Genomic DNA, 72089 nt, shown 5'->3' on the forward strand with positions numbered 1-72089 from the left:
TTACTTGCATTCAACAAAGGTTTTATTGGACCATAAAAGAGTAATAACTCAAACTTTTTGCTAACAACACACCTTTCACAAACGTTTGAAAAACGTGTGGCCATTTCTTTCTAGTCGAGAAACTTTATAATCCTATTTAAATGTCCATAATGATGATAACAAAGTCTAGAATGGTATTTTCCTTTGATCATTAATCTATATTAAATGCTTTCAATTTTTAAAGTAGAATCTATGTGAGTTTAGTTTTATAATATCAATAACACTTCTAACATGGCCATAAATTTAAGAAACCTCTTTATTAATGTAATAGTGCAACTTTTTTCCTTGTAATTATCTTAGCAAATTACTAACTGAAAATCTTCATTTAGAAATAAAAAAAAAATTAATGATTGCTCCTCAATTTGACTTTTTAAATTTTTCTTCAAGCATCAGAATTCATTAGGATATTTTTAAGAGATATACCGAGAAATTTTAATATTAACAAATCACGAACAAACTATTAAAAGATCATGATTTCTCTCCAATTTTAAAAATTAAAAAATATTTTTTTAATATATTATTCAACTTTATTATTTATACTCAGTAATTTTTCAATTCATACCTTTACTTTCAAAATTCGTATCTTACATAATATTCAAATATATTCATCATTTTCATAAAGAGATATAATGAAAAGTATTAACAATTAAGCGGCTAAGAAACCTATTTTAATAATAAAAAGACGAGATCAATGAAAAATTTACAGAAAAGTAGAAGCAACTTAGTAAGTTAGAGACCGGATTCTCTATAAATATTGTTTAGAGAAAAAAAGAAGAGATGAACACTTTATTAATTATTTTGTAAAAAAATTATATTTTAATTTGTACATAGTCTACTTTTAGTTTATGAATTTATCTTTCAAGTTTATTGATATATTTATGCTGAAATTTGTCAAAAAAAAGCTGCTCTTGTATTACCATTATTAATTATTAATATGATATTTGTAGGTATTATTCTTTAATTATATTTGGAGTTTTACAATGCAATATAAAAATGAAAAAGAAATATTAGATATGAATACCTACGGTAACTTTGGTAAGGAAGGTATAGTCCTCTTCTTCAGTATTGCTGAGCGAGTGTTCGGTTGTGCTGAAAGTACTTCCAAAATCCAAAATCAAGTGTTTGGTAAGTCACGATCTTGGAAGAACCCTAGTCTCTACAAACAAACAGCATTCACTCATTTCTTCTGATGATGCTCCGAAGTATCGTGCAGTTTCAGTTTCGATGTACAATGCATTCAAATTCAAGTTCAATTAAGCTTTATTTCGAGGTCTAATTCTTCAATCATGTGGAATTCCTTCTGGAGATCAAGGGATCGTTTCTCCCTGGACCAACTCAGGTCATCACTCTATGTTGACTCATTTCATTTCGTTCAAATTTCCCCAAGTTATCACCATTGATTATTGATTACTGTTTTTTCTTTGTTTTCACTGTTAAGGTACTTAACCGATCAATTGACGAAGGTACAAATTATTAGTGAGGTTAATAAGGTAAGAATGTGATTAGCTCGTCTCTGCTGTCAACTTTCCTTGATATGTTCTTCATGGTTTTCCCAATTTTCTTAATTGTGCTATGTGTGGAAGGGTTTTGTAATTGAGGCACTGAGATCAATTGCGGAGTTGATAACATATGGTGACCAACATGACCCGAGTTATTTTGAGTGAGGTTCTTCGGTGCTCATGCTTTTTATTGGTATAATTTTTGTTTTGCCGGAAGTTTATTGTGTCCTAGCTTGTGACAGATTCTTCATGGAAAAGCAAGTCATGGGTGAATTTATACGTGTTCTGAAACTTACCAGGACTGTGAGTGTTCCACTTCAGTTGCTGCAAACAGTGAGCATTATGGTCCAGAACCTAAAAAGTGAACATGCTATATGTTAGTTGAAAACCAAATTGAATTTAGACTTTCGTTAGTTTCTCAATGAGGTGTACAAATGTTGCGGGTTAACTAATTTCTTTGGGTGTTTTTTGGCAGACTATATGTTCAGTAATGAATATATAAATTACCTGATAACTTATCCGTTTGACTTTCGAAATGAAGAGCTGCTGTCGTACTACATATCCTTTTTAAGGTTCGTTCTGACCTCTAAGTTATTTTATTTATTGAACTGGTGATTGGTGGTTGATGATTGCACTCATAGAATCTGTTTTGTGGTGGCAATATATATTTGCTTTTGTTCACTTCTCATCTCCTTTCTATAATATTTCTTATCAGTTTTCTGTTACATGTCTTTTGGTTATTGAAGGGCAATAAGTGGAAAATTGAACAAGAATACAGTTTCACTGCTTGTGAAGACTCATGGTGTAAGTTTGATGTTCTCTTTCTTATTCTAATGTTTTTGAATATAGTCCTTAAGGTATTTTTAAAGGTTGTCTGTAAAACCATTGGTTAGTGGGCCTGATGTTCTTGACATTGGGATTGCAAATATAGTAGTGGGGTTTTCTAGGCGTTTGCTCTCCAATGTTGATTTTATAAGGTGGATAAATAATACTGCTTTTGTACTTTGAACAGAAATTCATTAAAATTTCTTGATTAGGAGAAAGATAAGAAGGAAGAGAGGCTTAAATACAGTAAAAATCCGTTGTATATTCCAAGTGGATGACTTGGACAGGGAAGCCTGTCGGAGAGTTGTTCATCTTTATTGATCAAATATTATGAGATCATTAATGTTTTTCTCATATTCATACTTTGATCATTTGTATGTAGTTATTCTTTTAACTTTTAAGTATAGTTTTTGTTGTTCTTTTGGCAGTGGAGGATGTTATTCTGCTTTTAGTTTTGGGCTATCCAAATGTGTTCACTGTATCTTCTATGTGTTTAGGACGAAGTAGTTTCATTTCCACTTTATGTAGAGGCCATACGCTTTGCTTTTCATGAGGAGAGCATGGTTCGCACTGCAGTACGTGCTATAACTCTTAATGTCTACCATGGTGAGATTTTATTATTTTACATAAGCCCTCTTCCGTAATTCTTTTTCTCCCTATCGTTATCTCCAGGAAAACATGAACTCAATTTTTATGCTGACAAAAATTATAATTTTCTAATGAACAATTTTCAGTTGGAGATGACTCTGTCAATAGATATATAACTAGCACTCCTCACAAAGATTACTTCGCAAACCTGGTTTCATTCTTTAGGAAGCAGAGCTTGGATTTTAATAAACTGCTTTCTGATACACAGCTGTAAGCAATTTGTTTTCTCTTTTGTTTGAACTATACATTAATATGCCCTTGCACCCTGAAAAGGCAATTGTGGTTCCTGAATCTGAGACAGAAATCCGGGCCCAGATTCAATGTCGGCAATTATTGCTGCTACAGATGAAATTGAGGATAATCTGTACTACTTCAGTGATGTTGTCTCTGCTGGAATTCCTGATGTTGGGAGACTCATTACTGATAGCATTATGATGGTTTTGATATTCCCATTACTTCTTCCTTCCCTAAGGGTCATGCCCAATAATGTATGAAACTTCACTTTATGGCCTTGTCAGTTTTTTTTAATATACTTTTGTCCTTGTTTCAAGGGTCTTAAAAAGTTCCGGACAGATTTTGATTCTTATTGTGCAACATATCATTGTTTGATATACATTATTGTAGGACATGCAAGATGGTGCTGCCCCTTCTCTATACTTACTTTGTTGCATCCTGAGGATTGTAAAAATCAAAGATTTGGCAAACACCATTGCTGGTTCTCTTTTTTATCCCTCAGAGGCCTTTACAAAGAGTTCTCAGGGTAATTTCAATTGCTTCATATCTGATCATGATTTCACATCTGAATGCCAAGGGTTAGATAGTGATAATCTCACAAAGTGGGATACAAGACACACAATGTTTAATATTCCATATTCTTTTAGTTCTTCAGGTTTTCATTCAGATGGTGTTCTAGTGCAAAATGATTGTACCAGTTCAAATTTGTCTTTAAGGTAAAAGCCCCATTTTTTGTTACATAGCTTGTGTTTTTTCTTTCTACATGTAATAAGTTAGATATATTAGTTTCTTTTTGTATTTCTGTCAGTCATCAGAATTGGAAACATTAATCAATATGTCATGCCAGCTTAAACTAAAAGTTATTCAAGCGAAATATGTAATACTGTTTGCTATCCAAAAAAGAAAAGAAAATGACAGTCCTTGGCTCCTTGTGTACATCCTTTCGATGCTATCTCAGAATTGAAAATGTTTCATAAAATATTTGGTAGTATTGGAGTAAAATTATGTTTTATCATTTTATTATTAAAAAACAAAAACCGAAGTATCAGAATGTTATGATGTTGCTCTGATAGCATTTTAGAATAAAGAGAAACTGTATTATTTTTGAGAATCAAAAGCCACAGTTCAAGAGAGTGAAGTCAGCTATGTATAGCTGATCTGGAGAGACTAGCAGAATGTAACTGTCTAAGAAGAATATCTGTAAGTTAGTTACAGAGTATAGCTGTCAATAACTTAACTGAAAAGGAAAGGTATATTTACAATAGTAGTAAAACTATGCTCAAATAGGTAGTAACTTGGTGTTTGTGTAGGCTTGAATTGATATTTTTGATGTCTTATAATAGTGTTTTTGTGTTTGTTCTACTTTAACTTGAGAGTTAAACTTTGTTTACAGGAAGTCTTTTGCATGTTTTTCCTAATGACTTTTATGATTGATGTAGGGAGGTTCTGCTTGCTTATGTAACAAAAGGAAGTGATGTCCTAGTTTTGGGTTCTTTGAGTGTGCTTGCTATTCTGCTGCAAACTAAAGGTTGTCTCATTGAATTTTTGTGTGTCCTACTGTTGCACTGTTTTCTGTTTACGTAGTATTTATTGTTCTGTAGAACTTGATGAATCAATGCTAGATGGGCTTGGAATTCTTCCACAACGAAAACAACATAAAAAATTGTTATTGGTAAGCTGTATTCTTCCATTTTTGATCCTTTTCATTTTATGAATATTTGATGGTGTGCTTTTGTACATAGTTTTGGGGATGGGTTCTTGTGAAACCATTTGTTTCAACTACAACACCAACTTGATATTTATACAATGAATATAATAAATAGACCATTTTTTAATTGCAACAATATTTTCTTTATACATTGAACCTAGAAATTTATACTAAATGCACAAAAAACAGTATACGTTTCAAGCACTTTCCTTCAAGTTGGATCATACACAAGTCACATGTGCTAGGCTTTTTATAGAGATAACTTATTATAGGAGAAAAACCGTGAAGCTCATCAATTCATTTCTGGTGAATTGGCTTTGCATTTTTGGTGCAGCAAGCTTTAGTTGGAGAGAGTTCTGGCGAAGAACAACTTTTTTCATCCAAAAGTAATAGGGATGGCATTGGTACTGATATCAATGTCTATCATATAAAGATCAAGGTTTTTACTTCCATCTCTTCAACAGCAATTGTTGATTTATTTAATATTAACAACTAATATCTATTTAGATTTTGGAATCTATGTTGCTTGAAGGTTGACTTTCTTAAGTTTACCATGTTTTACAGGAGCAATATGGAGTATCTTTTCTGCCTTCTGATGTGGGAATAAGTCCTCGTATACATAGATTTCAAGTAAATTTTTGTATATAGTGGAGTCTTGTTGATATGCTATTTTTTTGTTATAGTTTCACTATACCTCTTGAAAGTCCATGATTGCATTGCAGTTAGCAGGCTTGTCTTTTCATTTAAAATAATGGAACCATAACTGTTAGGCTCAATGGTGGGAAAACAAGGTCAGTTGATTATTGTTGTAGTTTTTGTGTGTCTTCAGAAAAGCAAAAGTTCCACACTGCCTAGTTCTGATGGCAGTCCAAATAGGCAATTGGATAATAGGCCCATTATTTGGAGAGTGTATGTGAGGAGGAATAGGAGGGTGAGAGAATGATGAGATGGCACCGGATTGTGTTGTGCACGAGATTTTCAGTTATATTGGAGAGGGTGAAGAGAGATAGGGTATCTTTTGGGTATTGGAAGTTTGCTATGGATAGAGAGCTAGAGCTAGGCTAAATGGAAAGAGGACACAATCTGATTTCTGTAATTTTCCTTCCGTTTTTCCATTTAATAATATTCAGATCTATTCTTTTCTATGTGAATTATCCTTTCTACTATAACTATATTATGGGTTTCCAACAATTTGGTCCGACTTGTCGGATTCAAACGGGGTGTGAATGCCACCTAAATCGAAGCAAATGGAAGCAAAAGTGAACATGCTGGAGGCTGATGTGGCCAGCTTTAAGTTGATGGTTGAAGCGATTCTAGCTAAAAGTGCGTTGATCATGGAGAAGCTAGACACCTTGGAGACTGCGGGAAATGCTGTACCTGCTGCAGTGTTGGCTACTCGCATAATTTCTCTTAAAGGGGATTAGGTTAAACAGTTGTTGGTCCATTGGCAAGGGAGACCAGCTGAAGGGGCCACTTGGGAAGAAGAGTTTTTCATTAGAAACCAATCTCCAGATTTCAGTCTTGAGGACAAGACTGATTCTCAAGAGAGCAGCATTGATAGCAGCCCAAACAGGCTTGGATAATAGGCCCATTATTTGGAGAGTGTATGAGAGGAGGAATAGGAGGGTGAGAGAATGGTGAGCTGGCACGGGAGTGTGTTGTGCACGAGATTTTCAGTTATATTGGGGAGGGTGAAGAGAGAGAGGGTATCTTTTGGGTATTGGAAGTTTGTTATGGATAGAGAGCTATTGCTCTCTGTTGGAGCTAGGCTCTGCGGACAGAATCTAATTTCTGTAGTTTTCCTTCCGTTTTTCCATTCAATAATACTAAGATTTATTCCTTTCTGTGTGAGTTGTCATTTCTACTATAACTATATTTTGGGTTTCCAACAAGTTCAATCTCTTTCAAGGGTTTATATAGCAACACACTTCTTATACCTTTAAAGTGTGTTGGAGGGCTCGTGCACAAGATGTTGAGGTGTAAAATTGAGCCTGTCGATTTCCCTCCTTGTGTGTTATAAGGAGGTCCATGTTCTTGGGATACTTGCCTCCCAAAGTTTCCTCCTTGTCTCATAGGAGCAGAGATATACCTTCTCCAGAACGTATTTCTTAATTTTAGGCAAGTAGAGGAAAGTGTATTGAGTTATTCTTCACAAACAATTTGTTATTCGAAATTTAGTTAGCAATACATTTTTCCACTATCTTCTTTGCCTAAACCCATAATTGTGTTATGAATATGTGTTCAATAGATCAAAACCAAAGCAGTTTATGAAACATTTTTATACTTTTTCGAAATTATTCTCTAAAAGTTTAATGTGAAAAACTTTTAGCCTATCATGTAAAACTGGAGTTACCAGACTTTTTACTGTTTACTCAGGATAAGTGGTTATTGTATATACGTTAGTGTGCAAATACATGCATACATTTATGTTTTTTGTGAAGTAATTTAGTTTGATAATTTTCATCGAACTTAATTTACCATGTAATAAGAATTATCCGTGGTAGAGTCTTAGCACAATGGAAATATTGTCTTATGACTTCAAGGTCCTGAATTCAAATCCTGGAAATAGTCTCTCCTTGGTGGAGTAAGGTTGTGTGTCTAAGGATCTAACCTTCCCGCACTACACTAAGTGGTAGCCTCATGTGCTGGATTTCCCTTCTATATTAGTGTGAATTTCAGAAGACTTCATACCAAATGTATGTGTTTGGGGTTAAAACTATTTCTTGTGTGGGCCTTAAAGGATGAAATGTCATTGGCATCATTTCCATTTTCTTCTTAGTAATACTTAAAAATCCATGTTTTGGTGCTGCAAGCATTGTCCAATACTCTATTCGCTAAATGCTTATTTGCAGTTTGTTATGGTTGATTTATTAATTATGAATCCTCTGTTTTTTCAGGTGATTGATGCATTAGTGAACCTCAGTTGTCGCACTAATATATCTGCAGAGATACTATGGGACGGTGGTTGGCTTTTGCGTCAGTTGCTTCCTTACAGTGTCTCAGAATTCAACAGGCGTCACCTTGAATTACTGAAAGTAAGAACAGATGAGGCTTTTCTAGCAACACCCTTGAGAACTGAATACATTCTCTTGTGATCATGTAGTGTTTACAAATGGAAGTGCACATGTTTGAAATGATTTTATTAATGCCAACCGAGAAGGTAGCTCTTCTCTAAAATACTATTGTCAGTCCTCAAAATTAGTGCTTATCCCCTCCCCCAGACTCTTCACCCTTCTTGTACCCTTCTCTCATTATGCCCTCTATAACCATGGCATGTCGCAAAATTTCAGTTACAGAAAATTCCAACACTATTCTCACCTCCTTCTAGAGTATATTTTCCATTTAGATGCCTCGGTAAAATCCAGGTCCAATAGTCATTCCTCATTTGAACCATTTACATCATTCAGTCAATGGTTTTTATCAGTATCAATTTAGTAGACATTTTAAGAAAGCTGAGTAATTGGAGATAAGATATCAGTACAAATATTTGCAGAAATAATAAATGTGTTGTTTGAAAGATTGTACTTTTTGGTAAATCATGCCTTGTTCATGAATAGTCACATTAGTAGGCTATGATTGATGAAATTAATGAATAGAATAGGTACCGAGAATGCAAAAGAGATGATCTAGTAGAAACAATCGTAATGGAATATGAAAATGGCTGTCTGTCCTACTAGTATCATCTGCACTATTTTGATCTCCTAATGCAATCATATCAATATTCTTTTCTATACAGGTTTCATACAAGAGTTATGCTTCTGCTCTTGTAGAGGAGGTTAGAGGTATTTGGTCCGACTTACTTATTTCTGTTCTCTGTGATGAATGGAGAAAGTGCAAAAGAGGTGAATTTTTCTACCACGTTGTTCTGCTTTTGATTGTGTGATGGTTGTACTTATGTTCTTGAACAATTTTTTTCCTACCTGTAGCAATGGAGTCATCATCTCCTCGGAAAGAACCAAATTGCATACTTTTGCTACCATGGAAGATTTCTTCAGGAGGTAAGCTTGTATCTGTTTCTATTTTTTCTTACGGAGGGAAGAGTGAGAAGCCCTTTAAGTGATCCCTATGATTCTTGTCACTGCAGGTCATATTCCAGAGGGATCATCTTTTGCTGCTGGTAAAAGAATGCATGAGTTGGTGAAGGTTTGTACCTCTTTTTCTATGCTCCCTCCCCCGACAGACTTTTTTATAAGTGCAGTGCGGCATAAAAATGTGAATTGGAGTTCTCAATTCTGTCTCTTCCTGGGTTGTGTTTTAATGTACCTTTATATATGAAGAGCTTTTTGTTGTCATTTTTTCCATTTAGGTATTTGTACTACTGCACCAACTTCAAATATTCACTCTTGGCAGAACTCTAACAGAGCAACCACTGATTTACCCTCCTGGTGATCTCCCTGCAAATTGCCGTGCCCAAGGTTCTGGGCTTGATGTGTCAGGCCCAAAGGCAGGAACTGAAGTCAGCCTTGGTCAGTGATCTGAACTGCAGTTTCTTCTACTCTCTACAATGGTTTTACTTAATTTGAGATTTATTCTTTGCTTTAGGATGAACAGAAGAACAAAAACGAAGAAGAGAATAAGGAGGTAAAAGGGGAGGGTAGAAAGAAAAGAATGAGGAGAAAAACATCTCAGTTGTAATCTCAGCTGCAAAGAATTTTCTGAGAACCCAATCCAAATACATTGCCAAACTGAATAGTCTAATCAATCAAAATGTAACAAGTACCAACTTTATACCAATTAATGAAAAGACAAGTGACAACAAAGAGAGAAAGCTGGTGTAGGCAGTCATGAGGGACTTGGAGAGACTGGTGTGCAGTGTTTGGTGTTTCATGCTTAGTCTCTGATTTTCTCTTTTTCTTTTCTTTGTTTAGTTTTTGAGGATACCTTATCCTGTTGTTTTATATCTCCTTGTCTTTCTTAATAAATTCTATTGTATCAAGTTAAACTAACATTGTCTTACTGGCTTGTTTTGAAGTGTCTAAAATTGACATTGGCCATGATGTGTGAAAGAATTTTCTCTCTTCTGTACTTCTGAATATGGGCATATCTGTAGGCTGTAGTGGTACAGTGCATATAGGAACTGATTGTGTTACAAAGTATTAGGTTGAAGGGATGATTTTGAAACTAAAGTGGAAAAATATATTGCAAGCCTTCATGTCATGATCACATATTAAAAGGGTTACTTAAACCACATATTTTTTGATTTCTGGCAATAAACCTGACAGCAGGCAGCTACTATGTAAATTCCACCTATTTGAAGATTGAAGAAAATGCTGGTCTCTTCTAAATAATAATTATCACTAATTACAATTTTCTTTAGTGTTTTTTTTTTCTTTTCTTGGTGGGTCTTTTTGATTGTATATGTATTTGGTGGTTTTCTTCTGTTAGTTTCTGTTACATGTTATTCCTTTGTGATCTATGGAGCTACATCAGGCTATTATCTTTAGTCTGCAATAAATTAATTTGTTAAAATTCTCTTATTCATTTACCATTTGCAGGCCATGCCGTGCCTTGTAGGATAGCTTTCGAGAGGGGAAAAGAGCTTCATGTTTACTTTCTAGCAATATCTTTAGGAATTTCTGGATGGCTTGTCGTTGCAGAAGAATTGCCACTGAAGAAGTCTCATGGAGTGGTTCGGGCCGTTGCCCCTTTGGCTGGGTGCAATGTATGTATACTTTTCTTCCTTTGAATCTTAGTCTTGAGTTAATTTCATTTGGTTTAAAACATTTCTTTTAAGTCTGACAATTATGAAGCAAAGTCATTTAAAAAAAATAGAATAAAAAAAATTCTTGGATAATTATTTTCAGCTTGGGATAAATGATTCTCAATTGATTGATGAATTACTGTTTTTAACTTCATTACCTATATTATAGACTGGTGTTTTAAACTTGAAATATTGTGTCAAAATTCTTTTTGTTTTCTTCGTTTTCTCAATTTATTCTGGTGGTGATGATACAAAGCCAAACCATGGATGTATTCTGAAAATTTATTATTATTTTTACCCTGATTATATAATAACCTTCTTATCAAAGTTGTCCACTTTTTGTATAGCCCAGGATTGAGGACAATCATGCGATGTGGTTACACTTGCGGATTCGGGCTTCTTCTTTACCCTTTATAGATCCTGTCCACTTCAAAGACTTTCGGAAAAAGAAAACAAGAGCTTCGGTAGATGGCAGATGGACATTGGCGTTCAAAGATGAGGAGACTTGCAAATCTGCTTTTCTCATGACCGTTGAGGAAATCAATTTTCTGAGTAATGAGGTTCATAGAAGACTAAAGCCTTTGCTCGACCTTGAAACTTCAATAGATTTACCAGGTTCGACTTTTTGTTCTCCAAAAGATTCTTATAGAACACATCCAAATTAATTTTGCCGCCCTTTTTGTATATGCGTCCAAAGAAATGTATCTTTTAGATTAGTTTTTGCTTGTGTCATTCTTTTGTATATTGTGACAAATGTAAATCCGAGGGAACCTCGTATAGAAAGTTATTCCTACTTGGTAATTTCTTGTTTGGAGATGGAATTTTTTTTTTTCTTCGCCAATTATTCCATCTTGCGATGCGCAGTGGGTTAAAACTGATTATTGGAATATTTCTTTGCTGTTATTCTTTCTTTTGGTCGTGTTTGTTTTTGGCTATTCTAAAGCATTTTAAAAAGTTTTGTCCCATATTGCTTGGGTTAATCCACTTATATATATATACTAATGTGTTTGAAAAGAGTCTAAACAAGCAACAATTTGTTGTAGGCTCATGCATGAGATAAGGTTATACTTCTTTTTTTGTAACCTCCCTGATTCCTTTTATAAGTCTTAATTTATTTATTACAAAAATAAATTACTAAATAACTTTACTATATGTAATTTAATTATTTGCTCAAGTAGTTTTATTATTTTAATTACTTTTATCTTTGCTATCTTATAGTATATTTACTGTTTTAGTTTTAATTGGGTATGCATTTGAATAGTCAAAAGCCAAAAGCTTCAAAAAATTAATGCCTTTTACTTATTATTTCTTAAATTTTATAAATTACTCTATTATAAGTATTCTTGAAAAAAAAATTAATTGTATCATAACCGATATTTTATCATTTAGAATAGAAGTTGTGCAGAGAATATAAGAGAAATTGTAGGTTACACTTTTTCACTACAAGTTATAAGATTAGTTATAAGATTGGGTTGAAAAGAAGAATAAGTAAAAGAAGATAACCTCCGCTAAAATAATAACCATTTAATATATCAACTCAAGCAATTTTTTCTCAAATTTATCCAATTTTTATGTCACATTATCCATAATAACAACCATTCCATAAATTTCCTTAATCTATTGGGAACCATATCTTCGAACCCTGTCATCAATCCATTCTCTCATGTCTCCCAACACAAGGTTGGCAGACTCATCAGGCTCGCCCTGGATCAAGGAATGATACATCCCATCATAGAGCTTCAACGTCTTATCCTCACTCGAAGCCTTCTCGTAAAGCAGCTTGGACGACGAAGGGCACGTAACGCCGTCAGCAGTTCCGTGAGCGGTGAAAAACGGTGCCGTCACTTTGGAGAAATTATCCTGTACATACTGCGTCACTCTCAGAAGCTCTCGCATGGTTCCCACCCTAGGTGGGCCCGTGTACCTCCTCGGGTTCGACGCTATAACCTTCAATTTCTCAGGATCCCTAATCGCCTTTCCCACCATCTTGTTATCAGGCATCGCTGCCCACGTGTCAGCCAAACCGAACAACAGACCGTACATGAACAAATGCACCTTGCTCGGTTTCATATCCTCAGGAATAACAAATAGCGGCGCCGAGAAAATCAGGCCCGTCCACGTCCCCGGATCTGATTGGAAGTACATCAGGAGAGTCGCCAAACCCCCCATTGACTCGCCAAAGAGGAATGCGGGGAGGGTTTTGTACGGCTCGCTGCGGCGTACGTCGAGGAAGAAGGAGAGGGACGTGGCAGCGACGGTCTCCATGTCGCCGAGGTAGCAGCGGAGGCCTTCGGAGCGGCCGTGGCCGAGGAGGTCGGCGGCGAAGACGGCGTAGCCCCAGTTAGCGAAGCTGATACATATTTTCTGGAAGAGCCAGCCGGTGTCGGAGCCGTAACCGTGGGTCATAAAGACGGTGGCTTTGATGGGTTGGTGGAGAGGGAGGAAGGATTGCGTAAAGATTTTGGCATTGGGGGTTTGGAAATGGGACTTGGTGTTGCGGACGCCTTGGGAGGTGTAGTATTCCTCTTCGGGCATGTGGCCCCAGAAGTTTGGGGGAACCTCCGATGATGGTTCCGGTGCCATTGTTGTGTGTAGCTGTGTGGAATGTGAGTTGAAAGAAATAGAAAGAGGGAGAGAAGTGTGGTAGGTTAGTTGGGTTGGTGAGTGGGACCCAGGGAGTGGGTGAACCAACCAACCCCACCACTACAAGAAACTTATAAGTTCCAATGGACACTTGGTTGGTCACCATGTCAATGTCCCATGCCTTTCCTTTCATGGTCACTATTACTTTTGGGCAATCAATTCACCAATTTTAAACTAAAAAATCAATAGTCATGTTTGTTAATATTTTGAAAAAATATCAAAAAGAGAAAACACTGAAAATAAAGAATAGATATGAAAATAGAAGAGAAAAACATTATTAATTTCCATTTGAAATAATGAGAAAAAAATACTGCAAAAATTCATATATAATATTTATATACATAATCAATTATAAACATGGCCAATTATCTTTCTAAATATCATATTATATTTATTATATATTATACTGTTTCGATTATTAGATTACATTTTTTTAATGAAATTAGTGTTATTAATAACTTTATTTATAAATAAATAATTAAAATTATAAATAAATAAAATTAATTAATTTAAATTTCAGTATAAAAACTTATTTTAATGTATTTTTATTATTAAAAAATATAATAATTTTAAAATTTATTTTCATATTAAAATTTTTAACTTTTTTATAAATATATTAATATAGAACTAAATTTATTTTATTATATTAATCAAATCATGTGTAAGTTTTTTTTTTCTGAAGACGTTGGATTGCTGGTTTGGTGAATTTGAATAAGGATAAGGTAGGAGCATGGAATAGATGGGAAGGTGAAATAATCTACATTTGTGACTCTTAATTAGAGAAATATAACATCTTTAGTTTTATGTGTAGAGTAGTCCAAACCGGAGGACATTATGAGAAGAACCTAAAACGCTTTAGTTTTGGCTATTTGAGTAATAATGACACAGACACTCCATGTGCTAGTTAGATTAGATTAGAGAGATTTCAACTTTTTCACTCACATCAACTTAAGCTCATTTTTTTTAAATGAATTTGAGAAGAAATAAAAATAAAATTGAGATTGTTTTCAATAAGAAAAATAGTGAAAAATAAAATATCTGAGATAAAAGTAAAGTTTATGATAGTTAAGTGTAATAATGTGATAGGTTTGATAAATTTAAAAATAATTTAATTGATAAAAATGAAAGATTTATATTTTACCTTGATCATAAATTATTATTATTATTATTATTAAACTTTATGATTAACTTTATATTTAACTTTTCTCTCACAATTATTGTCATCCAACCACCTATAACACTTCAAGTTTCTTTCGAACCTATGAAATCATAAAAAACATAAGGTTATTTACTCAGACGGTTTTTTCTTGCAAAACTTTGTATTTGAATAAGGACATGGAAAACTCAAATTACCGTTTTTTCACGTCTTCAAATGTTTGTAAATATACAAAAACAAATAAGTCACTCACTTACAAATTCATTTGAGTAAATAATATTTAAGTGGACACAAACACAAACTAACAGTGTGCTTATTTCAAACCACATATTTATGAATACAGATGAAAACTATAAAATGAGGAAAAAACACTAAATACAATAAATAAAAAAATAATTAAAATAAAGTGCAAGACAAATATTTTAAGGTTAACTTTCTTCGCAAATTAGAATTTTTTTTTTGAGGAAACACGTTGAAATGTAATAAAACATTGATAATAATAATAATAAAATAAATAATAATATAATTATTCCAGGTAGAATGGTAATTTACTAATTTTATTAATTAAAATATTTTTAATTATCAAACTCGTCTTATTATTTAGTAACATTCATAAAATTTCAAGTCAAATTCTTTAAATTTTTTTCACATCTTTTTTATTTAAACAATATGACTTTAACATCTCTTTCCTCTTAAATTCATTCTCTAAATCCATCTTAAAAAACAAAATTACCATACATATAATATTTTAAAAAATAAACTTCCAAGTAACATTGTAATTTTTTTAAGAAACCGTTAATGTAATATATGTATTTTAGTTTCCAGAAATTAATTTTAGAAATAAGTTTTTCGAATTAGTTAAATGTTACATAGAAACTAGTTTTCGACACATCTAGTAATTAATATAGAAACATGGCTTTATTTTAGAAGATGTATTTAAAAAATCATTTAGTATATTTTTTTTATATAAACTCGTTTGATTACATATTACAACTAATTGATAAATTAGTTATTACAGTTATTACAGTTACATTTAGTGATTACATATTAGAATAAATTATTTATTCTTAAATATATATGTAAGGAGAAATTGTAAAACTAACTTACCATATTGTTTGATTTATACCCACTGATATTTGTAAAATTTTACCTGCAAATATTGCTTTTAAATTTGAAACGTATTTTAAGAGTGGTTTTGAAAAACATCCTAATCAAGTTTTACTGTGAAATAATATTTGAAGAAGTGAGGTAGGAATGATAAATAAATTTATATAAGTAGCTATTGTTTGAACGTGTTCTGACATCAAATTGATTCCGTATACGAATATAAATACCATTTAACCTTTTAGAGAGATGAAAGATCATGATAAATATGTATACATATTTTTTCTTATTTTAGTTCTTATTTTTATATTATTGTTTTATTTTTTTAATTTTTTTAATATTTTTATTTTTAAACTTATGTAATTATATTTCTTAATAAATAGTCGATTTTATATAATAAATATTAATATATTTCACTTTTAATATAACACAAAATTATAATCTTAACATAAAAATTTAATTTCATTGGTTTTGTTTAAATTTTATTAATATTTAAGAATTGTAATTGATAGAGATTTTAAATTTAGAATGAAACAAAACAAAAAGTTATTTGAAGATTAATTTCATGTTAACGCGAATTTTTACTCTGATAGAAACACACTTAACCATTATTAAATATCTAATAATTATCTTAACAATTACTGAAATTCTAACAAAATCAATGAGATTAAAGTTTTTGTATTTAGATTTAAATTTTTTTACTCTGTTAAAAATAAAATATAAAATATATCTCACTATTTATTCTAATTTTTATTGTTGTTTGATATTAAAAGAAAAAATATATATTATTTTGATATTAAATTTTTGATAAAATATATTGTTTCTTTTATTTTTTTTAATTATTTATTAAATATTTAAACAAAGTATTACTATATCTATTTCTTAATCGAAAAATAAATGAAACCAAACATTTATTCTTATCAATATCAACCATTAACATCTGATATATATATATATATATATATATATATATATATATATATATATATAGTTTTTACTTCTACCATAATATATTATATAATATATAAGGATTGTTGTCATTCTTTTGAATACTTGAGAATCTATTTGCATATGGGTTTTTTTTTGTTGCATGCATTTGTTTAAAGTTTTTAATTTTTTTTATGAATAAAATTCATTGTGTAATAAATTAAATAATTTAATTTTTATTTATAAGAAATTATATACATAATTTAATGTTTTATTTTCATGTATTTATTTATATATTTTTTATAATAGGTATAATTTGACAATATTTTGTGAAATATAACTTTTTATTATAAGTTTAGTATAATATTATCATATGTTTGTGTTCTTTTATTTTACTTATTTGTTTTAATAATTTTTTATGATGAGAAATAACTGATGAGCTTAATAAAAATATCAAGGTTTATGGAAGAAAAAATCTATAAAATATTTAATGTCAGTTAAAGTACTTTTAGTAGACGATTTTATTTTAATATTTTATACTGGGTAAATTCCTTCATTTTATTTACAATTTAAAATTTTATTTCAATTTTGCTCAAATATTAATTTTTACTTTAAGATTTTAGGTAGCTTTTCAAGTCTACATATTTTTTTAGAAAACAAATTAAGAATATAAATTTTTTATTGTTGTAAAGATATTGAGAACTTTTGTAAATTAATTATAACCATACCGAAAATCTTATTCTTGGCTTCGATGCAAGATCTTATAAATAATAAATCCTATTGTGAACATATTGTAAAACCATACTCTTAAATTAAAAATACAGAAAAAAAAAACGGTTAAATATATTTTAGAATTTTGTTTTGTCTTTCAAATTTTTGGTGTATCTAATAAAAAATCAATTCCTTGGTTTTATTTATTTTTTAACTATGTTAACTAATTCCAAATATTCATTATTTTTGTCAGCAAACTTAACTGATCATTTTTAGTAAAACTTTATTGTCATTCCAACTAACGAAATATTAGTGATCCATATGTATTTATATATGAACGTTGTCAAGATAAATAATTTAAAAGGAAAATAAGTATGTAGTTGAATATCTGATGATAAGAATGTAAAATAGAAATTTTCATTTAAACAACCTTTTATTGATAATTATTTAAGCAAAACGTTAACAATATTGAAGAAAAAGGATTGAAATAAACATTTTTCAAATCAAACAGACTAAAAAAAAAAATCAATTTTAAATTTAGACCGTTGAAAGTTGAGAAAAGAGGAAAACAGAAGAAGAAAGTAAGTTTAAACTGTTCTGTTCGTTATATTTTTTGCTGGAGCCAGAAGTTAAAAGGGTTTTGTTTTGGGTTTGGGTAGTGGTTCTTGACTATTGCTTTCGGGGGTTACTCTCTTCACCACCACACCTTTCTCTTTTTATCTTTTCTTTATTATTTTGTCCCTCACTAATTTTAAGGTTATTATTTTTTAATTTTATCCATTCACAATCTATTTCATTAATAACCTATTCTAGTCTCGTACATGAGTAAAATATTTTTCTTTCATTTCAATATTATATTTCTTTCTCTCTTTCTTTTGTGAAATACTACAAGTTGCAAAGAGGTTGGTGGTGATGGAAAGAATTATCAAGCAGTCTCGCTCTCGTAGTGCAATGTCGCTCTCGTGGTGCAGTGTGTGGAGTGTGCAATGCTGTCGTGCTTCCTCCATGTGCGTATTCGAATAAACCTTGAAATAAAACCCTAAAATAAAAAACGTAACCTTTAAAAGGAAGTGACATCCTTCAACGGATGTCAACATCCGTTTAAGGAAAAACAGATGTCGACATCCGTTTTACCTTAAAAGAATGTTGACATCCGTTGAAGATGTCACCTCTGTTTAAAGGTTACGTTTTTTATTTTAGGTTTTGTTTTTCACGCTGGTTGATGCTCTGGACGCTCCTCGATGTTCCTCCACACTACAACGGCGACGCTCCTTCACACCACGGCGGCAATGGAAGCTTTCAAACCAAAAAAAATTGGGAAGAAAAAGGAATTGAAGTGCGGGAGGTGAAACGGAAATGGAGAAAGGGAAAGAGAGTTCCGTGGGTGGGTGCTGGAAAAGTAAAAGTAAAAATCTTTTTAACTTAAGGATATAATTGTATTTAAAATAATGTGGGGAGGTGGAGGAAGTATAGGGTGGTGGTGGAGGGAGCAACACCCATTGCTTCCTATGAAGAAATTATGGGGTGCAAGAAGTAAAAGCTATGGTTCTTGTGCTGAAAGTGAATGAAACAGAAATTGGGCCGTAACTGAAATCTTTTTTTTTAGAAGGAAAAAGCTACAGCAATCATCCATAATCCAGTTTTTCATCATCCAATAGCATTCAACTACCAACTTTCCATCTCTTTACTGTCTTTACACCAATTTCACACTATTTATTTAGATTTTAGAGATAAAATTAACCTATTAATTTAACAAAAGTATTAATTAAACAAACTAAATATCGTGGTCTTGTAAAAAGAAAAATTATGATGTCACGTGTCTATATCATATTCACTTACTCTTTTAGAGTTGTATCAGATATAATAATTCTCCCATATTGCTTCCATGTGAGAATTACATAAATGTTAATTTAACTCATAAAGAAGTTGATTTATTTTTATTTTTATTTTTATTATTTTTACTAAGCAAGTGTTTAATAATTTAAAATCAAATGAGTAACTTTAATGACGCCATCAAGAAAGTGTATACAAGAATCAACTGACCTAATAAATATGACACCTTATTTTGTTAAATATTAAAATTGTGGATTCTTCTTTTGATGAAAATATAGCAATAATTTAAATAAGATGAATCATCATGAATTAACTCAAAATTTAATATAACTTCAAATGTAAAACATCTTTTTATATATATTTCATCTTTTTCATCTTCAAACGTAGAATTTCAAATTTTATATTTAAATTTTTCATATAAATTGATATAATTCTGCTTAGAAAAAAGTACTATTGTTTTCTAATTTGGATCCTCAAAAGGTACAATAGAAATCAGAAAAGTATACAGAAGAGGACAGAGATGAAAAACACTACAATCTAACAAATAAGTAAAGTGAAAATTCATCATAAAATTGTTAATAAATCAAAGTTGTAATTCAAAAACCAAAATAATTTTCTTTCAAATAATGGAAATACATATAATATAACTTTAAATTGTTTATGTTAGCGCTTCTGTATATAAACACATAAATTTAAGAAAATCTATAAACTTTAAAATAAAGCTTTAAACCCAAAACATATGAAAACCAAAATTATAGACTTTCACTTAGCTAGATCTAGTTGTTTAGCTAACACAAACTTACTTGTCTAACTAATTTAATATTTTGTAAAATTAAAATAAAATTATAATTTATTTAATTTTTTAAATTATTGTTAAATTTTATTCATAAAAAGACGTATTTTAATATTTCACGTTACATTTTCATAAATTATTCGAATTACAAATATTTTTCCAATAAAAAAGTTAATTCAACAAGTAACCTTACTTGCCAGCTCTAACATCAAAAGAACCAAATTGGAGTTCCTCGAAAGAAACCTTAATCGGGGACATGCCTTTTTGGAGAAATAAAAAAAAAAAATCAAAATTTCTTTGTTTATTTGCACATGGTGAAGCTAGATTGCCAAGAAAGTGGCAGCCAGATCATGGGCACGTAAACAAAAGTTAAGACGTTAGACTCCCCAGATTTACTAGATTGTTTCAAAACATTCTTTTTCACAACATTTTTCAAAACATTCTTCACTTTAGGATATAAGGTATTTTATTTTATTCATCCAACAATAAAGAATGTGCAAACAAGGTATCTTATTCATACTTTTCTTCATTTATATTCACTTATTCAGTAGCAATTACTACATTTTAATCTTCAATTATTCTCACACTTGTTAAATTAAAGTCAAATTATATGTCAACACTTTATCAATGCCATGGTCAATTTTGTCTATTGATGATTGAACCTATTTTAGATTTTTATTATTTTGAATTAATTCTTTTAAAGTGTCATTTTTTATTTTATCTTTGTTCATAAATTTAGTACTTTCTTTTGTGTTCAATACAAATTCTTATAAATAAAGGCCTGATATATGGAGAAATGTTTCATTACTTTTGGCTGATTAAATACATAACTCTTTTAAAGTAACAACTACAAAACATTTTTCTAAACATTTATTGGAGATCAACTTTTACCAATCGAAAATTAGAACAAGAGTGACTAAGTTATGTTTTTTTAACCTTGAAAGTATGAAATCCGAACTTATGTAAATTTTGAATTTATCAAAATCTATTTAAATTGTATTGCTCTTTTCTTTGAGTTTAATCAGTTTATTTGTTGAATTGAAATTTGATTCACATTGAAAAGAGCTTTTAAACCTCAAACTGAAAAATATATTTAAACTCTTAATTTGATATGTTGAATCGATTATAATTAAAATTAAATTAAGATTATAATAAACCAATTTAAGTTCATTTATTTTCGGAACTAAAAGGTGATGATATAATTGAGATTTATTAAAATAAATAACTATAATTATTTATACGAGTAATTTTATGAAACCTAGCTTGAATTTCTTCATACTTTTATCTCTCTTTATCTTTGTTTTTCTTTTTTATATATATTTATTTTTATCACTTCATCTTTGTTTTTCTTTTTTATATATATTTATTTTTATCACTTCACTTGTTAATTTGTTCTCCTAAGTTATTTTCTTTCAGAAAATAATAAAATTATTGTAGTGTAAATTTTGTTTATACTCCTTAAATACATGTAATTATAATACTTTTTTTAAATATCATTAGTGTAATATTCAATAACAACTTAAAACATAACTTTTAAATCTACTTATTGGGAATAATCTAAAGTATAAGTTAAAATTTTATATTGGATAAAAATGTCATAATTAAATATGATAAAAGACTTATAAACTCATTGAACGAGAAGTGAATCAAAATGTAACACACACGTATATATAATCAAACCTAATTACACTCTTTAATAAAAAGATTCATGACTCTTTTAATTTATAAAAAGTTTGTTAATAATTTATTTATTATACTTTGATTATCTATAATTAATTTAAATTTTTAATAAAATTAGTTAATAAATTTCATAAAGTGTCATGGTTCATTTATCCACATGCAATTTTTGTTCCTCGAGATGGTCAATTATTATGAAGAATGGTTCAACGAGAGAATATGATTTTTTATCATTCACCTATCATAGAACAACTTTACACAATTAAAACATCAAGTTATTGTAACATAACGCAATGCAAAATTTGACTATCATGACTTCCCAGAACACAACGAATCAATGGTTTTGTAAAGAAGAAAGAAGGGACACACTCATGGTGGTCAAAGCAATGATGCATTTGTATATTTAAATCGGAACCAGAAAGCTCCAAGATTGTCTTGTAGCGAAGGCATACGCATTTCTCAATTGCTATTATTATTTGTCGTTTTGATTTTCCTCTGTTGGGAGCATAACTTCCTTTATATGTTTGTGCATGGAAGCCCCACTGATTGAATAATAGAACGCTAAACTGAAATTAAAATGTGTAATAAATGAAAAGCGATGAAGTAATTAAGAGAATGAAAAGAAAGCCATGCTATTATGAAAATGAAGTGTTACAGAAACTATTCGATTTTACAAGAAGAAGCCCTTGGTAGCCAAAATTGATCACTCTATGAAGTAATTAAGTTGGATACTCTTGGGCAGAGAAGAACTCATGAAGCCACTATCTGCTTTTGTATCTCCTTTACCACCCCAACAAAGTCTAAAAACTATACCCTCCTTCCCTCCAAACTTAACTGTTTTTAAGCTGCTTTGGAATACCTTTTTCAGCCATTTCTCAAACACCTTCTCGCTAAAATAACCACACCCAAAACACACATCCTCAATCACCCTCTCATCTACACTTAATTTCTCCCAACCACGAACCTCCTCAAAAGACCCTTTTATCTTCCACAAAAACAACTCTGCCATCTCTCTCTCTTTAACAGGATTTTTGTTCAACTCAAACCGGTTTTCAATCGACTCAAGAAATCCCTTTTTTCTCACTGGATCTGCTATACTTTCCCCAGTCAAATCACTTGAAATAGTACTACTTTCTGCTGCTTTACCCTCCCCATCACCCTCTTCATCGGCTTTCATGTTCAGATCAAGAGTGTTAAAGCTCGTCTGTCTCGAACCCACTTTCTTCTTGCTCCCTTCAAAACTCTTTGTGTGAGAAAACAAATCAAGTTCAGCTCTTCTTTTGTTGCCCAAACAAGGCTCTATTATCCTAGTTGTGACGGATTCAGTCTCTAAGTTTGGCTTGCTTTCACTAACCTCCCATAACAACTTGATAACCGAATCCTCGTTCTTCTCCTCAATGTTAGTGAATCCACCACTTGTCAAAATGAGTATCACTTGGCTTGAGTTCTCTTCTGTGGAATTTCCAAACTTTCCTGTTTCAAACCCATCTGAGAGGAATTTCTTGAACGGGGCATCGGCAAAGTCAACATTTTCTATTAGCACCACAAGCTGTTGGTGGGTTTTCAGCGCTCCTGCCAGCATCTCAGAAAATGGGGCTACTGAAGTCTCTTTCTTTAGCATGTCAAATTGAAGGAGCACATCAGTTGAGCCAAAAACTGATTCTGCAACTGCAAGTGCCAACCTTCTTTTCCCAATGGTGTCATTGCCTTTCACAAGTAACCAAGTAATACTGTTATTTTGCTTTGCTGATTTGGAATGGATCAAGGCTTCTGCTATTGAAGGAACAGTCTCAGACTGCCATGGCACATTCTCCTGCAATAGTTTACAAATATGAGCTCTTTGCAGTGTTCTATCATCAGTTATATCCCCCACCGTCTCACCTGAACCGCCATTGCCAAGAGCAAGAGTAGTCTTTACTTCTTTACCTTCCATGCCCTCCGGGGAATCTAAGACTCGCTCTGTTGCTTTCCTTTTGTCGCCGAAATTGAACTCAATGATGCATGATTGTTGGCGCCGGAACCGAGGAACAAGTTTGGAGGTGGAGCAATGTGTCGCATTGTTCGCAAAAGATATGGAGCTTGCTGAATTATAACTGTTGTTCCAGTTCAATGGGTTATGAAGCTGTTTGCTTTGATGGAGACAGTGGCACAGTCTATTCCATTTTCTTTTCAACTTGACTAATTCATCCTGAAAATGTTCGATTGTTACATAGTATAAGTCATGAGTCATTACAATTTTTCAAATCTAAACTAAAGGGATCAAGAGCATGCATGTTGAGAAGAAAAATAGAGTCCTTCCACAGTTGTTTGATTATAAATATATAACCAGAAAATTAACTTGACTTTCAGTTTTGAACTTAATAATGTTCTACCTTATTATGGTCTTCTGTGCTATGAGACTGAAGCCAGAACGGCATCATTTTCTTTTGATCTGACATAAGAAATTGGGCTTCTTTTTCATAATTTGAGGCACATTCTTCACAACAGTTCAGCCTATCCTGCTGCTCCGTGTTACCAAAGGGCTTTGTTTCAGGCACATGAGATTGATTTTGGGAGATGGTCATCTTTGAATCAAGGACACTGTAAGTTGAGAAAAAATATTCATAAAGTTAACATCCAAAATTAAACAAATAGTCACCGTTGAGTTTACAATATGTGGCTTCCATTCTTTTCACTTAACATCACAATAGCTCTGAATTATTCCCACTGGGTGCAATATGGCATATTTACAAAAATATGTGAATATATTTTTCCTTTTGGTAAAGTCTAGTTTCAGTTTTTCCAGCTCAATATCATGTGCATGCGTATGTGTAAGAGGTTGGTTATATACTGACAAACTAAAGTGAGGCAGAACCAGAAACAGAAAGGCTCTGCTTCACATCTGCCTTACCAACCAACCAACCATGCTTTTCACAATGGTTCTGGCATAGCTCAGTGACCGTACGCACTCCTCAACAAAATGTAAAACAAACTAAGCTTTCAACAAACCATCATGCCTGAATAACTTTTATGTACTTATGTTTTCCTCTCTTTTAGTTTTTTTCCTTTTTATTTAATTTTTACTTGTCATACATGGAGTTTTTTTTCTTCTTTCTGCATTAAATTAAACAAAACAAGCAAGACATTTTCTGTAATTGACTAGTGTTTTTGGCATTAAACTAATTATTAAGCAAATGATTACCTGGGAGCATGAAGACTCAAGTCAAGTCCACCTGATGGAACAGGAACAGCCTGAAGAGCCCACTGCTTCTCAAGAGGGGGTTGCCTCATTTGACATCTCATGTATGTTTGGTAACTAGAAGTGGCCATGAGCCACACCTTAGCATTATTTGAGGTTCCACAGTCACAGAATAACTTTCCAATTTCTGAAACCAAATGATCAACTGGATTGTAACCAGAAACTTCTCCTTCTGGGGATCCTTCCTCTTTGTCACTGAGACTTGCCTCCTCCACGGTCCACTTCAGGTCTCCAATGTAAAAAATGCCACCCCCTTCTCCTGATGCAACGGAATTCACCTTCCTTTTTAGTTCCAAGAGTTTCATTTCAACTTCATCTCTCTTCATGCAACTCAAAGAAACAGGTGAAATCTGGAATTTGATAAAATGGGTTGACTTTAACTCATCAGGCACTTCTGTCCTTTCCACCCTTCTCATTAACTCTCCCACAAGGCCCTCGGCTAAGGACACAGAGTCACCTACAATCACAGTGTTCTTTTTCTTCTTCCTCAGGAGAATATCCAGAACAACCTTGATATCATCCTTACTGGAAGAAGCTGCACCAGAGAAGGAACACGCTGGTGCACTCTTCAGCGGAGAAAAGAGAAGTGAAGGGTGGAACTCAGAAGCATAAGAAGTTAAGAAATGATGAGTCTGCCTGAAGTTGGCAAGGTTGGTGGTAGTTTCCCTGTGGTTCTCACTGGAAGAGGGAGAGCAAGGAGAAGAAAAGACACCACCAGAGCTATTGTAACACTGGAAAACAGAATGGGGTGAAGAATCCTCTATGTTGTTCTTAACAGCAGTGCTGGAGAAACCAGCCTCTCTCATAACCCTGCTAACACTAGGGTCATCAAGGATTGATGTTATGAGGTGTTCAAGCTCAACCTTGATGGTAAGAAGAGGCTGTTGTTGCTGTTGCTCTATGCAGCCCCTTCTCTGGTGAGCCTGAGCTCTCTTCAAAGCAGCAATGAGAGCATTGGAGAGAGAGGGCTGAGTGTGGATCAAGGGAGCAGGTGCTGTTGGGAGCCTGTTGAGAGCCACATTGAAGCAAAGCTCAAGAGCCCTGCATTGAAGAGGATGAGAAGTTTGGTGAGGCTGAGACTTGAGACAAGCCCTTCTCAAGGAACTGCCTCTTAGGCTGAGCAAAGTGGCAGCCACATGCAGAGGAGTGACCTGTGCATGGCCCCTCCTCCGAGCCAACCCCAGAGAGTGCTTCAACACTGAAGCAGCCTCAGCTGTGAGGGTCTGCTGTAATGCACAAACTCCTGAGCGCATCACTTGGCCAAACACCACCCCCCTCACCACCCCCTTTGTTGCTCAACCTTTTTCTTTTCAACCACACTTTTCTTCTCTTCTTCTTATCCTTCTCTTTCTCTCCAACTATACACCACCCCTATAAACTCTTTCTTTCTATGCTCAAATCACTTTCGACGCAACAAGTGTAAGCTCAGACAAAAACAGAGAGGGAGAAATGAGCTCTAGTGAGAGTCGTTAGGCTTTAGAAATACCTCAACTATATGCCTCACCGCCTTCTTTATACTTCTCGTTACTCATCATTTTTATTCTTTTCTTTTTCTTTAACTCTCTCCTTTCGTTTTAGTTTAAAGAGGCAGCTTTTTCTTGTCTTTATTTATTATTTCACCAATTCTACTTCATCACCTTTATTCTCTCTCATCCCCTCCAGTTTACAGTTATCACTACAATATCATCACTCATCAACACTTTATAACCTTTTTCTATTTTATTTTTTTCCTATCATATTATAATACCCTTACAAATTTATATATTTTTTTCTCTCTGTAGATGTCATTTGAATCTATATTTTTTTCTTTCTGGTGATCTTATAATACTGGATTTTGGGCGTTCATATTATTTGTAGTATTAATAAGAATGATAATATATAAAAACATCTAAATTTCTATATCTTTTCTGTTTTTTTTTTCTCTCCATATACTAGTTGTCCAAGATTACTATTGCATACAACAATAATACAGCTTGCTCATATCCGTAGAAGTTTGAATGAAGGAAAGATATTAAACAATGTTTATGTACAACCAGTTGTTATTAACTTATGTTGAACATCTTTAAGTAATAGCTTATTATGTATGTTCTACTAAGTTAATTAACTTGGTGAAAAAATGCATGTGTGAGAAGCATTGTAATCATGCATTTATAAAAGTATGAAAGGCTGAGGCTTTAGTGATCTTAGGCTACTCATCTAACTGCTACCTGCATTAACAATGTGCATGCATGCATTTTCTTTTTATCATGGTTAATCATTGTTATCATAATACAAATGACTAAAGGAACTATGATAAATTGTAGTGTTATTTTCTGCTGCATTATTTGTAAGAAATAAAGTAGCACAGGAAATTAGAGAGTGCAGTGATGTGGACCCGCAATTCAAAATTTTTACTCGGATTCATAGAGCTTCCCACCCACCCTTTTCCACGTCATCTTTTGAATAGACAGACAAGGCCAGCAGAAATTCAAAAAAAGTTACTAAAGGGAAAAGAAATCAGTGGCATGAAAGATTTTCTTTTTAAAAGCAAAGCGGTAAACTACATTTTTCTTATAATCTTTAAACATTTTTTTTTCAATTTATATAAAATAAACATAACTAGGTTATGTTTAGTTTTACTATTTAACCTCCTTCAAATACCCTTGTCTGAATAAACTCATGGGTTTGGTGATAATGTTGAGCTTTCTGACATGATATCAAGTATAGTTTGCATTACATATGCCTTAAAGAGGCTTTGAAATTCAAGCCATTACGATTTAGACATTAAAGCTCAAAGTTGAGTTTTAGAAACTAAGTTTAGAAGATAGAATTGATTCAAACTTAACATGCAAAAGAGGTTAAGTTTTACATTAATTGTTGAATTATACTGCTACAACATTAATATTAGGTAGCTAAGTTGGGGTCTCTCTTTTGACGCCAATCCTCGCAGAGAGACAGTAATTTATTCCCCAAGTACCCAAAAAGCAACCCTCTGTCTGCTATCCCCTGTTAGCATTATTGGTTCTTTTTCAGCCTCACTTCTCTCTCCTCTGCAAACTGCAATCACCTTTTGTCTTAATCTCATCTCCCATTCCAACCACCCACTTAAACCAACCTTTTGTTTTACCATATAAAGCAACGAAAACTGATCTATTCTCCATACTGTTACAGAAATTGGACACCCATTTTTGTTCCCGTCTCGTTTATTCAATTTTCACATTGTGCTTTCTTGGAAGCCTTAAAACACAACCATTTTACTATTTTCGTCTAATATTTTACCCCTCACCATTAATTCCATTCATTTACGTTTGTCTTTTCTCTCTTGCTTTCTTAATCCAGCTATTTCTTTTGCAGGTTTTATTTTATCTATGCTAGACTAGATTCTTATTGAGATGTATGAAAGGAATATATATGATCAGGTAGATCTCGAGATTATATACATATAGCATAAGGGACACCACTGTATATACACTATTCATATATAGACGAAGAGAGAGAGAATAAGGCAAAGGAAACATGGTAATGGTAAATATGGATGATGTGAGGAAGATAGAAGACAGAAATAAAAGAAAAAGTGTGAAAATTGAGGTTGTATTACTTGTACTGATAAGCCATATCCTTATAAATATGTATAAATGAATGTACGTTTGTATGTAGTTTCTTGGATTGTCACCTTTTGAAACTACATTGACACTAGTTTCGTTGTGACGTCTTCCCATGCAAAATAGTAACTGAGAGAGGCAGGATTAGACATAACTTTGACCAAACTGTACATGAAGGAAGCATATGGGTCCTCACGTAGTCACCTTAATTTGACCCTTGCAAGATTCGAAGCATGATTCTTATCATAAGAAAAATGAATCATTGTAGCCTTTACTTTTATGTTAATAATTCCCTAAAGAAAATGAAAGAATATAACAAATCTTGAAAAGGACTAGGACCGAGAGGGAGAGCTTCATTGCATCGCGGGAATTCCGAGACTACTATCTGTTCAAGAGTTTAAGGTAGGTTCAAGAAAAAGGAAACGAAAAAGAGAAAAAAAATAAAAATGGAATAGAAGCATAATATTCTAATTGTGTAACTTCCTTATTCTCCATTACACCAAAAAGAAGGATGGAAAATCCGTTGATATGGCTTATGTATATATATAAAACTATAAGAAGTGTTTCTGTTGGAAGTGAGTGGAATGGAAAGTACATAAAAAAAATTGAAAAGCTTGTGAGTACCAATGATGTACTTAAATTTAAAATTGAGCACCAAGCACAGTAGATAAATGTATTTTATTGAACGGTTGCAATGCAATTTATATAAAACTATGCAAATTAATCACCTTGTAAATACTTTTCGTTTAGAGCACAGTAGAATAGTAAACAGTTGCCCTAGAGCGTTCAAATTTTTGAGGTTAACATTGAGCATCTATTTTGCAGTCAAAGACACAGATATGTATCCATTAAGTTATTACTTTGTAAAAGTCTATCGAATATATGTAGCTGAGTGATACTGATACTGATACCTGTCACTCTTACATTTATCATCACGAGATTGGAGGCTTCATCACTATATGTAAGACATATATACCATGAGAGAAAAAAAAAACTTTCTTTACGTGAGATTGACGACAATAGTGTGTTTTAATTATTATTATAATACAAAAATATGTTGATTTTTAAATAGTTATGTTGATTGCAATATTTGATTTTCACCAGTCCCATTTGTTTATCTCATATTTTAAGTACAAGTAAATATCATACTATAAAGTTGTATATTTTATTTATTTTAAAGTTTATATATGAAACTATCAAGTTTATATTAATCAACCAAGAGATAAATCAATCTAGTGAGAAGATATAGTTCACTATATGGAAAAGAGACCTTTTTAAAATCCTTAGGACAAAACTCAATATCAAAAATAAGTTTTTAGGATGAATAATAGCTATAATTGATTAAACAATATCAACATATTAATGAGAGAAAGTTGGTCATTGTGCTTATCAAAATTCACCAAGAAGTATTTGAGAGGAGTTGAAACTATGGAATAATGTTGGGTCGTTGTCGAGTTGTTGCTTTTGAACAATCTGGATCGAGCTTCGACTACACTCTGATATAAAAATTACATACAGAAGATTCTCTTACACTTAATTAAATAATCTGAATCGAGCTTCGAGTACACTCTGATATAAGATTTAAATGCAGAAGACTCTCCTATAGTTAATTAATAAGTAGATAGTATGATTAAATTTGTGAATTAAGTGAATACTTTCTAGATGTTATATAGCATATATAGGGTTGTTTAGCCTCTGAATAACGACTTAACATATATAATGATATATGAAAGCTCAGGTATCTTAGAATCTGTATTTATTGGGGTTGGATACTCTATGTAGTTCATTTTGGACTCGGAAGAATTGGACGTACAGTCATAATGGTTGGGATTTAGGAATCTATTATGTATCTTGAATAATCATAAGAAAAACACATAAAAATAAGAATAAAAGAAATCAGTGGTAAATTTTATAGTCAGAACATATATTCTCGACACAAATGTCACTCGCATACATATTTCATACAAAACATTTGTTTATATAAATAGAATATCACAGTATGCGTGATTAGGGTTTTGTTCTGATTAAAGACAAAGGCAGCACTAAGTAGGTAATTATGAGCTGCTGAGGCTCACTGATCATTTTGGTGCCATCAATGGCAAACCCTTTTAACAAAACAAAAAGGGGTGGTTTTGATTGAAAGGGGGAGCTCAAATCATTGGAACATTATATTTAAAAGTTCGAAAAAGTGAGGAAGACAATAGGATTTCTCCAGTTGCAAGAAAAGGATCCCTTTATGGATTAATTGCCAATGTGAACCTTAACCATCCTCCTTCATATACAAAAATCAATCCTTCAATCCAATGATTTGGTTTGCATGTTCACTAACAGATTTTCAACAAAGCATTAAAGAAAAACCCAGGCTTCATCAAGAGACAGATCAGGCCCACGTGTATTCCAAAGGGTTTATTGACTACCAAGTAATTACATCGTTTTACCACAAGTTACATGATTAGGCAGATTAAACAATAAACATGAAGCAATTCCAGATATGATCTGTACAGCTTTTATTGTGAAAAGGGTCATTATAATTATTCATTTTTCCTAAAAAGAAAGAAGAAAAAAAAAGAACTGTGTGTGATGAATTGTGGTTGACAGCTCCTACTCCTAGGGTTACGTAGCACTTATTTCACAGCTATATAGGAACTCCTCCTATAGCTTTGTTTGACAGAAAAGACAAGCTCATGTACTTTCATTAAACCACGACTGATAATTTTTCCAGTGATGATAGGTTGGTTACTGAAATCATTAATCACGATGTGCATTAATCTATTCATTCAATCTTTTTTTCTGCATGCATTTGCGAAGATCAAAGGAATAAATCAGATAAAAAAACAGAAAGTAGTATTTGATCAGCTCCCTTGTCAAGAACAGTTAACCAAAAGTTTTCAACCGGATATAATCTTATAGATATATAAAATAGACGTATTCTAGTTAATTTACCATGTTGACACGCTGGTAAAATTAAAGTTTTAGATTTAACAACAGCTAGTGTTGTTGATACTAGGATTGAGAAGCTTCAATCTGGATATGATGAAGAAATATAAGTACAAGATTGTAGTTTAATGTGGGTGAGGTGAGAGCAATTGTATGTAAGAAATAAAATGATTAAGTATAAGGTGCGTTGAAAGAAGAAAGAAAAAGGAAATGGAATGTGTGTAGGTGGGAGGCATAAAGAGAAGGACAGTGGAACCCACAAAGTAGTAGCATAGAGGCTTTGATTCTGAGATGTAGTTCTCTGATCTCTATAAGTAACCACATTCCTGACTCAAAAAAGTTAGTATGTAGACATTTTTTTAGGAGGTGAAAAAGAAGGCCTAGCGTGCAACTTTATACATTTTCCCCACCCATTATCCTCTGTCATTTAATATATCATATTCTCTCTTTTATACTCTCATGCATGCATATATGTGTTCAGATGGAGGTAATATGTAATTTTAACTGCTTGCTTTGTATACTATTTAAACATATACATTATATGAAATTAATCTACACATTGTAAGTTGTTTCATTTTTAAACTAGTAATACATTTGCATTATATTTTAAACTGATAATACTTTTTTTTTAATTTTATTCTTTGAAAGTTACGTAAATTTAAAAATATATGTGCAATACCAATACCTAAATTTATTTATATTTCAGATTTAACATATGTGTTTTCTACATCTGTGTATGTCCAAAAGCAGCAGAGAAAAATATGTGTAAGCCTCTTTTTCCTTCCTGAGCCTTTATTCCCTAAAACACACACAGTATTTGATAAAAAATATGTACATCTCCGTGATCGTGACACACAAACTTGTCTCCTGGCTACAGTTTTATTTCTTTAGGCTATGCGTTTCTCAGTGGAATATACAATTCTTAAAATTACATGTTGGCTTTTGTTTTTTGTGGCACAATGGTTTGTGATGTCAGGCGACACAATGATTAACCTGACATTCAAAAAGGCCTACCTACATCCTTCATTCTCATACTAACAACTTCATTTGTAATTCATCTTAAACTCAATGCAACTCAAACATGAACAATTATGTAGTTATGCAATCAATATCGAACAAGTTATTCGCTCACCATTATGAGATTAGATTGAGAGCATTTTTACGTAGAATTTGTTTGATGGTACATAATAGAATTTGTTATCTATTCAAATAAAATTATTTTTGAGTGGAAAATATCAGTGATTTTTAGATAAATAAGTAACAAGATTAAGCTAAGGTTGTAATGAGAGAGAGAGAGTATGGAAAGTGAAAGTAAGGAAGTAAAGGAGAAAGGATAAAGGAGGAGGAAGCTTTTGTTACTGAAATCTAAGAGAGTGATTAAAGCAAAGGAGGGAAGTAAAGCAAAGAAAGTGAAAGGGAAAGTGACGAAAGTATGTTCCTTTCTTTCTCTGCTCATCTTTCTATATTGCATGCAAAACGATGACAACCTAAATCATCATTGCTGCCACTCTCTTTGTTCACTAATCCCCATAAAAATGTCATCGATCTCTTTCTTTCTTTCTCTTTGTTTTGTCACAGACACTCCTTTTGCTAAAGAATGCATAAACAAATCAATAAATTAAAGCGGCTGTGTTTAATCACAAAAGCTGTCTAGAATTAAGAATAGAAAGATTTGTTGGTGAGAATGATCCAACATGTCTTTCCATATTGTCTCAACCTCTACATATCAATATAATATAAAAAGGCATTATATGGCACCTAATGTATAATTCTGAGTTAAGTAACCATGCTCCACCTTCACCCTTCCTTTCTCATACATCAATTCTAGCTATCTCATGTACAAATTCAACCTAAATATATCTTCCTCGGACTCATTTTTTATATTGATTTTAAGCTTACAACTTTTCTTTATTTTTAAATTATTATAGACATTCGTTCCATAAAAAAACAATACTTGTATAAAAGGCTTAATTATTAATGTAATTATTTTTCAATATACTTTCTAACTGCATTCTTATATTCTTTTAAATAAAGTTAATAACGTTAATAGTAGAAAATGATCACATGTTAATCCCAACTATTTTATCTTCTCTAATAAATTATTTTTTAGCAATTAGTTCCATCATCTATCTCTCTATTCATCACCAACTACTCTCTTTCTTCCCTTTTATCATCTACATTGTTCTCAAACTTCCTCTTCTCAGTCAGTTTTTATTTTTAAGTTTATTTTGATACTCAATTAAGTAAAAAGAAATAGAGTTAAAAAAATTGGAATTAGTCTTTCTTTGAAAGTTTAACCCAATTTAGTCTCTCCTTTTTTAAAATACATTAATTTAGTTTTTAACCAAATTTTGTTAAAATTATTTAACATTTTAAACACATTTCTTAATTAATATTGAAGTACAAATGTGTCAAATAGTATAAACAGTTCAAATGTTATCATGAAAAGTGTTTGAAAAAATCAAATAAACTTAATAAAATTTGGATAAAAAACTAAATTCATGTATTTTTAAATTTTAGAGATTAAATTAGGATAAAATTTGGAAAATGTCTAATTTTAATTTTTATCTAAAATTAGAGGATTAAAAACATATTTAATCCAAAATATATATAAAAATAAAATTAAATCATAAATCTAAATATAGAAAATAAATTATTAATTAGACTTGTACTAAAGGAGCCTCACATTCGTTCCAATTATAAACCTTGTAACTCTACTTCACTTAGAAAAAAAATTATAAAAAACTCAACAATAATAAATTATGATGCTCTTGGACAGAGACAACAGGAACAGCTAACATTGGTATAGTAATCCCCTTACTTGTTTCATCACATAGAAATTCATCATTTTCCTTACATGAGTATCTCTTACAAAATAGTTCGCGGACTTTCTAGTTTTATTTTCCAGTATGAATGCCCATGTACATGTTTTTCCAAAATAGAAAATATAGAATAAAAGTATAATATTATGACATGCACGTAATATAAAAATAAAAATAATCATTTTAATACTTTTTCAATTGTCATACCCATATAAAAATTCACAAATTGTGTTCTTTCATAAAATATAACTATAGAAATTTGGATATATTTATGAAAAACATTAAAATATTGAAAATATCTAAAAGTTACTCTTTCTAATATAGAAATTCAAATAAAATTATATTCTAAAACATACATTATCGAGTACATTAAACACCTAAATAATTTTACAACTAATTTAAATTATTACAAGTATCTCTTTTTTTCTTGGGAAAGAATTTTGTTTTGTTGAGTTTAGCAAGTCAGTGATTTAATTAGCCCAACCTATACATGAGATGGAAGACACCACTTTAATATAAAATCTCAAGATAATGTATTTGTATTTTCTTTTATCTACAAGTTAATCGGTTTGTATATATTTAATTTTATATATTGTTGATCTTGCTTATTTCTTCTAAGTATGAGATTCACATTTAAAATTCTGACAATCCCTTCTTCAAGTATAAAGTTTCTTTCACTTTTTCATATACTTCCTCACAAATAACAATGACCATGTATTACCATTTTTTTTATCACAACAATATTCGCTTATTTGAAACTCTTGTCCAAGAAATTTCAACACAAAAAATCCTTAAATATATGATATTTCATCCATTCACGTTAAAACTAATAACAATTTGTTAATTACTTAGATGATATATTTCTCGTTTCTAATTTGCCTGTCTTTCTTACTAAGTTGAGATGTTCAGGAACAAACATTACTTCTTTTAGAACTTGGATGACCCAATTGAGAGAAATTCCATAGGTTTATGTTATATACAAATCCATATATATTCATTGTGGGGATGTAGCTCAAATGGTAGAGCGCTCGCTTTGCATGCGAGAGGTACAGGGTTCGATCCCCTGCATCTCCAAATGGTTTCTTTTCAGCTTCTGTTTCTTAATTTGAATTTTGTTTGTTTTCTTCTTAAATTTTGATGAACCTAAATCCAAAAGGGGAGACAGTCACATGGCTTGAATACATCACAATCAACTGGTCCCAAGTCAAAGCTATGTATTGGCTTTTCTGGCTGTTTTATCTGAATCTGTACATCACAGCCAAGTAATCCAACCAATACTTCTGATTCAATCGCTTGTTTCTTGCACAGTTTCTTTTCTTGTTTTTAAATAAGTTCCTTATAAAACATTTTTTATACATGAGTAAGACAGTCTAATTCAGAACTAAACACTGAACCAACAAATTAAGTTCCCAGATTTCTGGCAACAGACGATAATTTTTTAGGAATATTATACTTCAAAACCAAATCAACATCAGCATAGAGGTTTTATTCTCTTTAGGGTGATTCCTCCTGCAACCTTTTGCTGAGACAGTTAGACCAAAGATGGTCACACATAAGTGTGATAATGCATAAAAAGTTTTCTCTGGGCTCAGTTGCCCATAACATTGATTGATGGAGAAATTGGCAGGTATCGGGTAGCACTTGAATAACATATATGAGCAAGAAAACACAAGACAACAAAACAAAACCTAGCTATGCCATCTATATCTATATAAGGTAACAAAATAGGTCGGGGATGACTCAGAACAAACAAACTCTGCATGTTTGTCCCTGCTGGCCTGAAAATAGACCTTTCAAAAACATCACTTGTTTCTTCAGAAATAATGCATTTGGGTTCACAGAATGCTGGTTAACGAATAGACCTCTCACTAACTGCTTTCCTCTTCAATATAATATTCTATTCATATAATGTACTCACTGCACATTACCCTCCTTTTTCTTACCTTTATACCAGTTAAGCGTGCCCTTCACCATGACCATAAATAACATTACATTTACCTTTTATTTTCCTTCTCTCATTTACCATTTACACAATTTCATACTGGGCCACTTGGCCTCCACTCTCTCAGTTTCCCAAAGATGGATCTTGACTCAAACACCATGCATGAGATTCTTCATAAAATGGAAAAAAAAAAATATGTGTTCTGCTTTACCTCAACTTTGGTGACTGCTAAATGTTTTGTCAGCAACTCCAAATATTCGTGTGCATTTTTTTACAGCACCCAACTTCATTATTTTTGAGATAGAAGTTTTCAAATATAAAATCATTCAGTTTATATATGTTTATCTGAAAACACTTAAAAAGAAATCGCGAGCTAAAACATAAAATATCATCGTGTTATGAGTGCAAAGAAAGAGTATAAAAATCAGGCTAAAATGTGCAGAAGTAGGAAAATATAAACGTTTTGATGTACCTTAGAATTTAGAAGGATAGCAGTGCTCTTTTTAGTTGTCCTTGGCCCATTTTTATCTGTCACCCATATAAAATTTATCAACATTTATCACTCTATGGTTCTGAATTTATATGTTTTAGTTATAAGGGTTTAACAGTTTTTATCTTCTGTTAATGGACCTAGAACATGATTCTGAAAAAGAACAATTGAGCAGTGAAGCATAATTAAAGATCCTGCCATATGGGATGTTTCTTCTTTCATTAAGCCAATATTGTTAATTTAATCTTTTGACATTAAATGTGTGATTACCACATTAATTTAATGATGTGGATTTCAATAGTTAACTCTATTTATTAGAGTCTCGAATTTGCATTTTAAGTATAAAAATAAAAGTTATTTAAATATATGAACCATGTATCCACATTTAACTTGATTCATCTCGAAACTAAACACGCATTAATACCTTTTAAGTTATTATCTGTTGGATTTTAAGTGCCTAGTTTTGTACTAAATATACAACAACTCATGCATTCCAGATGAGATTCCTGTAATGTTAAATGTTGTAATTCTTGTTGGGGTGCATTTGAATATATTGTTTTTCTCTATGTATTCATCTTGTTGTACCAGCAACATTCACCTAACCTTGTTAGTTAATATTATCAAAATTTGTATCCCACTGTATAATAGATATTTAAATAACTCAACCAAGAAGCATTTAATATCTATCAGAAGACTTGACAAATCACACAAACAAGTATCAAGGAACATATTTGTTGGTGTTTAAGTAGTGAAGTCGAGGTCAACTCTCTTGCACACTAAATTCCAATCAAACTCCAAACAATCTCTAAGCCGTCTTGTGATTCAAGTCTTCAATCCTTTACTCCTTTACATCACATCATGTGGTGGGATTACCTGCAAAAGGTACTCCTATGCTTAAGTCAATAATGACTGTTTGATAATTAAAGTTAATTCTCGATCATACAATTACCTAACTTCTTACCTTAAACCTGTATTTATAGGTTTCGAAATGAATTTTTAATTAAAATTTGCCTAATAAGATCCAAGAGTTGATAAACATACCTTATTTGTAAATGTACTTAATTTATATTTAATCAATATTAAGAAATTCATTGATCAGCCAATGACTTTTATCAATGACTCTCTGATTTTCGGAAGTTATCTCTGGATGTGAAGGTTGGCCGCCCAGTCAACTGCTAACCGAGCATACGGTACAGTTGGCAATGCATTAAAAAAAATTTAGAACTGGTGTGAGTTATCCTTTTCTTTTGAGTGTTACTGAACTAAATTTCCTCTCTAAAACATTGATATCAGTAAATTTTGTATTAGAAGAGAAAAGAAGTCCTCAGTTTTCAAACATGGATGTCTTACATCTCATAGTTGCAACTAATACACAAGCATTTAGAACTATGCAAAAAAGAGGTCGAATATAAAGTAGAGCGATCTCTGTTTCTACCTAAGAATTTACACCCACATTTATCCTACTAATTACACCATAAACAAAGCTTCCAAATATCGTCCACCATAGACAGGCAGGAGAAGTAGATCCTTGTGCTAGCTATCGTTAATCTGGCTGATGAAAAATTGTCATGTAAAGATGGATCTAACTTGAAAGTACGTTAGGAACTATGCTTCAGGATATGCTTACAATAATCTCAAAGCAACAACTCTTAGCTACTTATATTCAATTCGACCTTCTTTTCTACCATGCAAATGACGTGGAAATACCTCTTCTGGGTTACCACTCTCTTCATTAGCAACTCTAGTCACAATTCTTAAAGGATGAGCCTCCGTGTTGAACACCCATTCATCCAGGGAAATGACTGATGAAGGCGAAAACAACAGATAAAGATACTTTAGTGTTTCTGAAAGGAAGTAGCTCTGCATCATATTATCTTTCTGCCCAGTAGTCACCTAAGCATTTAGTCACAGTTTGTTTAGCAGTGCACCATGCATAAAACAGCTAAATGCTTCTATGTACTCATTTGCTTTATAAATTCTATGCATTGAAGAAAATTAAAGAAAAAAGTATGAGTATGATCGAGTTTGATACAACATTCATAACTTATGATTATTATGACAACTATATATGTCAAACTAAATAACAGCAAAGTGAGAAAAGTTAACAGATGCATGCACAACTTCTCCAAGCGTGAGAGTAAATCATGTAGGATAAATATTGAAGAGTTATGAATTTCTTACATCTTTGAGTCCGACATATCCTGTTTCGATCCGAGTATTGTTTTCAAATGCTTGGAAAATATTCCAACCCCATTCCTGGTATGTTTTGTTTCCAGTGAAACGCCAGAGGTAGAATAATGACTCAATTGTTTCAGGCCTTTGGATATTCCACGTGGTACCAACACTCATATCCTACAGTTTCATAACCTTAGAACAAAACGTCTTTGGAATTTCACAAACAATGTTAGAATTTAAGGTTCAAACCTCTCCATCGCGAAAGTAATAGTTCTCTCCTGCCAATTTAGTTGGTGTTGATTGGTAAAAGTTGTAACAAGTCCATACAAGCTGCGAGCAACAAGAAGAAGAATCGGAATTCATCGTAAGTTTGAAAGAAAAATGGAAGCTCAAACCTATATTTTAAGCATAAATTAGTAATTATCGTCACAATAGAAGTTATTTCTTTGGGAAAAATTATTTAATATTCCGTCAAAACTGAAACCTTGGGTGTATGATTCTTTGGTTGAAAGAGAAAATACAAATACAACATGGTTCTTCATTATGTTCTGAATAATGTTTCCAATTCCAAGTGAAGAGGCAAGAAAAAGTGTGATGTTGATTTTCGGAAGAATCAGCAGCACATAAATTTAATAGCTTAAGCTTTTAAGAGAATAAGTACTCTGGTATTATATTTCTAGGAAGAAAAAAAGAGGGTCACCTCCTCTGCAAGTGACAGATATTTTTCAGCTTCTCCAGGGCCATAGGTTGAAGATCCCAAAGCCAACATTCCAGGAACAAAACAAGCTAACTCGTCCATCTGAAAAGGACACCAAGTCAAATATTCTTTTAATGTCGTACTCAGCTAAGACTAAAATAAATATCTTTTTCAAATAACACCTTATCAAAGACTGCATTTCCAAGCTTCTCGGATATGTATGCAAAAGACGAAGGTGTTGACTTTTTAATCAAGCTTTGAAGACCTATCATTGATTTCTCCCACATTTCCCTGATCCACCATTAGCTCACACATTTCAAATATGGTTCTATGTGTGTCTCTTAGCTCAAAAGTTTGAACTTTCATATTAAAGTGGTTTGCTAAATGTGTGTTTTTGTAGAATATGCATTATGGATGAAAGGTATTCCATAATACTTTGGCTTCTTCCAAAAGTCTATGGCAACAAAATATGTACATGGTGAACTAGAGTTAGGTATACTTTGTAAGAAAAATCAACATTGAAAGCTCATTACCTGTAAAATGCTACAGCTTCAGTTTTATTTCCTTGTATCCAGGCCTTGAGTAGGTACTCATAAAAGCTGCAACATATAAATGGGTAACCTTATTAAGCATGTGAACAATAAAATGATAGAAAAATGTCAAGCAGACTGTAACCCAATGAAGGTTAAGCATGTTTATATTTATTCCACGTTCCCAAAAAACATAGCACATGAATATCAAGAGTTTAGCAGAAACTTACACAAAATTGGAATTGAATTTTACTTGAAGACTTAAGTGGCCAACAATTACAAGATCATAATGCAATAATGATGTTAGCAAATTTTGTAAGTCTCATACCTGTCACCCATGGCACCAAATGTAACTGATCCACCTGTTTGAGTTCCAGTAAGTGGATTAAGGTATATAGGAAGTAACCCATCATCCGGAAAATCTTTATGAAGCCCCTTGATGACCTTTTCTGCCTGAAATTATTATTATGACATTCTTGAAATCAATATGCTTAGTAATTTTTAGTTATGTTGTGGGTTTGAATTCCACTGATAAAAAATGTTTAGTAATATGAAGGAAAAGCAGTAAAATGTCACCTTTTCTTGGTACTTGGGGTCTTTTGTCCTTTGAGAGAGAGCAATGAATTCGAGTTGTTCGGAACCAGAATCCGCAAGAATACTGTTTCCCTAGTAATAAAGAACGACCAATCAAGAACATAAAACAATCTACAATAAATCACAATATATGTAACAATGAGATGCAACTAAAATTTGCAAGACAACACACCATATGATATGTTGTATTACCAAACGCAGAATGAGAGTTCTATAGAAGGACAGTAAATTTTCAAGACCAAAACAAAAGACATTGATATGATCATCAGGCAATCAAAGAATGCCTTATCAGTCAGTGATGATGGAGGTGAACATGATCCAAATATTCAAGTCAAACAACAATTGAAAAAAAACAAAACTCAAGTCATGTTATAAATATCTAGTAACAGAATATTATCAGTGATTAGAAATGATTTTGATAGAAAGCTGCGATTCTGTGTTATGACATTAACTCTAGACAAATAAATGAAGTAACATAGTGATGACAAAACATACCCGCGCCCATGCAGGGTTATTTGTATTGCCAAATGCCAAGTTAATTCTATTGTAGGGGATTCCTGAAGCTGTATTCCATGCAGGCAACAACTTATCTGCAATTTCTCTGGCCTTCTCTAGGAAAACTTTGTCACCAGAGAGATCATAAGCACTAAGAAGGCCACCCATCACTCTAAACCAAAATGATAGATAAATGAGACAAAATGAATTACAAAGAAAAACTGTTGCAATTTACAAAGCTACAACAACTGTTAGGTGGGGGAGGAAATTAGCATTTCAACAAAACTAAGATTGAACCTTCTAATTCAACCTTATGGTTGTCTCGAACACACTAACTTCAATGTTCTTCTCGAAAGACAATGATTCAGCAACCCACCTGCATTATTTATCTCATTAGATGCTTATAATGTGTTCGATTCTTTACTACAAAAACGATCCTTTCTCTTTTTCCTTTTTTTTTCCAATTCAACTTGTAGCAAAAGTAGAAAAGAACAAACACTTTCAAGCAGACACAGTGGATTGCAAAATCAAATGTACTAAAAATAAAATACAACTCACTCTCTAGCTCTATTAAATTGATCATCAAGACCCATCACAAATAATGTGTCAAGTGAATCTACTATAGTTGCCCCTAGACCGCCAAAACTGTCAACACCATTCATTGATTGTGGCTGTTCAAGGAATAGCAAACTAATTAGTTGCATAGTTTTAATTTGACTATTCTAAACTGTATGATATTATAGCATAAAACATAAATGGATTTAGAAAGGAACATGCAGACACACTTTGTTATTGCTTCTCCTAATGTGTATAATAGGTAAATTTCAGTTGTAGAAAGAATTTGCATATATTATTCTGTCCTTCGTTGATCAAAATTTGAATGAAGTGTCATTTATTATTATGTCAAAGAAATACCTATTTTTCAAAGTTCAATGGCTTATCCAAAAGGGTTGCCTCCTCCTCAAGCAACAAGCATATAACACTCATCATATCAAGTAGTGGATTAAGTAAAAGGTTAAGAAAATATTATGAAAAACCTTAAGTTCATCCTTTCCCCACGCATACGTTTCATAAGATGTCCAAGCATGAAGCATGGCATCTTTTATTTTATCTCTTCGTTGTTTGCTGATAGGATCTTCTTCAACATAAATATCCTTAGCGAATTTATTGACTTCCTCCTCATTCTGAATACTTTCTGCCGAGTCTTTCATGTGGCCTTTTATATCTTCTATCTGCAATTTCAAATAACTCAAACCAAGTCAATTACCACGAAGGCACAAAAACAAAAATTTGAAAGTATAACAAAGAACCCTGTAGATAACAAAAATCTGCACATCTTACTGAATTCTGCAAGCGTGTAACCTCTTCTTTCAATTTCAAAATGTCATCCTAGCACCAGACAAAGAAAAAGAAAACAGTTTAAAGAATATTTCAAGAACCAAACTTTCAAAAGATTACATAACCAAGATTAAAATACGTAAATCAACACATTATTAACCATGATCAAATAGACTATTCAAATCGAAAACACTAACAAGGGATGAGATGAGACAAGAATACAAAGCAAGATGGCACCCCTTCCATCCCTTTTAACATCAGAACTTATTTCTTTTACAAGACAACAACCAATGCAATTAATATAAAAGATGAAAAAAAGTCATGTAGGATTTATAATGAAAATGGAAATTTCTTGGTTAATTTAGGAGAAGATGAGAAAAGAAAATGAAAGAACCTGCTGTCCACTGCTGAGTGATTTGCGGTCATAGAGTAGCCATGTAAGTGAAACGCAGACGATAAGGACCATTGCGAGTCGTTTAGGTCTCTTAATGTAATAACGAGGTTGCAAATACCTCCATGCAGAGATGGAGGAAGATGAATAAGAAGACTTTTTACCCATTTGTTTGAGAATGTTGAATGAACCCAGAAGAAAAAAATGAGTGGGAGAAAGAGATGAAGCATTAATAGTGTGTTATTGGAAGAGAAAGAATGATAAGAAAGATATCATTTGTAATGGGTGATGGTGCAAATGCATGCGTAAGTTGTAACCTCAACGTAAAAATAGGACGCAGTAAATGTCGGAGGATATTTTCAACCTTCCCCTCTCTTTTACATCACTCTTTGTCTTCATCATTCTCAACCTTCACTTAATTCATTTTTTTTAATTTCAATTTTTAAATGCTTTTCTTATAAATAATTTAACATATTTTCCCACTAGTACCTTTTCAATTACCTTATTTCATCCATATTTACCATTTAATAAAACGTTAAACGTGTTAAAAATTTATTACTGTATTATTATTTTGTTCTAATCCAAGAATTTTAAACATAAATTATAATCAAGTATATTTTTAGAATCTTTATTCTTTTTTTAATAGTATAAATATTCATATTTTTATATAAAAACTTTATTTACTGCCAATATGAATATTTACATATGAAATTGTCTTCGTGATTAATTTTTTACAGTTTAGAAAAAATATATTTCTTATAGAATAATATAAATAAATAATTAAATTAAATTATTAAAATTTTCAAAACTAAATTAATATTAAAAAAAATGTAAGGATTTGAAATCATATTTGTATCATTTTAGAGATAATATGATTTAATAGGCTTAAAATAACATAATATCAATTTAAATTCATTAATAACATTATTTTTATCATTTAAAATTTGAAACATTATACAATTCTACTTCTTGACCTAAATTAATATTTATTTACATAATTAAATTATTTGTGGATAAATGTTTTTAAGTGTATAACTTTTTTACAAATATAATTCACAATATATAAATATTTTTAATATATAGATTATATTTTAGATATGTAATTAGTAAGTTGTGAGTTATACGAGGATCAACATGATGTTAGTCTGACACTGGATTTGTCCTATTATATGGTTATAAAAAGAATGAGGATTACTCCCTGCACGTTGCTTCTTGCACCACTTTATTTTTTTTAAATATTTTATACTTTCACTTCTTTTCTTAAACGGATGTCGACATTCGTTGAAGAAAAAAAAAATCTTCAACGGATGTGCCACATCCGTTGAGTTTTTCTTTTAGTTTTTAGTTTTTTAATTTATTATATTTTAAATTAATATATAAATATTATTTAATTTTTTTAAAATTATTACTTAATTATTTATAAATCAATTTTATTTTATTTAATAAAATATTTATTATTAAATTTAATTTATGTATTATTATTTAAATAATAATTAATTTTTTTTAAAATTTATTAAAATGAATATGCCACATCCATTGAAGTTTTTTTTTTTTAATTTTTAGTTTTTTAGTTTATTCTATTTTAAATTTATATATATATATATAATTTCTTTATAATTATTACTTAATTATTTTTAAATTAATATTATTTTATTTAATAAAATAATTATTATTAATTTAATTTATGTATTATTATTTAAATAATAATTAAAATATTTTTTAAAAATTTATTAAACGGATGGGTCACATCCGTTGAAGTTTTATTTTTTTTTAAATAAAACAATAAAATAAAATATAAAATATGTAAACGGATGTCAACATCTGTTCACGGATGTCTATATTCGTTGAAGGCGAAAGGGATGTTGACATCCGTTTTACAGCAAGACCAAATTAAGTATGGAATGGTGCATGGAGTATTTGATGGTGGTGGAAAGAGCAACACTCTAAAAAAATAGGTCACCCTGCACCAATTTGGAAAGCCCGTTTACTTAGGAAGTCCATTGAAATGGCCCACTTACTATGGATTTCAATATCACTAATGTAGAATTTGGGTGGTTGAACTATGATAATAATATTTAAGGATTCTTTTAAGGACTATATTATGTTGATACCCCCATTAAGTTATCTTAAAAACAATTATTTTATTCATTTTTATTAATCGAATATAATCTTTTATTATTGTTATGAAAAATTGTAAAGTAAACTATAAAAGATGGGTATCAAAATATAATTTTCCCTCTTTTAATTGTGTTTGAGAAGAAGAAATTTGATTAAGAATGACAAATAAATTTGTATATGGAGATATATCTAGATATGTTATGATTTTGATAGAAGAATACTCTGATTGGATATATAAATGTGTCTATAACTAATATTTAATTTTTTTAAATGATAATTGTTATATCTTAAGAAACAGAAATCTTAATTTTATTTAACGAAACTGTTTCCAAAACACACAAATTTATGATTATCGTAAAATTCACTTGTATATAATTATATACTCCTTTCTATAATTATTTTGTAAGTATGCAATTATTATTTAGTATTACATTTTATACTGAAGTGTTCTAATAATGAGAACTGATACTAAAGAAATGTCGTAACAAAGTCATACCGATTTATTTATATATTAAAAGTAAACATAAATGATAAGATAATTAGTTTATATATTTATATTACAATGTTTCGGTATAGGCTCAGGATTTTCCACAAAACACTCCATGTTTAAGTAATTCTGAATGTTTGTGTTAAAAAAGAAATCTTGATTATGCTTTAATATCTATGTTCTAATGATTAAGTTAATGATTAATCTAATTGGATCACAATAAAATTTTAAATTCATAATAAATATAATTATTTATCATTTTGTTTTTAATCTCTATTTTCTTATTTTTAACGTTTATTTATAAGTTTTAAAATGGATTTAAAATTAATAAAAACTTAATTACGTTCCAATAGTGATCAATTGATCGTTAATAACATTTACCAGTAATTTTGGTTAGAATTAATATTTACGAAGAATGATCGTTTGTTCGTTCTTTACTCTTTTATAACCGTGTGATTAGCATATTATTTATATAAGTTGCGTAACACTTGATTGTATCCTGGGGTGATCGTTCTTCCTTAAAAACCTCGTCCGGTTAGTTCTACGTCATGACCATATGGCCATACAGTAATTTGAATGTATATAAAATGTATGAAATGATTTGCTATAAAAAAAAATATAAATTAAACGGTGAAGAGAATTGGTAAAGAGAAGTAATTTAAAATGATTTAGCATGGTATGTGTCGATGAGAGGTATGGAAGAAATAGAAAGTAGAAAGTGTAGGTTGGATAATGATAGAAATTAGGCAAAAGAAAAGATTGCGCGTAAACCTAAGCGTCATTTTACGCGTCACTTCCACGTATTACTTTAAAGAAAAAAAAAAGTGATATGAGATTCCATAATGTTTGAAGTGGTGAAGAGGATGGATTGGACGTGTTTTCCGGAACGATGGAGACGCAGGCAGAGATCTAAGTCAACGAAAAATGTGAGTGTGAGTAAAGCGTGTTGCAGCTCGACAATCTTACCATTTCATTCATTATTCAATCTGACTCACAATTATTCAAAATGGGAAATTCAAGTATACAGAGTTAATTAGACGGCTCGTGTTTCCTTCAGAGTTACACCTTTCATTCAACCAACTGTTTCCCTCCTCCTCATAGTCTACATAATCAATTACTACCTTTTCTTTACCAATTTTTCTTCTTTTTTTTTTTAATTTTACACATAAAACTATTATTAACTTCATCGTCTGCTTCATTTTTCAATAGTTACTATTATTATTAATCACAAAGACACTCTAAATTGAGTTGTTGACATTTATTTTGAGTCATTTAAGTGGATTTGCAATGATGGGTATGCAAGAGGAAGTGGGGAGAGTCTCTTCGGCTGGATGAGAAGAGAGGAGGGAAAGTCAAGTCACCATTCTATGAATTAACATGGGTGCTCCTATTTTGGTAAGATAAAAATTGAATTCTCGACTTCGCCACCAAATAGAATAGATTCTTAGTGGCACAAGTGTTTGGAGAATTGATTCTCCTTACTCTCATTTTACAAAAATTAATTCTCCTAAGTGTCACTCTGCAATATTTATGGTAATCTTGTGGGTTGCAGAAGAAGAACAATAAAGACCTATATTATAATCTTGCACCAGAGAAGAAGTTGTTGAAAACATGTATTGTAATCTTGAGCTAAAGACCTATGTACTAATCTTACGCTAGAGAAGAAGTTGTTCAAAACATGTGCTACATAGCAATTTCTCCATAAAAAGATGAAGAGGTTGTAGAAGAAGAAATTGTTAATAATAAGAAGAACAATAACAATAATAAAATAATAAAAATCATTATATTTGTCTGAGTTGGTCATCAAGACAAATCATCAACATTATCTCATGTTTTATGATAAAATATACTTAAATCAACTTTTTTATAATATGTAAAATTATAGTATGATGATACAAAAAATAATTGAAGATTACTGTAGCCATAAATTATGAATCAAGTATAATTTATTGTTGTTTATTAGTTTATCTAGATTAGGATGTGTTGTAGTAGTCATACAATACACTTCTGATTAATCATGATGGATATAATATGTATATATTTACTCTTATGAAGTTATGTTGTGATTCTATTATAATGTAGGTTGGAAGAAAAAACTTTATATTAAATAAAAATAAAAAAATAAAAAAGTGTGCAGCGGATAAAAATCCAAATTAAATTTGAAGTATGCTTGATTTGATTCTTCATCGATTTGATTCTTCATCGATTGCACATTTGACATTGATCAAACTGTAAAGATATATTTTTATGTTTTCTTCCTATAGATTTGAATTCAATACCATTTCCCACTTTCTTTTGTAATTTATTTGACTGGGCGTGATTCAACAATGGTGATACAAATTATTTGATTAGACATTAAAATGTCATAATTTTGTATCTTTATTCATATACAAGTACGGTAACAATCATTATTAATTTGTTTTTTCTTTACTAAATCAGCATATTATGGATGCAGATTGAATTATAAGACATCCTGGAGTTATCTTTTTTGTTTTATAGAGAAAAATTAGTGTTGTGTTCTGACAGAAGGATCATAAAATTTTCACACAAGCGTGGAGTGTGAACGTGAGAAATATTTAGCATAAGTACCATTATGTCATGTTAAAAAGGGAAGTCGAATTTGGATTGTTTTTTGTGTTGTCATTATTTAAGATATATATTATTTTTATTATTTTTTAAATATCAATGTATTTTAAAGAAATAATATAGAAACTGAATTCATGAAAATGTATTTATTATTTAAATGAAATTTGTTTTGTCGTTAGTTTTCAAATAATGTTACAGTATTACTAAACTAGTCAGGCAGCTTATGGTTTTGTTGAGAGTGATTCAAGCACAGGTGGCCGGTGGAAATAAAGCCAACCGTTGTCAATTATTTGTCAATAAAGTCAATGCCACCAAACGTGACACTCATAGACTCATACCATAGACTTCGTGGGAACCAAATTTCAATTTATATTTAGACAAAAAGAATTTCAAAATTGGGACTTCGTCGCGATTCAGACAGAACAATCAAAATATTACTTGTCATTATTTTTGTTAATCCCGTATTTGTTAGACTGATATTATATTACGCTTTAATTTCCTCTATTTTTATCACTAACTATATTCAATAATCATCCATTACTTTTACTGTTGACATTTTGTTAACAACCATATTATTAAATATATAACTTTTTTCTTTTAATGTCATAAATATATAACTTTTTTCTCTTAATGTAATATAATGTCAAACATTAGTTGTGTGACGTATTGATAATGCCATGATGGCGTGATATTTGAATATCATCTTAACATAAAATATTATGAATGTATGAGGGCTCATAAGGTGATGATTATAGAACTTAGACATGAATCTATATCTATGATAAGAATCTCCTTTCAAACATTTTCAAAGAAAATACTTTTCAAACATATTATTGGTTGTTTTAAAAATAAATCATTTATTTGATATGTTTATTTTTAATGTACATGAAGAAAGTGTTAGGATAATAGTATTGTGAAGATCTATGTGTTGAATTTTCTTATAATTAGCATTTGAGCATATAATTAATCTTAATGACAAGACAAGTACAATCTTTCATGGTAAATAACTAGATGAATCATGAGTAGAGTTGTCAACTTGATCCATAATCCATAGACTAGTCTTAATCTACTATTGACAAAGCCTCATTTTAGAAAGTCCCTCAAGTGCAGATAAAAAAAAACTTCAACCTCCAAAACTTCCTCTTAAGTGGATAAGGCCAGAGTTAAGATGAATTTAACCCACTATAAAACTTTAATTAACTTTTAAAAACAATATCATTTATATATATATATATATATATATATATATATATATATATATATATATATATATATATATATATATATATATATATATATATATATAATTATATATTTTATTAAACAATTTAATATATTGTAATTTTATTATATTTAAATTAATATTTTTATATCACACTTATTATTATGTTATTAAATAAAATATATAGTTATCTCATAATTTAATAAATGTCTTTGTTAATACAACAGGGTTGAGCATCGTTAAATTGGATTACTATTATTATTATTATTATTATTATTTTCTGGTGAACTTGTTAAGTAACTACAATACTTGAAGAATTAATTTGTTCATAGTTAGGGAATCAACTTGAGAAATAATGTGCTCCCACACTCACCTTTGTAACCAACTTGAGCACCCTAAAATTGATTAGATGTTTATTCAGAAGATAAATAGTTTGTTAAAAGAAAAATAATGAGAGGTTATTAAGTTAGTTTTTTTCTTTGAAGTATTTGATGAAACCAATTAACATGCGTAAAATGAGATAAAAGAATAAGTTTATACTGTATTTATTTGTTTTATTATTCTTGTTAATAAAATTGTGTATAGATAATTATAGTTGGGACTTTTCTTGAATTTCTTGTCGTTTTTTGTTCCTTGATAAAAAAAAGTAATATACAATAGAATAATAATTAAAATATTATAAGTTGAATTTTATTAAAGTAAATATTATAACATTAAATAAAATAATAAGTGATGAATTTCGTTAAGGAAATGCGTTTAGTAATAATACTTGCAAACTAAATGCTCTTTTTGAAACATATGAAAAAAAAAGACATAACCTCCTGTAATGAACTTTTGTATAAAGTACTTATATTCCAATCTTATAAGCTAATCAAAATAATTTATAAAAACTCATAATACTAGAATATAAGTATTGTTTGTACTTATATCAAACGAGAATGTAATCATAAAAGTAATTACATTTTTTTATATTTAAAATAAACATTTTTTTCTAAAAAAAATCACGAGTTAATCTTGTCTCACAAGGTTTTTGTAAATATTTTGATTATGTGAACTTTTTTTTATGGAGAGTTTTTTGATTTTATGTGTTTTTTTATCCCAACCCACGTGGGTCCGGATGAAATCATGTATGAGGAACCAAATTGACGAGTCTAATCAAGGATAGTGGAAAGTAAGAGGTAGTAAGTAGGGTATAAAACCAAAAATTGTAAGAGATCTATCTGTGGAGTGGTACCAAAAACAAATCTGTAAGATTTGATCTAAAACGGATAATATCTATTGTGAAGACTTACGTGTATGGTTGAACATTTTTTTTTAAAAAAAATAAATCAGAAATTTTCAAATATAAATAAAATTGTTTATTAATTTTTATAAAATATTTATGAAATTTAATAAACAATTCTTCAGTCTTTTTTTTTGTATTTTTAGTGTAGTTTTTATTTTATTTAAAATAATTCAACGTGATATTTTGTTAAAGTGGTGTTAAAACCTGTTGGAAAATAAGATGTTGAAATATTCTTGAAAGACTGTTTTCACACGTGGGGTTTGAAAAGAACTTTTTGTTCTCCGGAAAACAGTATAGAAATGAAAAAGAAAAAGGAAAGAGTAATAAGAAGTAAAAGGAAAAAAAACATAAAAAAAACAAGTCACTAATGCATTTCTTAACTTTAAATAGAATTAACACTGTTTTAATACATTTTTAATAAAGAATAAATTAAAAAAGTAATAAATTATATCAAGTAAACCTCACACACATTAAAAAAAACTATTAAGCTAAAATATAATTGAATTTAAGAGTTACACTAAAAATATAAACGGTTTGACCATTTGCATAGTACCATCGCGTATAAATTATTTGACCATGGTTAAATTGCATCTGTGCAGAGTACCATCGTGTATAAACGGTTTGACTATGGTTAAATTGCATCTGTGCAGAGTACCATCGTGTATAAACGGTTTGACCATGGTTAGCGCCGCAATAGGTTGAAGAGCTTGATCTGTACGCCTAACTACCGTATTTCACAAAGCAAAACTTGTCATGCAAAATCTCTATTATGTGTGTATGACTAAATATAATATATAGAAACTTGGAGATATGGTCGTAATATAATATAATAAAAGAAATATATTTATAACAACTTAATATATATATAAACAATTATTGTAAATAGTTGATATTCGGGTATGATTATCAATCAGATGAGTATTAAACTAACATATTTAGGCACTGTAAACAAACTTGGCCTTTTTATTGTTTAGGATTTATTTATGGGAGTTAAAAGCTTATAAATATATATTAATGTTAGTTATCAATTATTTTATTTAATCTTTTTTATATTTAATAATTGTTAATAATTTAAATGTTGAAGAATCAAGTAAATTTTTCCATTGTCACCCATCACTATCTTAGACTCTGCATATTTGAGAAGACAACTTATAGATTTACTAAAATCATACTATCTTCGTTTCTAGAAAGTCGATAAGAACAATATACAAATTAAAAAATAATTAATAAATATTAATATTATGTCTCTATTAATAAAAAAAGACACATTATGCATCTTTAAAACTAATTAAATTTTAAGTATTTTTTAATTTAGATATTTATAAAAATGTTTTATTGAGTGTCTAAAAGTTTTATATTTTTAATTCAATTTCATTAATTTTATCATCAATTAACATGTTTCAAGATAGAAAAAAAAATGACAAAGATAACAGTTTAATTTTATAGTTTCAAGAACAATATCACAAACTTAATGACAATAAATAGTTAAAATCTTAATTATCTTTGTAAGAAAGTGTCATAGTTTCATTTTTCAAATTAAATATTAAAAAAAACACAAAGTAACAATGTAGACATACTTTTTCAAGTCTGTAGTGTTGTGTTTGAGATTGTAAAATCAAACTTCAGTTGATAGTAAGAATTCAATTAAAAAAATATAAAATATTTAGAACACTTAGACATTCTCAATAGTAATTTAATAAAAAAAATATAAATTTATGAAAGACTACAAATTTAATTATGTTGTTTTTAATTTTCAATGAATGATAACAATAAAAAATAATAATCATGTGGCTTAAAATAACAATTAAATCAATTAAAAATAAATAAATAATAAATATTAATTTTATTATATTAATATTAAGAAAAAGAAACGATGTGCATCTGTACTTTTTAAGAAAAAAAAAGTGATCTTTATATAGATAATAACTGATTTATAGCAGTTGTAATATGGTAGACGTTAGTAATTTATGTGTTCTGATAGTACTTTTATCATATCGTTACTTTATATGTAACATCCCAAATTCTCACATTAATGTAACAACCCAACTTTTTACATTAATGTAACATCCCAAATTTTCACACTTGATAATTAACATTACATTTACGGTAACATTCCGTAATCTCACCCTTTAAAATTTTCTAGTTAATATAAGTCTATACATGTAAAAAGATTCTAATTATAGTTCTTCTACTCCTCCCTTTCCTTGGCACTATGTGAGGCGACATTCCTTCATCTGCTCCCGTATAACGAATTATACGATCATCGCACATACCCAAACACAAAACACAAACAAGTAGGGTGAGCTAACATGCAACAAATCATTTATAAGACATGCATAATTACTTCGATACAAACATCGTATAATAATTATGTCAGACACCCTCATACCATCGTACCACAATTCCTATTGAACACTCGTCCCACAATACCCAATAAACACCAAAATACCCAATAAACACCAAAATACCCAATGGACACTCATTCCATAATACCCAATAAACACTCATTGAACACTCGTCCCACAATACCCAATAAACACCAAAATACCCAATAAACACCAAAATACCCAATAGACACTCATTCCATAATACCCAATAGGCACTTATCCCAACGATATTCAATAGGCACTTATCCCAACGATATTCCATAGGCACTTATCCCAACGATATGTTGATGAGCGATACAACGGAAGGTTTTTCACTTGTGATGTCATTCTTAGTCCCCTCACTATGTCCAAAACCGGCACATAGACCAGGACATTCTGCCCTCCATACCATTCATAATGTTAGTCCCCTCACTATGTCCTAAACCGGCACATAGACCAGGACATTCTGCCCTCCATACCATTCACAAGGTTAGTCCCCTCACTATGTCCTAAACCGGCACATAGACCAGGACCTCCTGCCCCTCTCACCACATAATTCATCATTCTCTACTTGAGACTGATTGATTATTAGAGTATCAGGATAACCTCCAACTTCATGACCCTCAACATCAACATACACGCACATACCATGTCATTACAAAATCTCTCCACGAAACTCATACAATGCTCACATTCCTTAACTCATATTATACTATTACGAAATCTACCCATAATCCTCATACACATACCATGACATTACAGAATCTCTCCGCGAGACTCATACCATACTCACATTCCTCGACTCATATTATACCCTTACGACATTTCCCCATAATACTCATACATGTTCAGATGCATAAATTCAAATCAAATAAACTTCAATCATTTCAGAAATCATACAAACTGAATATATTCCAACAAGATATATTACATGATAATTTAACAGTACATAATCTGTACACAAGATTTAAGTTAAAAACCTGTCGAGTAGACTTCCAGGAAAGAGAGGTGCGTCACAAGGGACAACTTAAGTACCAAGTCTTTCCTTAGCCAAAGTATTTCTCAACTAGTTTTTAACAAATTTCTTATTAACAGATTCAAAACAACAACATATAATATTTACACCGAATATCAATATAGATAAACATACAGTAAGCATTAACAATATTCATACATAATTTCAAAACATGAATAGAAATAAAACAGTACTAAATCATAATATAAAAGCTTAGAAAAGTTAGCTCCCCTACCTCTATTCCAGACTTAATCTCCTGCTCCGAATTTGTTTCCCCCGAAACCCTTCAGAACCTCTACTCTTCTTGCAACTAAAAATTTCTCCCTAACTCTTTCTTCTCTATTTCTCAAGCTCTCACTTGATTCCTCTTCTCTTGGTGCAAAATGCCCTTCCCTCCCATGGCTATTTATAGTAAAAAAAATTTACTATTCATTAATATTTTAATATTATTTATTATTTTAATATTATTTAAAAATAATATTTCAATCATTTTCTCACCAAATCTGATCCTAATTTCTACCTACTACTTTCTTCCATGCTAAGGAATCTTAATGCTGAAAATTTATTTTTACTATTTATTTTTTTACTATTTACTATTCACTTTTTACTATTTACTATTCACTTTTTACTATTCACTATTCATTTTTTTTCTATTCGATTTTCTTAAAAAAAAATACTAAACAAGTTATCAAAAATTTTAACCTCTCCTTCTAAAATTACTATAATTTTATATTCAAAATATATATTTTTCTATCCATTAAAATTATTATTACTAATAAAATGCTAAAATTTACTATTATAAATATTTTTTTTTTCATGGGTCTTACATTATACAGTTTTTTATTTTTAAGATATAAATAAAAATAAAATAACAGTATTACGTATGTACATCTAATTAAAGTTTTCATTAGATAATGTTGAATATTATGATTAAATATACTTTTATCTTTAGTAAAAATTAAAATTAGTATTTTTTTTTAACTTTAGAATAATTTAATCTTTCATAGAAATATGTAAATTTAACTTTTTTTAGTTAAATATATTTTATTAAATTTATTTAATGTTTCAAATATATTTATCAGTTAAAAATAAAAATGTGTCTTACTGTAAATAACTCAAATTTTCTTTATCATTTGCTTTAATAACGTTTTGTTTTGTTAGATAAAAATATATTTGATAAATATTGATAATTTTTAAATAAAATATTAAAAGAGAAAAAATTATTTACCTGATGAACTGTTGATTCTTATTGATTCTAAGTCATATGGATAATGAATCAATAATTCAAAATGTTTTTCTTATGTATTTAAAATATTAAATAAAACGTTTGAAATATAAATAAACTTAATAAATTTAGTTAAAATAAATAAAATGAAATTGAGAAATAAGTTAAATTTTAGATATTTATTATTTATTATACTAACCTCATATTTACACTTATTTTTATTTCACATAAGTGAAAGACAAATTTGATAAACAAGGGTTTGAAATACTTTAAGATTACCGACGGTCATAATTCGTCGGTAATGTATAAAATCCGTCGATAATTAGCATTTATCGACGACTTATCGATGGCCAACATACCGTCGATAAAAACGTTGTCGGTAAACTTTACCGACAGATCTTTCGTCCGTCGGTAATTACCGAAGACTTTTGGTCGTTAGTAAAGCCTTCGGTAATTATCAAAAGATCTAGGCCTTCGATAAATCCGTCGGTAAATGTCGTGACCTGGTTCATCTTCTTCTTCTTCCTTCGTTCCTGTGTCAATTTTTTTTTTCATTTCCACGAACTCCGCCACCAAAATGGCATCACGCGAATAACCATAGGGAATCATGGAGAGTTGAGCTCGCTGGAAAAGTTTAGGACCGGTGATGTTGTGTCATTTTATCATAGAGAGTTGAGCTCGCCGGAAAAATTTAGGACCGGTTTAGGACCAGTGATGTTGTGTCATTTTATCATGTAGAGTTGAGCTCATCGGAAAAGTTTAATACCGGTAATGTTTCTAATCGCACAAATGAACTCTACAACAGCCCACCAGAAAACTTGAGTTTGTCGGAAAAGTGGAGCTCGCCGGAAAAGTTCAAAGCATCCCGTGATGGTGGAGACTATCCTGCGATGGTGGAGAGCAACCCGCAATGGTAGAGAGCTGAAGCCACAAGACGGTAAAGAGAAATGAGTAGTGGTGGTGTGAAACTGAGTTGGTAAAGAAAATAAGGAGAAATGAGCGTCTTTGCCACATATATTGACACTTGAGGCAGAATTTGGGCGGGAAAATTCTCGCTCTTTTTACCAACGAACATGGACCTTCGGTAAATTCGTCGGTAATGTCGGTAAGTGAAATAATGAACGGGAAAATTCCCGCTTTTTTTACCGACGGTCAAAAGCCTTCGGTAAAATCGTCGATAAGTGACATTGACATTACCGATGGATTTACCGATGGAACATGTCTGTCGGTAATGTGTATGTCAGTTATCGACAGATTTACCGAAGACTTTTGGCCGTTGATAAATAAAATTCAAAATTCGTCGGTAATACTGTCGATAATGAAAATTTACCGATAAAAATATATTCGTCGATAAAAATCCGTCGATAATATTAATAATTTTTGTAGTGAAAAAATTATAAAAAGTTCTATTACATACACACAAACAAAAATTTACTCTTAATTTTGTTTAAATGACAAATATGACTATATTAATAATAGTGTTTCACATGTCTCGTTAACAATATATATTAGTCATTGTCTTGTTACATGTCCCATTTAATGAAATTGTTTTATCTTTGTCAAAAAAATGTTGATACAAACTAAAATGAATATTATATGATGGTCTAAAATTAATTTTAATTTTAGTTATGGTAATTACAACACTTTAAAAAAAATGTTTATGATGGGTCTATATCGATATATTAACTCACAAGACAAATAATATCAATAAAATTTTAAATCAACTCACATAAAAGAGTAATACTATTTCCAATTTAAAACTTTATTGCATTCATTATTGTAATTTTCTATTTTAATTCAATGTAAGATTTATACTTACATATTAATCTTTAATAGTATTTCAAAAGTGACTTCCTTTTATATTAATACACTTTTTTTTCTAACGAAAACATTTTCAAACAAGAGTATCCATTTTTGTATAACATAAAATATAAACTTTCAATTAAATTAGCAATAAATGATTTTTTAAAAAAAATAAAATGTATAATCACACGTGAGATAAATAGTTAAATGATTGTTTAGTTACATATATAAAAAAATATCTATCTTTTTATAGTATTGACAAGGAAAAAATTGTAGAATATTTTCAAAGTATACAAATATAAGCATTTTAGAGTTTTTCCTTGTCATGATATCATGTTTTTTTAAGAAGTATTATATATATTTTGTAAAATATATATGAATATTTTATTTTAGTAAAACTATAATAAATTATTATTTATTGTGTCTCCTAACAAAAAAATTCTGGATCTGCCACTGTCTACTTACGAGGTTGAAATCTATCGCTGCGACGTTCACAAACTACAACAGTGTTCACTGCAGAAACATAGTTTTACTTAGTACAAAATAGGAGCATCCACTAGAACCTTCCTAGAATTTACTCATATGATTAGATAACAGCATTTAAAGTGTACAACAAAAACAATACCTTCTCTTCGAACCAATACCAAAATAAATAAATAACATAAAAATAGTTTTCAGAATATTTATTTTCTTTCCTACAGGTTTTTGTTTATTTGAATAAATTTGAAGGAAAGTGATTGAATGAATTTGAAAAGATTTGAATGTAAATTTTTTGTTGTTTATTTGAAAAGATTTTAAAAGTAAGTGAAAATAAATTTTAAAAATAAAGTTTATGAAAATTAGTGTAAAATTTGATTGATATGACAGATTAAAAAAATATACTTCCAAATCCACTCTCACTTAACTTCAAAATCCATTCAAATAAACAAAAAAAAAATTAGTTTCAAATCCTTTCAAATTCATAAATTCATTTCATCTCTTTTTTAAATTCATTCAAGTGAATAACTAGTTAATGATAAACCACTTTATGTCATAGTTACGCTGCTATTTGTAAACAGAGAGATTAATGTATTGAAATGATTTTTGTTAAAAAGAATGACTACGGTACAGAAACAGAAGCGTTGACAAAATACACTATTATCAATCTTAACAAGGAACCCAAGCAAAATCTACTTTTGTTACTGGTTTAAGCAAAAGCAAAAAATTAGAAACAAAAATAAATTTTTGCGTGTGCTCTTCTGCCACAATGATTGATAAACATTTGTCATTTGTTTTACGAAAGTATTGTCGATATGAGTTTATATGTCCATTAAGATGAGCTAGAGCACTTCTAATTTTAAATTTTATCAAATTAATTTATTAATGAAGTTTATACCTATTTATACTATAAATTAATTTTATTTTCATTACACGTGATATTTCTAAAATAATATAATAAGCATTTAACTTCACAGAGATGTTGAGACATTTTATAATTCGGAAAATGGCAGAGATGTTGAAATGGGGAGATTCCATTTTTTATCATTTTCCGAGAGTCATTAAGGGGATATGGGTTGAGTGTGGACTTAAGGGAAGTATAGAGGTGTTTAAAATCAAATAAAAGGAGAAAAACTAAAAACCAATCCATATAATCTATAAGTGAATAAGTCTGAAAAATTTTTGATTCTGTTTTGTAAGAGTTGAGCTGTTCAATTTGATGTTATTTGAATTTTTAAAAACGACTTAAATCAAACCCAACTCTAATATATATTAATATATTATTATTATTATTGACAGGAATTTTAGTTTGGGGTTATAAATTAAGTATTTAAATAAATGTGTTCTTTTTTATATATTAAGAAGCTTATATAATAAAAGTACTTAAGAGAGTTTATATAGATAAGTCATGTCTATGCATTCTAATGTTGTTAGGCCATCATACGTTGATAAAGGTCCTTTTAGACTCTAAGAAAAGAATGAAAATCTTCTCCATTTATAATTACTTGACCTAATATAGTTTTTGTTGTAAATTTGTTAAGTAAAATATAGTTTTTCACCTAAAAAACAACATTGGACAAAACTAAAATATATATTTCATTATCTTAAGAGTATTATGAATATGAATTTATTTTATCTAAATGATTCAAAATAAGATCTGTTTCGGGTAAGATGTTGAGATCTCTTACTCAAAACATTTTCACCTAGATGAACTTCTTGAAGATCTTGCATTATCCAAATTGTATTGTTCACTTTTTCTCTCTCCCTTGTCCAAACTATGGGAGTTACCTGTCAAAGACACTCTGACACTCAAGTTAGTGGTTTACTCAATAATTCTATAATAAGAATAAGTAATCAAAGTTAATTACCTGTCAATATATAACAAATGATATTATTCTTATTAATTGTCAATCAATGACTATTATTCTCATTAGTTGCCCATTAGTAACTATTATTGCTCAGACTAATTCTTATTATTGACTATTCCAGATGGATCTGTCATTCCCTTGTTGGAAGGTCGACCGCCTGATCGTTGACTAGTCATACAATACACAAGTCCTTCACGTCCAAACAAACTTTTTATTAGGAAAGGTGCACAAAGATTATTATGAACTTAAGAAAAGTCGTTCATGTTGTACCAAAAAATTTATTTATTTTTTTTTCAAACTGAACTGAATAAAATCATATTGCAATTTTATTTTATTTTTGTTTGGAATTATAAAATCAAATGGTCATACAACTGATAAACATAATCTAATAGAAAAAAATTAAAAACTCAATACAACAATTTTTTTAATGAATAATCTATTCAAAATAGTAAAATTTATGCAAGATTTAAAATTAAATTGTTTTTTTTTGTTTTTATATGTGAGGACTGAATTAAAGACTTGATACTTAATAAAACACAATTTTTATAAAAAACTTAATTAAAAATACTTAAATTTACGAAAAAGCTAAAATTCAATTCAATTAAATTAATATTTTAAAATACAATATCTAATTAGTCCGAATCATTAATCTAAAACAAAAATATATATTAAGAATAACTAATTTCACTTATTTAGATAACAAGAGAATGTACACATTTAAAATTAAAAAAAAATTGACTATATTTCATCCCATTTGAAATATTAATAAACATATTTCCACATAAAATATAAAATGTAAACGCACGGGATACGATACAGTGTGATGACGTAAGATCTGTGAAGAGTTTTCCTAATATAATAAATAATATATATTTTGTGGTTGAATCCATGATTAATTATTAATGTGAATAACGCGGCCTCAGAGACACACATTGTTTGACGGTCTCGGTCGCTGTTTCTGGGAAGCAGCAAACTAGGAAACAAACATTCTCATCTCCATCGCTTCCTCTCCTCTCCATATATATATATATATATATATATGCATATTCGTGTGAATGTTGTATCCCACCCTGCACCCATCTAGCACAGAAAAACATTAGGTGAAAACACACCATAAAAGAAGGGAAAGAAAGAAAAGGATCAAAACCTTCCTCCTTCTGTCCGTTACAACCTCAAACTTTCCAACCATGGAAAATATGGGTGGGGAGTACAACCATTTCTGGGACACCTTCTTCCAAAACCAAGAGCTTGATAGGTAATCACAACTCACAAGATTTTCCTTATTCTCCATAAAGCAGTTAATCAACCGTTCATCATGTTGGTATATATAAACATAAGGGATATTGAATTACTAATTAAAAGAATTTGGTGATTGGACATGCAGCTGGGCAATGGATGAGGCGGCGATGTCCGGGTACTATGATTCAAGCTCTCCGGACGGTGGTGCTTCATCGATGGCATCAAAGAACATTGTTTCGGAGAGGAATAGGAGGAAGAAGCTGAACGAAAGGCTCTTTGCGCTTAGAGCCGTGGTCCCCAACATCAGTAAGGTATATATGCTAACAGTGTTGACAAACCCCACCTATATAACTTAGTGTTGTTCATTTCGCTTTCAGAAAAAGTAATAAGCATCTAGCAGCTAGCTAGTATAGGAGATAGGTGGCAGACACGTATTAATTTGGTTGTTGATGGCGAATTTTTACAGATGGACAAAGCTTCTATCATTAAGGATGCTATTGAATACATCCAGCACTTGCATGAGCAAGAGAAGAGAATCGAAGCAGAGATTTTGGATCTGGAATCTGGGAAGCTCAAGAACCCAACCTATGAATTTGATCACGACCTGCCTATTCTCCTCAGGTCTAAGAAGAAGAGAACGGAACAGCTATTTGATTCTGCCACTTCAAGAAATTCCCCAATTGAAGTAATCGAGGTATAGCTCATCACTCTTTTCTGCATTTCATACTCACTCATGTGTTATAAACTCATTGAGATGGTGAATGACAGCTGAGGGTTGCATACATGGGAGACAAGACGTTTGTGGTGAGCTTGACATGTAGTAAAAGGATAGACACAATGGTAAAACTGTGTCAGGTTTTCGAATCTTTAAAGCTGAAGATCATTGCAGCCAATATCACTTCTTTTTCAGGAACACTTTTGAAGACAGTCTTCATTGAGGTTAGTCTCCCACTTTTCCCTTTTGCTAAATTTCAATATCACTTATCTCATAACTTTCTGAATACATTAATCCAGAAAATTTTATTTAAATAAATCCTAAACGATAAGCTTATAGATTTTAAACCAATTCCAACCTAAAAGCTTAAGCCAAATACCTTAAGATTTAGTCTGTTATAATCTTTCTGCTTATACATATTATTGGTCTGACTTATTTTAACCAATAGTAATCGTGTTTATCGTCTCAATCAGCATGCATAATGTACTGATTATTGGGAAATGAACCACTTTAGTAAATTGGAAAAGCCGCAGAGTATTTTAGGGACAATGATTGTAACTGTAATGTAAGGACCTGTGTTTGACAGTGGATGATGCAAAAGCAAGGAAGGAAGCATTAATAAGTGAATATCTTCTCTCACCTATTCATACTATCTGTTGTGCCAACTTTAATGTGTTTAACGCGATGTTCTCCCAATCTGAGGTGTCTGGGATAAAAGAAAAAAAATAATATATAATAGATATATATTATTTTAAACTTGTAAAAAAAAGACAAATAAAATAATAATAAAACAATAGGAAAAATTATATTAATATTCACGTAGTAAATCCACCATTATGATTGTCTTCTCAAGGTCAAGGATAAGCTGGATATTTTATCATCTTATTGTTATCGAGAAAAGGAAGTAATGCAAGAAATTTAGTCCTTTTAATATTTAAGTTTGAACCTTATGAATTTAAAAGTTTCAGCCTAGCTCATTTTTTAGAGGCAAGCATTTTTTTTCTTCAATCTTTCCAAAAAATAATTTTCAAATTAACCACTTGAAACTTTAAATTATCACAATGTTAACATTTTGAAGTTTTTTTTCTAAGTCATTCCTTTAACTATTAAATCTATAATAAGTTATAATCAATTAAAATTTTGAAATATCACCATATTTATTTTTTTGGAGAGCTGTAGTGATAACATAAAAAAATTTGATGGATCAAATTAATCTTTGAGTCTAGTGTTTTTAATAAAAAATGTTAAAGTAATGGTAAAATGTCTTTGAAGAACTAACTAATTTGGTCTTTAAAACTCTTTGAAGACTACCTTGATAGTTAACAACTTAAAAAAAAAACTAAACTAAGAATTGGTGTTCATCAGAAAGACTATTGGAGGAGGAACTTTTTCTTCCTTACATAAATTCAGTGTCAACTAATTTATGTTCTATTAATTCTCATTTAACAACACGTCTAATACTGTCTTTGTCATTTTTGTCTCTTCCTTAACTATTTTTTTTCTAATATTAGGATAAAATATAAGGAATTGTATATAATTATGGGTTATTTAATAATTTCAAAATATCTCACTGCAGTAGAACTACATTGATTTTAGAAAATAGCACAAAATTAGCGTTTTATTAAAATTAAGTCAAAACAGAAGTGACAACTAGCAGTCAAAACAGAAGTGACAATTAGCAACTAATAAGTTGATTAGCGGCGCAGGATTTTATCCCCGAACGGAGATAAGTGGCGGATGTCTATATGGTTATATATTTCATATTTTTAAATTGTAAAATGTTAACCTTTAAAATATTCATACATAAAATAAAGAAGAAAAAATATTGAAAATAAACTATTAATACATTAAAAATAGTTACACAAATTACTACCTCAGTATACACTTACACTTCTTGTCTTTTTATACAATTTCGTAGTTTATGTTATTTCTCCAATATTATTATTCTTCAAACCATAAAATACACTTCAAATATAAACAAAATAATATATATATATATATATATATATATATATATATATTCTAACAGATAAATTAAATTAATATAAACTTTAATTCATTAAAATAACGTAATATAGTAAAAAGTGTCCACTAACAAATTATATAATGTTTTTGTTTCTGTATTTCTATATACTTACTGGCAGTTGGTGATAGAAAAATTAAGTTTGGCTCTTTGGATTTGGTAGATTATCATAGGATTTTCCTTTGTTGGAGAAGATGTTTTTTCTTCACAGTGTTTAATATACATATATTTTGTTTCTCATCCATTACTTTTGGTGAAATTAAAAAGACAAAAGAAGAAAAACAAAAGGCACTGTACTGTGCATGCTTTTGAAAATCAATTCATCCTTTCCGTTTTTTCCTGTTGTAGGGTTCTGTGTTGAGGCAGTGATGCCTGACCTAGTTTTAACTTTCACTTTTACGTAATGAAATCTGAATCATGCAATAGCCACTATATATATAAAATTTATTTTAAGATTTATCTTATTAGAATACTTGACCCAATCGAATAAAATTTAAATCGTATACCTTTCAAGAAAATTCTTATAATTCAGAATAGTAATCACACTTGATCTAGGTACAAAAACTGATGTATAGGAGAGGTAAGAAGTATAAAAAGAATCAAAGTGGCCCCATTACTCTGAAAATTTGGAGCAACAACGCATTCCAGAATGATTATGATGAAACATTGCTGTCTGTTTTGTTACATTGTATCTGGACTGGACCAGTCGTTCTTTGCATTTTTCTTCAAATGCAAATAATCTATTTCTCCTTCTACCTAGTAAGAGAAAGAGAACATATTCAGGAAGTTCTCACTTCCCCACCAGCCAGATTCAGTTTCTCCGAAATTTCTAGGTGGGAAAAACAGGAAACAGATGTGTTTTGTTTTTCCTGTTTTTATAATAGTACGAGTTGAAGAAGACAAATTCCAACTTTAGAATAATATTTGGTTGGTAGATGCAGTGCCCGTAATAAGAAAAAAGACCAAGAATTGAAAACGTGCTTTGCATTCTGAAAAGAAAATGAGAGCGTCTTCCTCGCAAGTCATCACGCAGTACAATTTTCAGCACGTTTATTTGAAATAACACTGTTGATTTGATTTTAGGAATAATTCGTATCCTATATTAGGGTCTCAAATCTCCATCATTTCTCGTCAATTTTCAGATGCTAAAACGTTTGATGATCTTCTTTTTCTTCCCATTTTCAACATAAAATGATTGCGATGACATATAGAGCGGTAGGGATTCACACTGATCATCATTCCGTTTATGAAATGGATCCTCTCAACTTAACTTTATCGTTTTAATTTCACTGAAGATCGAATGAGAGCCCTAAATATTCATTTTAGGGTTGCCTGTTGGTGGAACTAATTCCAACCATTTCTTCCTCAACATTTTTACGATAGCAATTTTTGAAAAATGAAATCTTTCGTTAATTAAAATTAACTCTTGTCATGTAACAAATAAAAATTTAAACAATTATATATATTTTTTCTATTAATTAATTTAACTCAAAAAAAATAATGTTTCTTTTACTTCTCTCTTAAAGGAAAAAAAATCTGTCTAGGCAATTATTTTATAAAAGAAAAATACAATTTTTTTTAGTGTTCTTATTTAAACTTTAAAGGATAAAAGTCCAACATAGAAATCCAAATGTAATTATGAGATTGTTTGTTTATCTTTATCACTTCTCGAATCTGATGTCAATACTTAATTAAGCTTACTGCATAATTGATTTATTTGTATATTTTCATTATTATAGCTATCTTTAAAATATGCACCACCCCGTATAAGCAAATACTAATGCAAATTAAGTTAAGAATTAATAAAAGTTAAGTTAAGAATTGGTCGAATCCAATGCAAAAGCCTATCATTAATTGAAAACGTTCTTAGACCTTTATCTTCACCATATTGATTATTAAAGCTTATCAAGTAGATCAATGGAAAGATTGATGTTTGATGTGTTCAAATTTGACACTTATCATTCCGTTTTGAGTTGTTTTTTTAATTGTTTGATATGTTTTGCAGGCTGATGAAGAAGAGAAAGATGTTTTTGCAGATAAAAATTCAGACAGCAATTTCAGCTCTGAATGGTCCTCATAGCCCTATGAGTATCTGATTCTAATGAAAACGAGTTCGATCAAAGCTTAAAATGTTCTGTCGGGTGTCTTTTTCTAGTTATCAATTTTCTTCTTTTTCATTTTCTGTATGCTGATAGCCTCTGACGCTGTAAGGCTTTACGCACATTGCCTTCAATGGAATCCAATTTTCATATTTTCCACTTAAATTAGCTTTCAATGCTATTTCAATAAAATTTCTAAAATATTATTGAAGAAATAAATATTTAAAATAAATTATATAAATTTATCTCGTTTATTTGAGAATATAAATATCTCACTTGGCTATTTTAATTTAAATATAATGAGATTGATTTTGAAAAACAACATTGACTAATTTATTGTTTTCATCTAATTCAATTGATCTTTTAAAAATGTGAATTAATTGAAACGGTATTATAAATAGGTACAAAAAGAATAAATAAATTATTTACTGAATTTATACACTGACTGCTACTAATCATGATTATTTTATTAATAACCTAATGTTTAGATTAAGTTAAGTAATGAGTCTCAATACATTTATTAATGAATGGAGGATGACAAAGTCTCGCATTTAACATGTTTTGGCATGGCATTCCCTCTCCTTAATTTAATTAATAAATAAAAGTTACATAATTATTACATTGCTATGTCCTCAGCATGTGTACCTTGTTAATGATTAGTTTGACTATTGTTTTTCTTAAGAAATTTGTGAAAATATGTAGGAAATATATGATTCTTCTATCTAAACAATTTGCAAAATAGTATTATAAAAGAAATTAATAAATTTTTAAGACTTCTTAAAGAGTTAAAATAAGTAATTAAATTTTACTAATAGTTATTTAAACATTGTGTTATGATTTATGTGCTTTGTGAAAATAATATTGAATCTTTTTCTTATTTGTTTATTATTTTATTGTTAAGTCGTTATCCTCTCCTTAATTTAATTAATAAATAAAAGTTACATAATTATTACATTGCTATGTCCTCAGCATGTGTACCTTGTTAATGATTAGTTTGACTATTGTTTTTCTTAAGAAATTTGTGAAAATATGTAGGAAATATATGATTCTTCTATCTAAACAATTTGCAAAATAGTATTATAAAAGAAATTAATAAATTTTTAAGACTTCTTAAAGAGTTAAAATAAGTAATTAAATTTTACTAATAGTTATTTAAACATTGTGTTATGATTTATGTGCTTTGTGAAAATAATATTGAATCTTTTTCTTATTTGTTTATTATTTTATTGTTAAGTCGTTATGGTTAGTGTTGTCAAAATGGGTTGAAATCTGTGAGCCAATCCGGCTCATTATAGGTTTGAGGCGAGTTGAATTAGAAAAAAATGTCAAAATTTTTATGCGAGCCAATTTTGACCCGGCTTATTAAGAACCCCCGATTCACACGGGTTGAATTCGTGGTGGATCGGGTTGCCTCATCAATCCACCTATTTTTTAAATTAAATTAAATTAATTATTCAAATCTTTTCTTTTTTATTGAAATCAAATTAATTAAATTAATTGTTTAAAATGCACAACATTATAATTAATGCTTTTCATCACAGCATTTTTTTTTCCAAATTTTCAATTACTTAATAGTATTGATAAATGACTTTAGTTTTTCTTTCTCTATAAAAATAAAACAGGCAAATTGAAGAGCGGAAAATAATTATTTGAGTACCCATTTGATAAACTGTTTAACTTTTGTCACTTTGATTGTTTAGAGTTTGACAATAAAAATAAAGAAACAGAATTTTAAGAGTTCTGAGAACCCAACCAAGACCCACATTTATTTCTTTATTTTTACTCACAACTAATTCGATTGGGGAGACTTTTCCCACTTTTCTTAGTGGCTGCTTCTTTAAACATGGATGTTTCATTTTTCATCTCCGATAATTTTATCCTGCATCTCTAATTTCCAAAAATAATTTTATATTTTTCTATATTAAATTTTGAAATTCAACGAAGAAAATGAAAAATCTTTTGTGGAATTTTAAAATTCGATGAAAAAAATAAAAAATCTTTAATTGAATTTTGAAATTTAATAAAAAAAAATTTTCATCAAATCTGATGAAGCACAAAAAATGAAGTATAGAAATTTTTAAACTGTAAAGACAATTTTGAATTTAAAAGAAAAATTAAAAATACAGAGTAAAATGATTGGAACTGCAGGGTGAAATATTAAACATTAACCCACCATAATAAGAAGAAAAATAAAAGATTAGCAAAACTGTTATTCTTTCGGCTATCTGAGCTCAGCACATCCTATTGTTGTTTTAGAGAATTACTTTTTCGCCCCATAAATTTCTTCCTACACCCTATCATGTTTTTTAATTCCCTTATTTATTATCTTATCGCAATTTCAGCCATCACTCCATTCCAAAATTTGTATTCCGGAATAAACCTTTCTATTGACAGAAGCATATCTGGTTGAAGCTAAAAGCACAACTCACACCATTAAAAAACAGAATCACAACAGCTGCAGAGTGAAGAAGGTGGATGAAAAAAATAGGATTACATTGGAATTTCACATCAATGATGAGTGCATGAGGAAATTCTAGTGGTGCGGGAAGCAATTCCTGTTGTTTAATCCTTTCATGTTTCATTCTGTGGCCCAAACACTATTTTCTCCTGCTCTTGTATAAATTAAAGAAATTATTGATATTTGATCCACTCTACTTAAAAGAAAATATTTTTCATTAATTTATCAAAAGAACTTTAAAACCAATTACTTTAAACACAAATTTAATAAATTTAACCATTGTATTAGTACAAATTACTTATTACTGAAAAAATGACAAACACTATTGACGAGCATAAATCTCCAACATTCGTAAAAACGTAAAAATATTACTTTTTTTTTCTTAACTTAAAAGAGAAGAAAATAAGAGCTAAATTTTTAATTGAATTTTACATATTAACTATTTCTATTTTTTGACGCATGTTTTAACAAAAGTAATGAATATAAGACACAAGTCATTTAATGTCCATTTGGCCGAAATATGTTTCTCTAGCAAGATTAGTTATAAAAATTTGTTAAACTAATTTCTACAATTTTCCACAGTATTTTTTTTTATATCTCTCTATCGTCACATCATTTTAAAAAAAATGCATTTCCAGTTTAATTTTAATAAAGAAAACATTAAAACACTCTTTAAAATGTATATGATGTTTACTTAATTTTATTCAGGAGTTTATATTTTTTTTTGTAGAATTTTTTTTTCTTAAGTTAAATAAAAAATAATAATTGTCCTACCACATAAAATTCTCAAATAAATGATTTTTTGAAGTTGAAAAATTGATTAAAAACCTCTCTAAATAAATATTGCCTTACATACACAACGACATAACAACTAATAAACTGTTTTTTTTTTCTCTCAAGTATTTTTTTTTAAATAATTGCTTTGATTTTTACGGTAATTTTTATGATTTTGTTTGTTCTGGGTGAATAATGAAAATTTATATTCTGGAAATTAAATGTAAAAAATTGAAGCGAAGCTGAAGAGATTTATGTAATATTGAGGTTTGGGTTGGGCAGGGTTTGAGGAAAATAGGTAATAAGGTGTTGTTGTTGTTGTACTCTCAATTCGCAATTGTTCCTTGTCGTTGTTGTAATGGATTCTCTACTAGCAAACTACGCCTCTTCAGATGAAGAGGAAGAACAGCAACAGCCAACCCCACCCAAAACGACGACGTCGTTTTCCTCTCTTCCTCAACCTAAATCGTCGCTCTTTCAATCTCTTCCACAACCAAAATCGTCGTCTTCTCTCTTTCAATCTCTTCCTCAACCCAAATCATCGTCTTCTTCTCTCTTTCAATCTCTTTCTCCGCCCAAAAAACCTTCCCTCGCCACTTCCAGCGAAACCGCCAACCCTAAACCTAAACCCCAAATCCCAGAACCACAACCCAAACGCGTCGTGCAATTCAGGCCCCCGATCATCCCTCTCCCAAACCCTACCCAACTCCTCGACGACGACGACGACGAAGAAGAAGAAGAACGAGAGAGAAGAAAGAAAAGGTCACTGTCCTCCACGCAAACCTCCTCGGTGAAATCCTTCCTTGCCAGTATTCCGGCGCCAAGGAACGCTACCACTCTCGGTGTTCAAGCGAGTTCCGGCTCTGGTCGGAGATCCATCATCGAAACCGAATCACCGGCACTTGAAACGGCGTCGAATTCTGGCGGTACGAGCAGTCTCAGCGTGGATCAGAGTGGAGGGGATTACGAAAATTATGAGAATTACCAATATGCCACTGACCAGTATGCTGGTTATTACGGCAATTATGGATCGGGTTCCGACCCTGAGGCTGGGGCTGCTGCTTATGGAACTGAACAGTATGGGAATTATGGTGAGGCCTATGGGGATTATGGACAGTATGGGAACAATTGGGGTGAAGTTTCAGCGGCACCGGTGCCGGAAGCTTCTGGGATTGGTGACAGTGTGGTGAAGATTCCTGGGAAGAGAGGGAGGCACGAGGTTCCCGCGGAAATTATAGAGGTGAAGCAAGATGAGTTGATTAAGAATCGGCCGAGAGAGGACCAGGTGAAGCTAACTGGGATTGCTTTCGGACCAACTTATCAGGTATTCTCATTTCTGAATTTGTGTTTTTACATGTTGAGCAGTTGTTTTAGTTGGCTGTAAGACTGGGTATTAATTTTTTTTGCTAGTTATGTAGTGCCCTTTTAGTATAGTGCATGGGTGACTGCTGGCTGGGGGGTTGAAAGTTGTTGCAAGAAAATATGTTTGGAGTGGTTTGTGAGATAATTTAGCCTGCTTGACGTGAAAATATATCTAGATAGTAGGAGATTCAATAGCCTACTGGATCACGTGTAGTGTAAAGTACTGATACTTATATGGGTTCTAGAGGCAGTGATCGGGGTAGTAGAAGGCTTTAAAATCAGTGTCTCACATTTTTGTTAGCAGCAGAGTAAATTCATGACTTTCAAAATAAACAGAAAAGAATAGTAGACCTGAAAAATTTTGGTCTGTGAGAGTTTTATTGCATTTGGCTGGAAGAAACACAATATACTCAGACATCTACGAAGTTGTTTATAATATCCCAATAGAGATATTATTCTAAGGCATTGGGAAATTGGATATGTTTGATTGTCAATCTCTGTCGAGGAAGTTTTTTTAAAGCCCCCAGTTAAATTGAGAGATGAGTGTAGTCTTGGATTTTGTTATGTTGAAAATTAGTGAAAAGTTTATTGGGTACAGTTCCTAGAATATGGTTGTTGACCTATTCCGATAGCTTAAGGGACATGGAATAACAGTTCTATAGTAATTGCATGCAAGAGGCCCTCTCTTTACCTACTAACACATTAATTCCTCTCTCTAGTTCCCGAACAAATATTGGGTAGAAGGGGGTTTTCATAGATTAACTCATTAACCTTGGGAGATTAATTATTGAGAGAGATTGATGACCAGTTAATCCCTTCCAGTGGAGTTCCTCAGTGAATATAGGTTATTGAAAGATTTTTATAGATAGCCATAGCTGTTTTTTTATCGAACCCTCTTGGTCATTATTCTCCCAAGAACTTTATGGGAACAGATATAACGTGCATAAATAGCTTTGTTATATTGATTAAATTGTGAACACTATTTTTAAATGTCCGTGCTCAAGTTTTATTGTCAATTTGGACAACAATAAACGCAGAGACTAGCAAGTGCATACATTATCTCATCAGTCATGAATATGGCTGAGTCTTTAACATTAATTCACATTACAAGAATATTCACTCACCTTGAGAATACTGCATGTGTGAATGGTGTCATATGCAGTTCCCAAGTGGCAATGGTGTGCGGTTCTTTTTTTGGAGATCACTTCTCATTGCAGTTGCTTACCTGAGGTTCTATATGTTTTTATATTGCCAAGCATCTTTTGTGTCAGGTCAGGTGGTTTTAAAGTTAATCATTCAACCTATTAACAATAACTTGGAGGAAGTAGGGTGACTTAAATAAGATTTATTCCTTCTACATAATTAGAATGGTGTTTTCAAGACCCTTGATCGAGTGAGATTGTATAATGCTTGTCCTTGTTGAAGTGAGTCAACGAGACATCATCCTCATTTGTTTTAGTTAGTATGCTCATATATCAAGAAACTAAAACTTGAACTATACATGGGTAATATGTTCCGTGGCTTGTATTCCTATAAAGTAAAGAGATTAGTTAGATGGTAATTCTGATCATTGTTACATAATGTCAAATCATTAAAATTCCCGCTACTTAAATAGTGATGTATCGTTAGATGCCACTCTCTATTTATGAAGTTAAAACGGGACTTTAATATTATTGCCATCTAATGTCAAATAACTTTATAGCACCAACATAAGGCAATAATGTGGTGTTTTTTGACCCCTCAGCCATCAGCAATTTGCAAAGGGAGGCCAACTATAGTGGCCCCACAGTATTTGGTGGATTTTTGACCGTCCACCATAATTTTCAATCCCTATTAATGATGGTGCACATCTTACTAGGAACTTGCAGGGTCATACACGTAGACTGGGTTGGCATTGTAATTTAAATGTATAAGATGAATTTAGTCTGTAGTTCAATTATAATTAAGACTACTAATGAGGGTATGTAGGTGTGTACAAACTCTACAAAACCTTTTCTCGCAGGTCACTGAGCCATATTGCTTATATGTGTATGAAATATATCTCATCTTCCTTTTATGGAAACAAAGGGAAGCTGGAGAAAAGCTGACCATGAATTTCTCTCTGCATTCCATATAAAAGGGTCATGTAAATATAGAAGTGTATGATTGTTGTTTAGTGAAATCATGTGAATTTTGACTGTTTGTGCACACATCTGTACATTATAATTTTTTTTACATCAGAATGAGTTTTTTTTTTTTT

General features: G+C 30.6%; 6 protein-coding genes and 1 non-coding gene across 16 annotated transcripts in view; 4 read left to right on the forward strand and 3 right to left on the reverse strand.

Annotated features, from left to right (window-relative positions):
* The first annotated feature begins 1073 nt into the window (after positions 1-1073).
* LOC108322724 (protein TRANSPARENT TESTA 9) lies at positions 1074-11455 on the forward strand. 9 transcript variants are annotated; one of them, XM_017554930.2, is made up of 22 exons: positions 1074-1378; positions 1478-1529; positions 1623-1699; positions 1781-1914; positions 2014-2110; positions 2285-2342; positions 2861-2969; positions 3098-3221; positions 3313-3499; positions 3636-3771; positions 3901-3961; positions 4685-4773; positions 4847-4917; positions 5288-5392; positions 5518-5583; positions 7851-7988; positions 8690-8795; positions 8880-8951; positions 9038-9096; positions 9260-9419; positions 10449-10615; positions 11002-11455. In XM_017554930.2, the coding sequence occupies exons 1-22, from the start codon at positions 1326-1328 to the stop codon at positions 11317-11319; spliced, it is 2439 nt and encodes an 812-aa protein (XP_017410419.1). In that variant the 5' UTR covers positions 1074-1325; the 3' UTR covers positions 11320-11455. The 9 variants fall into 9 exon arrangements, with proteins under 9 accessions (XP_017410419.1, XP_017410420.1, XP_052723483.1 ...); XM_017554931.2 differs by having other exon boundaries at positions 4868-4917; XM_052867523.1 differs by having other exon boundaries at positions 1781-1899.
* Positions 11456-12163: 708 nt separating this feature from the next.
* Positions 12164-13335, reverse strand: LOC108322700 (caffeoylshikimate esterase). The gene has a single exon (XM_017554879.2). It carries the CDS (start codon positions 13235-13237, stop codon positions 12272-12274), a length of 966 nt encoding a protein of 321 aa, XP_017410368.1. The 5' UTR covers positions 13238-13335; the 3' UTR covers positions 12164-12271.
* An 8770-nt stretch (positions 13336-22105) lies between these two features.
* LOC108322727 (protein SMAX1-LIKE 4) lies at positions 22106-26244 on the reverse strand. Its single transcript, XM_017554942.2, has 3 exons — positions 24680-26244; positions 23871-24078; positions 22106-23686 (listed from the first exon to the last, which is right to left on the reverse strand). The coding sequence occupies exons 1-3, from the start codon at positions 25987-25989 to the stop codon at positions 22202-22204; spliced, it is 3003 nt and encodes a 1000-aa protein (XP_017410431.1). The 5' UTR covers positions 25990-26244; the 3' UTR covers positions 22106-22201.
* An 8833-nt stretch (positions 26245-35077) lies between these two features.
* TRNAA-UGC (transfer RNA alanine (anticodon UGC)) lies at positions 35078-35150 on the forward strand. The gene has a single exon. It is a non-coding gene; the product is annotated as a tRNA-Ala (tRNA).
* A 2729-nt stretch (positions 35151-37879) lies between these two features.
* LOC108322714 (mannosyl-oligosaccharide 1,2-alpha-mannosidase MNS1) lies at positions 37880-42827 on the reverse strand. 2 transcript variants are annotated; one of them, XM_017554903.2, is made up of 15 exons: positions 42732-42827; positions 42336-42388; positions 42270-42295; positions 42037-42203; positions 41558-41670; positions 41310-41375; positions 41000-41171; positions 40487-40576; positions 40239-40363; positions 39914-39979; positions 39563-39671; positions 39384-39482; positions 38933-39013; positions 38690-38860; positions 37880-38401 (listed from the first exon to the last, which is right to left on the reverse strand). In XM_017554903.2, the coding sequence occupies exons 1-15, from the start codon at positions 42801-42803 to the stop codon at positions 38162-38164; spliced, it is 1650 nt and encodes a 549-aa protein (XP_017410392.1). In that variant the 5' UTR covers positions 42804-42827; the 3' UTR covers positions 37880-38161. The 2 variants fall into 2 exon arrangements, with proteins under 2 accessions (XP_017410392.1, XP_017410391.1); XM_017554902.2 differs by lacking the exon at positions 42270-42295 and having other exon boundaries at positions 42037-42231; positions 42341-42388; positions 42732-42818.
* A 17216-nt stretch (positions 42828-60043) lies between these two features.
* On the forward strand, positions 60044-65421 carry LOC108322140 (transcription factor bHLH35). Its single transcript, XM_017554129.2, is given in 6 exon segments — positions 60044-60435; positions 60565-60730; positions 60886-61113; positions 61188-61358; positions 65163-65186; positions 65188-65421. Coding segments are annotated over 6 exon segments (723 nt in total). The 5' UTR covers positions 60044-60367; the 3' UTR covers positions 65254-65421.
* Positions 65422-68725: 3304 nt separating this feature from the next.
* The window catches only part of LOC108322187 (uncharacterized), a 4497-nt gene continuing 1133 nt past the window's right edge, over positions 68726-72089 (forward strand). The window contains exon 1 of the mRNA XM_017554200.2: positions 68726-69812. Within this exon, the coding sequence (XP_017409689.2) occupies positions 68847-69812 (966 nt within the window). The 5' untranslated portion in view covers positions 68726-68846. The remainder of the gene's footprint in view (positions 69813-72089) is intronic.

Source organism: Vigna angularis, chromosome 1, assembly GCF_016808095.1.
Source record: "Vigna angularis cultivar LongXiaoDou No.4 chromosome 1, ASM1680809v1, whole genome shotgun sequence".
NCBI classification, from domain to species: domain Eukaryota; kingdom Viridiplantae; phylum Streptophyta; class Magnoliopsida; order Fabales; family Fabaceae; genus Vigna; species Vigna angularis.

What these genes read in the sequence shown, in the direction of transcription:
- LOC108322727 (XM_017554942.2), bottom strand. Translation starts at nt 25,989, where the DNA reads ATGCGCTCAGGAGTTTGTGCATTACAGCAGACCCTCACAGCTGAGGCT. An exon ending in TTGAGTCTTCATGCTCCCAG is followed by an intron (nt 24,079 to 24,679) that starts GTAATCATTTGC and finishes CTCAACTTACAG; the next exon opens with TGTCCTTGATTCAAAGATGA. An exon ending in GCACAGAAGACCATAATAAG is followed by an intron (nt 23,687 to 23,870) that starts GTAGAACATTAT and finishes GAACATTTTCAG; the next exon opens with GATGAATTAGTCAAGTTGAA.
- LOC108322724 (XM_017554929.2), top strand. Translation starts at nt 1,326, where the DNA reads ATGTGGAATTCCTTCTGGAGATCAAGGGATCGTTTCTCCCTGGACCAA. An exon ending in TAAGGGTCATGCCCAATAAT is followed by an intron (nt 3,500 to 3,635) that starts GTATGAAACTTC and finishes ACATTATTGTAG; the next exon opens with GACATGCAAGATGGTGCTGC. An exon ending in ATGGAAGATTTCTTCAGGAG is followed by an intron (nt 8,952 to 9,037) that starts GTAAGCTTGTAT and finishes TTGTCACTGCAG; the next exon opens with GTCATATTCCAGAGGGATCA.
- LOC108322714 (XM_017554903.2), bottom strand. Translation starts at nt 42,803, where the DNA reads ATGGTCCTTATCGTCTGCGTTTCACTTACATGGCTACTCTATGACCGC. An exon ending in CACTCAGCAGTGGACAGCAG is followed by an intron (nt 42,389 to 42,731) that starts GTTCTTTCATTT and finishes GTCTGGTGCTAG; the next exon opens with GATGACATTTTGAAATTGAA. An exon ending in CAATTTAATAGAGCTAGAGA is followed by an intron (nt 41,376 to 41,557) that starts GTGAGTTGTATT and finishes TAAATAATGCAG; the next exon opens with GTGGGTTGCTGAATCATTGT.
- LOC108322700 (XM_017554879.2), bottom strand. Translation starts at nt 13,237, where the DNA reads ATGGCACCGGAACCATCATCGGAGGTTCCCCCAAACTTCTGGGGCCAC.